General features: G+C 42.7%; 1 protein-coding gene across 1 annotated transcript; it reads left to right on the top strand.

The window, feature by feature from the left end:
* The first annotated feature begins 18297 nt into the window (after window positions 1-18297).
* On the top strand, window positions 18298-53185 carry LOC118362901 (storkhead-box protein 2-like). Its single transcript, XM_035743621.2, has 4 exons — window positions 18298-19536; window positions 28028-28180; window positions 38201-40619; window positions 51413-53185. Exons 1-4 carry the CDS (start codon window positions 19353-19355, stop codon window positions 51615-51617), a joined length of 2961 nt encoding a protein of 986 aa, XP_035599514.1. The 5' UTR covers window positions 18298-19352; the 3' UTR covers window positions 51618-53185.
* The last annotated feature ends 946 nt before the right edge of the window (window positions 53186-54131 follow it).

Below are 54131 nucleotides of genomic sequence, written 5' to 3'. Positions count from 1 at the left end.
CTTTTTGTCGCCTGCTGCTCATTGCTCTATCATTTGTATTTGTATTTCTTAGGGATCCCCGTTAGCTGCTGCCAGCACATTAAAACACTTACATTACACATAAAACAAAAGATAAAACAGTACATCATAGAATTGTTTTACACTACATGCATATCTACAATACAAAATGTACAATACCACCATACAACAATATTACAATGTGTGCATATGCGTGTGTCTGCACCTTTGAGTATGTCTCCTCAAAGTCCCGCTGTTCCGTAAGGTGTATTTTTCAGTGGTGGAAAAAGTATGCAATTGTCATACTTAGGGCTCCCGAGTGGCACAGTGGTCTAAAGGCACTGCATCTCAGTGCTAGAAGCGTTACTACAGACACCCTGGTTTGAATTCAGGCTGTATCACAACCGTCGGTGATTGGGAGTCCCATAGGGCGGCACACAATTGGCCCAGTGTCGTCCAGGTTTGGCCGGTGTAGGCCGTCATTGTAAATAAGAATTGTTTCTTAACTGACTTGCTTAGTTAAAATAAAGATTCAATATTTTTATTTATTTAAAGTAAAGATATCTTAATAGAAAATGACTCAAGTAAAAGTTAAAATCACCCAGTAAAATGCTACTTGAGTAAAAGTATTTGGTTTTAATTATACTATCAAAAGTAAAAAGTATCAAAAGTAAAAATCACTTCAAATTCCTTATATTATGCAAACCAGATGGCACAATTTTCTTGTTTTTGAAAAAATGTACAATAAATGTACAATAAGCAAGGGGCACACTCCAACACTCCAACACTTTACAAAGAAAGCTTTTGTGTTTAGTGAGTCCGCCAGATTAGAGGCAGTAGAGATGACCAGGGATGTTCTCTTGATAATGTGGATGTTTGTTTGGAATAAAAACTGGCAAAAGTTTATTCGCTTGTCATGGCAACAAAATCTGTTGAATTGTAATTGTTTTCTGCCCAGGCAACCCACATTGACAAAGCCATAGAGGGAAATTGATGCTGCAGCTGCACTGACCTCATTGGCTGATATCAAGTAGCAGTAGCTCTTCAGGTGTGTTTGCACATTGAATTAAGCATAATAAATAGTATTTTGTTTTCTCACACACATACTCTTTTTCATTTCGGCCCAACGGTACATTGGCCCCTAGCCTAATGCTTACCATATTTTGACCTATTGTGTATGTTTCATAGAAGTCTAGATATTCTCCATTGAACATGCTTCTTAGTCCAGGACAAGGCTTAATCTGTGACCTGTAAACTGGACAGATTAAGCCTAGTTCAGGATTGAAAAGCATTCTGAATGGAGAATCTCTGTCTGGAAAACAGGCCCCCTAGGCTATTCATTTAGCAGTTTGAGATTGCTAGTATTGCATTTTGTTGCTGCAGTCACCTTGCTTAAAACCTGAAGATGATTATCAAGGCTAAGTTTACAATGTTTCTTTTAAGACCTCGTCTAACACTGTACATGTACTTCTGATTCACCAGCTAAGGGGATGACTCAACTAAGGGGATCCCTGCCAGGGTCATGTTCATTAGGGCATAGCCCTGCAACGGAAAATGAAAACAAGAGTTTCTTTTTTTTTACTGTATTTTTATTTAACTAGGCAAGTCAATATTGGAGAGATTCAGGTAGTAACTTCCTGTTTCACATTTTTTCCCCACTGTTTTGTGCCTACTGAACACCACCCGGGATGTATATATTCACTAGGAATCAAACGGAAGCCGAAATGGGGAGAGACAGCTGAATTTGTTCATTAAGAAACACTTTTTTCTTGCAAAACGTTTTGCTACGGTTTGCTACAGTGTGCACTAATGTATTCACACCTTTGGGTTTGGTCAGCAGCCACCAGGGGGCTCAATACTTGGTTGCACATGAACAGTGGCCCATCTTTTGAGTTCTGTGTGACCAGATGCATATTTAAGTGAAAATACTAGGAACACTGTAAGGTGGACTAACTATCAAAAAGTGGGCCTGACCACCATTCAAAATGTAAACATTGCAAATGCGTCACACTACATTTTCACTTGCAAATAGGGCCCGATCTGTGGTCAATGAATGCCATTTCATAGAAATATTACTTTTTGTTGTGATTTAATAGTCATCTTCTGTTTGCAAACTGTTCAAGTGCTGTAAGACAACAAAAATACAAATAACTTCGGTTATCACCAGGTAAGAGAGTTGTATTAATTAATTAATTAATATTCTTTAAACAACTCTAGAGGTTTAAAGTGTTTCCTCAATTGAAGTTACGTGAAATTTAACACATTTAACACACACATTTAACACACACGCACACCAATAGAAAGAGATCCCAAATGCTTTCAAAGTATGTATTTAATAGAATATTGTATGAAAGTACATTCCATATACACAACAAATGCTATTTCAAATGAGTCATTACATGTAATTCAAATACAGCACATGTGTATTGGATCCATAGCTGGCTCACTGGTATGAAACTGAAATGATCTGAACATTGTTGTACTCTACAATGCCTGTGTTCTGCAGAACTCTACATATTTCCCATACAGCAGCTTCAAAGTGTCCGTTTTTGTATTGCTTTTCCTGTGCGTCTGCTGTGTGCTTGGCTCTGCCTGTGGTCTGTTCCGTGTCTATAGCTCCAACAACAACTCTTGGCTCTTTTTAAGGGATGGCACTTGGTAGCAGCTATGAGATCATCGGACTGGGTTGTCATGGCAACGGGGGCTGTTGCAGCGCGATTGAGAAATAAGATGGCTGGCTTGTTGCGTCTCCCCCCTCCTCTCTTCCTCGCCTCTTTTCTCTTTGGTATGAATGAACTTCAGCAAACTTGACACTGTCCCCTCTATCCCCCTCCCTCCCTCATCTCCTCCTTCATTTCTCCCTCCATCTATACTCATGAGTCAGCAGGCTCTGCAGCAAGCAATGGCCGCCATGCTATAGAGACAATGACTGGGGGCTCCATTGTGAGCTGGGGTGTGCGTTCACACTCAAAAGAGCCCTTTGAGGGTTTTCAACAAAAACAAACATGCTTTAAGGAAGGCTCCGTTTCTGGAGTGGTTGGCTGATCAATGCACAGTCGCAGTGTCAGTCTGTGGAAACTTATTGCCGTTGGCCGTACAGAGGTATGATCTTACTTTGAGACAGTTTGCTACAGCAGGAAAATAATCCTGAAGCAACAGGAAATGTGAATTGTTATATGGATTATTGTAGGGGTTGATACATTTTTCGTTATGGCAAATCAAGTCTGAAACATCACAAAGTGGAAATTTTAAAACTTTAAACGCCTTTTTAAAACTCAAACGCTACAAGTTTGCATTTCCTACAAGAACTGGATGTGAATAAGTACACAGTAGCAATCAAGTTTGGACACCGACTCATTCAAGGGTTTTTCTTTATTTGTACTATTTTCTACATTCTAGAATAATAGTGAAGACATCAACTATGGAATCAAGAAACAATGGATATTAGACCAGTGGAAATCTGTCCTTTGGTCTGATGAGTCCAAATGTGAGATTTTTGTTTAAAAATCTGCCATGTCTTTGTGAGACGCAGAGTAGGTGAATGGATGATCTTTGCGTGTGCGGTTCCCACCGTGAAGCATGGAGGAGGAGGTGTGATGGTGTGTTGCTGGTGACACTGTCTGTGATTTATTTAGAATTCAAGGCACACTGAACGAGCATGGCTACCACAGCATTATGCAGCGATACGCCATCCCATCTGGTTTGCACTGAGTGGGACAATCATTTGTTTTTCAACAGGACAATGACCCAACACACCTCCAGGCTGTGTAAGGGCTATTTGACCAAGAAGGAGAGAGATGGAGTTCTGCAGCAGATGACCTGGCCTCCACAATCACTCGACCTCAATCCAATTGAGATGGTTTGGGCTGAGTTGAAAAGCATACAACAAGTGCTCAGCATATGTGGGAACTCCTTCAAGACTGTAGGAAAATAATTCCAGGTGAAGCTTGTTGAGAGAGTGCCAAAAGTGTGCAAAGCTGTCATCAGAGAAAATAAAATGTAAAATTAGTTTAACACTTTTTTGGTTACTACATGATTCCATATGTGTTATTTCATAGTTTGATGTCTTCACTATTACTATACAATGTAGAAAATAGTAAAAATAAAGAAAAACCCTTGAATGAGCAGGTGTGTCCAAACTTTTGACTGGTACTGTAGGTGGAAGGCTAATCTGTGACTGATCAATTTATCTAACCCAAAACATGTTTGAAAGTGTGACAAAAGTGTCAATGGCTGTGTATTTTAGGCATATTGTACAGTCAGTCATAGGGTTTCTTCTGCTGACATGGTGTTGCCACATGTTATCACAGGCTGTGATGGCAAGGACCATGGCAGGTTATGTACTACCATTAGAGGGCAAAGTATCAAATCAAATCAAATCAAAGTTTATTTGTCACATACACATGGTTCGCAGATGTTAATGCGAGTGTAGCGAAATGCTTGTGCTTCTAGTTCCGACAATGCAGTAATAACCAACAAGTAATCTAACTAACAATTCCAAAACTACTGTCTTATACACAGTGTAAGGGGATAAAGAATATGTACATAAAGATATATGAATGAGTGATGGTACAGAGCAGCATAGGCAAGATACAGTAGATGGTATCGAGTACAGTAAATACATATGAGATGAGTATGTAAACAAAGTGGCATAGTTAAAGTGGCTAGTGATACATGTATTACATAAGGATGCAGTCGATGATATAGAGTACAGTATATACGTATACATATGAGATGAATAATGTAGGGTATGTAAACATTATATTAGGTAGCATTGTTTAAAGTGGCTAGTGATATATTTTACATCATTTCCCATCAGTTCCCATTATTAAAGTGGCTGGAGTTGAGTCAGTGTGTTGGCAGCAGCCACTCAATGTTAGTGGTGGCTGTTTAACAGTCTGATGGCCTTGAGATAGAAGCTGTTTTTCAGTCTCTCGGTCCCAGCTTTGATGCACCTGTACTGACCTCGCCTTCTGGATGATAGCTGGGTGAACAGGCAGTGGCTCGGGTGGTTGTTGTCCTTGATGATCTTTATGGCCTTCCTGTAACACCGGGTGGTGTAGGGTAGTTAATCGAGAGGAGGCTATGACCACACTCAAACGCATGAACACGGATGACATCGTATATGACGTACATCATTGTCCGTTTTTGTCAGTCAAAAGGGAAAGGGAAAGGGGATACCTAGTCAGTTGTACAACTGAATGCATTCAACTTAAATGTGTCTTCCACATTTAACCCAACCCCTCTGAATCAGAGAGGTAGCGGAGGGCTGCCTTAATCGACACCCACGTCTTCGGCACCCGGTGAACAGTGGGTTAACTTCCTTGCTCAGGGGCAGAACGACAGATTTTTACCTTGTCAGCTCGGGGATTCGATCCACCAACCTTTCGGTTACTGGCCCAACGCTCCTACCCACCAAAAAGTACAACTCAAGTCAACTATTTGACGACGGACTGTCATTGAAAAAGCATTGGCTTCATCCGAAAATCTCAAGTACGGCCACACCGAGATGCATGGGCACGGATAAAATCGTATATGATGTACATTGTGGTCCTTTTTGTCTGTCAACTCATCTCTACTTTTTTGGGACTAGTTGCATACTTTAAGGCAGACATATTGTGCGACTATTTTATAGACAATCGTCTCTGGTGTCATTCATCTGGCAGCAGATGACTCATATTAAAAAAACATTGGTTTAATCGGAATTTGCAGACACAAAATCTGTGTGGCCGTACTGCCCCCTCTCATTGAAGCCACAGAGTTCAAGGCTGACCATGGTACTGCAGGCATTGTTAGCAGAAAACAGGATCCCCTATTATAGTGACTGGAAAAATTCACTATATTTACACAATCTTCGTGTAAATAAAAAAGTGGTTTGAAGATTATCATGGCACCAATAATTGCTTTTAATACACCAAATGTACAGTGCCTTGCGAAAGTATTCTGCTCCCTTGAACTTTGCGACCTTTTGCCACATTTCAGGCTTCAAACATAAAGATATAAAACTGTATTTTTTTTGTGAAGAATCAACAACAAGTGGGACACAATCATGAACTGGAACGACATTTATTGGATATTTCAAACTTTTTTAACAAATCAAAAACTGAAAAATTGGGCGTGCAAAATTATTCAGCCCCTTTACTTTCAGTGCAGCAAACTCTCTCCAGAAGTTCAGTGAGGATCTCTGAATGATCCAATGTTGACCTAAATGACTAATGATGATAAATACAATCCACCTGTGTGTAATCTAGTCTCCATATAAATGCACCTGCACTGTGATAGTCTCAGAGGTCCGTTAAAAGCGCAGAGAGCATCATGAAGAACAAGGAACACACCAGGCAGGTCCGAGATACTGTTGTGAAGAAGTTTAAAGCTGGATTTGGATACAAAACGATTTCCCAAGCTTTAAACATCCCAAGGAGCACTGTGCAAGCGATAATATTGAAATGGAAGGAGTATCAGACCACTGCAAATCTACCAAGACCTGGCCGTCCCTCTAAACTTTCAGCTCATACAAGGAGAAGACTGATCAGAGATGCAGCCAAGAGGCCCATGATCACTCTGGATGAACTGCAGAGATCTACAGCTGAGGTGGGAGACTCTGTCCATAGGACAACAATCAGTCATATTGCCCAAATCTGGCCTTTATGGAAGAGTGTGGTCCTTCTGTAGCTCAGTTGGTAGAGCATGGCGCTTGTAACACCAGGGTAGTTTCGATGGACCACCCATACGTAGAATGTATGCACACATGACTGTAAGTCGCTTTGGATAAAAGCATCTGCTAAATGGCATATAATATATTATTATTATATATAAGAGTGGCCCATTTCTTAAAGATATCCATAAAAAGTGTTATTTAAAGTTTGCCACAAGCCACATGGGAGACACACTAAACATGTGGAAAAAGGTGCTCTGGTCAGATGAAACCAAAATTGAACTTTTTGGCAACGATGCAAAACGTTATGTTCGGCGTAAAAGCATCACCCTGAACACACCATCCCCACTGTCAAACAGGGTGGTTGCAGCATCATGGTTTGGGCCTGCTTTTCTTCAGCAGGGACAGGGAAGATGGTTAAAATTGATGGGAAGATGGATGGAGCCAAATACAGGACCATTTTGGAAGAAAACCTGATGGAGTCTGCAAAAGACCTGAGACTGGGACGGAGATTTGTCTTCCAACAAGACAATGATCCAAAACACAAAGCAAAATCTACAATGGAATGGTTCAAAAATAAACATATCCAGGTGTTCACAAATGCTCTCCATCCAACCTCACTGAGCTCGAGCTGTTTTGCAAGGAGGAATGGGAAAAATGTCAGTCTCTCGATGTGCAAAACTGATAGAGACATACCCCAAGCGACTTACAGCTGTAATCGCAGCAAACGGTGGCGCTACAAAGTATTAACTTAAGGGGGCTGAATAATTTTGCACGCCCAAGTTTTCAGTTTTTGATTCGTTAAAAAAGTTTGAAATATCCAATAAATGTCGTTCCACTTCATGATTGTGTCCCACTTGTTGTTGATTCTTCACAAAAAAATACAGTTTTATATCTTTATGTTTGAAGCCTGAAATGTGGCAAAAGGTCGCAAAGTTCAAGGGGGGCGAATACCTTCGCACGGCACTGTAAATTGGGTGGGCTATATACCGATGGACTATATACAGCTGCAGCGATCGGTTAGCTGCTCAGATAGCAGATGTTTAAAGTTGGTGAGGGAGATAAAAGTCTCCAACTTCAGAGATTTTTGCGATAAGTGAGATACACCTGCTGGAGCGCGTGCTACGGGTGGGTGTTGCCATCGTGACCAGTGAACTGAGATAAGGCGGAGCTTTACCTAGCATAGACTTGTAGGTGACCTGGAGCCAGTGGGTCTGGCGACAAACATGTAGCGAGGGCCAGCCGACTAGAGCATACAGGTTGCAGTGGTGGGTGGTATAAGGTGCTTTAGTAACAAAACGGATGGCACTGTGATAAACTGCATCCAGTTTGCTGAGTAGAGTATTGGAAGCTATTTTGTAGATGACATCGCCGAAGTCGAGGATCGGTAGGATAGTCAGTTTTACTAGGGTAAGTTTTGCAGCGTGAGTGAAGGGGGCTTTGTTGCGAAATAGAAAGCCGATTCTAGATTTGATTTTGGATTGGAGATGTTTGATATGAGTCTGGAAGAGAGTCTGAGAGTTTGCAGTCTAGGCAGACACCTAGGTACTTATAGATGTCCACATATTCTAGGTCGGAACCATCCAGGGTGGTGATGCTAGTCGGGCGTGCGGGTGCAGGCAGCGAATGGTTGAAAAGCATGCATTTGGTTTTTACTAGCGTTTAAGAGCAGTTGGAGGCCACGGAAGGAGTGTTGTATGGCATTGAAGCTCATTTGGAGGTTAGATAGCACAGTGTCCAAGGAAGGGCCAGAAGTATACAGAATGGTGTAGTCTGCATAGAGGTGGATCAGGGAATCGCCCACAGCAAGAGCAACATCATTGATATATACAGAGAAAAGAGTCGGCCCGAGAATTTAACCCTGTGGTACCTTCCAGGAGGAAGGCATGGCCAGCCGTTGAGAAATGCTTGTTGAAGTTTTCGATTATCACGGATTTATAGGTGGTGACCGTGTTACCTAGCCTCAGTGCAGTGGGCAGCTGGGAGGAGGTGCTCTTGTTCTTCATGGACTTTACAGTGTCCCATAACTTTTGGGCGGTAGAGCTACAGGATGCAAATTTCTGCTTGAAAAAGCTGGCCTTTGCTTTCCTGACTGACTGCGTGTATTGGTTCCTGACTTCCCTGAACAGTTGCATATCGCGGGGACTATTCGATGCTATTGCAGTCCGCCACAGGATGTTTTTGTGCTGGTCGAGGGCAGTCAGGTCTGGAGTGAACCAAGGGCTATATCTGTTCTTAGTTCTGCATTTTTTGAACGGAGCATGCTTGTCTAAGATGGTGAGGAAGTTACTTTTAAAGAATGACCAGGCAACCTCAACTGACGGGATGAGGTCAATATCCTTCCAGGATATCCGAGCCAGGTCGATTAGAAAGGCCTGCTCGCAGAAGTGTTTTAGGGAGCGTTTGACAGTGATGAGGGGTGGTTGTTTGACCGCGGACCCGTAGCGGATACAGGCAATGAGGCACTGATCGCTGAGATCCTGATTGAAGACAGCAGAGGTGTATTTGGAGGGCAAGTTGGTCAGAATAGTGTCAATTAGGGTGCCCATGTTTATGGATTTAGGGTTGTACCTGGTGGGTTCCTTGATGATTTGTGTGAGATTGAGAGCATCTAGCTTAGAGGACTGTCGGGGTGTTAAGCATATCCCAGTTTAGGTCACCTAACAGAACAAATTCTGAAGCTAGATGGGGGGCGATCAATTCACAGATGGTGTCCAGGGCACAGCTGGGAGCTGAGGGGGGTCGGTAGCAGGCGGCAACAGTGAGAGACTTTTTCTGGAGAGATTCATTTTTAAAATTAGAAGTTTGAACTGTTTGGGTATAGACCTGGAAAGTATAACAGAACTTTGCAGGCTATCTCTGCAGTAGATTGCAACTCCTCCCCCTTTGGCAGTTCTATCTTGACGGAAAGTGTTATAGTTGGGTATGGAAATCTCTGAATTTTTGGTGGCCTTCCTAAGCCAGGATTCAGACACAGCAAGGACATCAGGGTTGGCAGTGTGCTAAAGCAGTGAGTAAAACAAACTTAGGGAGGAGGCTTCTGATATTGACATGCATGAAACCAAGGCTTTTTCGATCACAGAAGTCAACAAATGAGGGTGCCTGGGGACATGCAGGGCCTGGGTTTACCTCCACATCACCCGAGGAACAGAGGAGGAGTAGGATGAGGGTGCGGCTAAAGGCTATCAAAACTGGTCGCCTAGAGCGTTGGGGACAAGGAATAAAAGGAGCAGATTTCTGGGCGTGGTAGAATATATTCAGGGCATAATGTGCAGACAGGGGTATGGTGGGTTGCGGGAACAGCAGAGGTATGCCCAGGCACTGGGTGATGATAAGAGAGGTTGTATCTCTGGATATGCTGGTTATAATGGGTGAAGTCACTGCATGTGTGGGAGGTGGGACAAAGGAGGTATCAGAGGTGTGAGGAGTGGAACTAGGGGCTCCATTGTAAACTAAAACAATGATAACTAACCTGAACAACAGTATACAAGGCATATTGATATTTGAGAGAGACATACAGCAAGGCATAAAGTAATCGCAGGTCTTGATGGCGAGAGCTTGCTAAAACAACAGGTGAGACAACAACAGCTAGTCAGCTAACACAACAACAGCAGGTAAAATGGCGATGACTAGGTAGAGAGGGTCGGATTAACTACACACAGAGCCTGAGTTCGCGGCTGGGGCCGACAGATAAAACATAAATAAACAGAATGAAGTACCGTGATTAATAGACAGTCCAGTAGGCATCAGCTATGTAGCAAAGTGATCATAGTGTCCAGGGGGCAGCAGAATGTATGCACACATGACTGTAAGTCGCTTTGGATAAAAGCGTCTGATAAATGGCATATATATATTATATATATATATATATATATTACAGTAGATGGAACAGGAAAGCCGCCACTACGCTAGCACACGGGCGACACAGCGTTTAAAGTTAGTAGCCCGCGGGTGGTAGGGGGGTTCTGCTCAGACGGAGGCCGTTGAAGGCACAGACCAGTCAGACCAGTCGTGGTGGTGCGGCGGGGGGCCGTGTCAACAGAGAATCCAAGCCAGATGGCGAAAGAGGTGTTGTAGAATTCGGTTTGCTAGCAGGGAGATGTGCCTGGCTCACGGCTAACTGGTGCTAGCTTCGTGGCAGTGGCGTTAGCCAAGGTCCAGAGTTTACAGCAAGGATCCGGTGGAGTATTGGGCTCTAGCCGTGTATGAGTGGGGTTCGGATGAAGAGCTGAGTAGGCTGGGAGGTGGGCCTCAGGGATAGCTTCGGTACTGGGTGCAAGCTAGCTGTGAAGATCAGAAGTAGTGGTCCAGGGATTTCGGCAGGAATCCGGCGTTGCTGTGGAGAGACAGTTCGATACTGGTAGACTTGTTAGTATTATCCAGGCTAAAAACAGGGCTGGCTGTGCAGAAGGTAAAAGCCGCTAGCAGTGGCTAACAATGACTAAACTGCTTGTAGCTAATTAGCTGGTTAGCTTCTGGAGGTTCTTGAATGTATTGTAAAATAAAAAATAATAGTGATTCCTTATCACATTGGGTGAGGCAGGTTACCGGAAGGTATAATCGAATTAAAAATCGAAAAGAGATTGAAAATAAATATGGGTCCAGTGAGTGGTTTGGCTGGCTGGGGACACGGCGATTCAGACAGTTAGCAGGCCTGTGCTAACAAGCTAACAGTTAGTAGGCCGGGGCTAAACAAGCTAGCAGTTAGCAGACCGGGGATAAACAAGCTAGCAGTTAGTAGACCGGGGCAGGCTAGCAGTTAGCAGGCCAGGTTAACAAGCAAGCAGATAGCAGGGGCTAGAAAGTTAGCCTTTGCGGGACGTCGCGATGGGGTTAAGTCTGTTTTTGCGTCTTCATGCGGTGACGTCGATAGACCGGTCGTGGAATTAGTAGGGTTCCAAGTAGCTCTAGGTAGCTAGCAGGCCTAGCTGGTTAGCATAATGGGCCTTCAGCGGGCGTCGTGTGTGTCCAACAACCACTTAGTTATGTTAGGAAGTTTGCCATCTTTATTCCCAAAACATAGTAATTTAAGAACATAAGTGTTTCTCTGACATTTTTGGGAAATTTAACAGAAAATAAAAAATACAGCCCTAGCAGAGCCCCAAGTCCCATGGGAATGTTCTCTAGGGCGTGTATGTTCTCCCCATCAAAGGCCAGCGGGATTTCTCTCTGAAATGGATTTCCGCCCATGTGCAATAAAGGAGTGGGGAGCGGTGAAATCTGTGTCAACAAAAGTAAGAAAAGATGAATACACATGTTCAGCTGTAGTTTTATATAAGTATGCACACTTATGTTTATGAAGAGACAGATTATTTGTGCATAGTCATACCTTGTCACGGACGTAAGACCACTTGGGTCATCATTGAAGAGGTATCGCTGCTGTGGTCTTGAGTCCTAGTAAAGTAAAGCAATGATCTTCCTACACTTGCTAATTTTATTACAAAATACATTAGAGAAATGGAAGGAATAAGAGCAAATACCACTTCTGTATTGTCCTTCAGGGACTGTTAAAATAGCAGGATCAAATAAAATCAAATGTATTTATATAGCCCTTCCTACATCAGCTGATATCTCAAAGTGCTGTACAGAAACCCATCCTAAAACGCCAAACAACAAGCAATGCAGGTGTAGAAGCACGGTGGCTAGGAAAAACTCCCTAGAAAGGCCAAAACCTAGGAAGAAACCAAGAGAGGAACCAGGCTATGAGGGGTGGCCAGTCCTCTTCTGGCTGTGCCGGGTGGAGATTATAACAGAAAATGGCCAAGATGTTCAAATGTTCATAAATGACCAGCATGGTCAAATAATAATAATCACAGTAGTTGTCGAGGGTGCAGCAAGTCAGCACCTCAGGAGTAAATGTCAGTTGGCTTTTCATAGCCGATCATTAAGAGTATCTCTACCACTCCTGCTGTCTTTAGAGAGTTGAAAACAGCAGGTCTGGGACAGGTAGCACGTCCGGTGAACAGGTCAGGATTCCATAGCCGCAGGCAGAACAGTTGAAACTGGAGCAGCAGCACGGCCAGGTGGACTGGGGACAGCAAGGAGTCATCATGCCAGGTAGTCCTGAGGCATGGTCCTAGGGCTCAGGTCCTCAGAGAGAGAGAAAGAAAGAGAGAATTAGAGAGAGCATACTTAAATTCACACAGGACACCGGATAAGACAGGAGAAGTACTCCAGATATAACAAACTAACCCTAGGCACCCGACACACAAACTACTGCAGCATAAATACTGGAGGCTGAGACAGGAGGGGTCAGGAGACACTGTGGCCCCATCCGATGATACCCCCGGACAGGGCCAAACAGGCAGGATATAATCCCACCCACTTTGCCAAAGCACAGCCCTCACATTTACATTTAAGTCATTTAGCAGACGCTCTTATCCAGAGCGACTTACAAATTGGTGCATTCACCTTATGACATCCAGTGGAACAGCCACTTTACAATAGTGCTAAATCTAAATCTTTTAACATGGGGGGGTGAGAAGGATTACTTTATCCTATCCTAGGTATTCCTTAAAGAGGTGGGGTTTCAGGTGTCTCCGGAAGGTGGTGATTGACTCCGCTGTCCTGGCGTCGTGAGGGAGTTTGTTCCACCATTGGGAGCCAGAGCAGCGAACAGTTTTGACTGGGCTGAGCGGAACCCTAGGGAGGCGACCAGAGGTGGATGAACGCAGTGCCCTTGTTTGGGTGTAGGGCCTGACAGAGCCTGGAGGTACTGAGGTGCCGTTCCCTCACAGCCTAGGCAAGCACCATGGTCTTGTAGCTGGAAGCCAGTGGAGAGAGCTGGAGGAGCGGGGTGACGTGAGAGAACTTGGGAAGGTTGAACACCAGACGGGCTGCGGCGTTCTGGATGAGTTGTAGGGGTTTAATGGCACAGGCAGGGAGCCCAGCCAACAGCGAGTTGCAGTAATCCAGACGGGAGATGACAAGTGCCTGGATTAGGACCTGCGCCCGCTTCCTGTGTGAGGCAGGGTCACTCTGGGATGTTGTAGAGCATGAACCTACAGGAACGGGCCACCGCCTTGATGTTAGTTGAGAACGACAGGGTGTTGTCCAGGATCACGCCAAGGTTCTTAGCTCTCTGGGAGGAGGACACAATGGAGTTGTCAACCGTGATGGCGAGATCATGGAACGGGCAGTCCTTCCCGGGAGGAAGAGCAGCTCCGTCTTGCCGAGGTTCAGCTTGAGGTGGTGATCCGTCATCCACACTGATATGTCTGCCAGACATGCAGAGATGCGATTCGCCACCTGGTCATCAGAAGGGGAAAGGAGAAGATTAATTGTGTGTCGTCTGCATAGCAATGATAGGAGAGACCATGTGAGGTTATGACAGAGCCAAGTGACTTGGTGTATAGCGAGAATAGGAGAGGGCCTAGAACAGAGCCCTGGGGGACACCAGTGGTGAGAGCGCGTGGTGAGGAGACAGATTCTCGCCACGCCACCTGGTAGGAGCGACCTGTCAGGTAGGACCAATCTGGGCCGCGCCGGAGATGCCCAACTCGGAGAGGGTGGAGAGGGAGGATCTGATGGTTCACAGTATCGAAGGCAGCATAGGTCTAGAAGGATGAGAGCAGAGGAGAGAGAGTTAGCTTTAGCAGTGCGGAGCGCTCCGTGATACAGAGAAGAGCAGTCTCAGTTGAATGACTAGTCTTGAAACCTGACTGATTTGGATCAAGAAGGTCATTCTGAGAGAGATAGCGGGAGAGCTGGCCAAGGACGGCACGTTCAAGAGTTTTGGAGAGAAAAGAAAGAAGGGATACTGGTCTGTAGTTGTTGACATCGGAGGGATCGAGTGTAGGTTTTGTCAGAAGGGGTGCAACTCTTGCTCTCTTGAAGACAGAAGGGACGTAGCCAGCGGTCAGGGATGAGTTGATGAGCGAGGTGAAAGGGAGAAGGTCTCCGGAAATGGTCTGGAGAAGAGAGGAGGGGATAGGGTCGACGGGCCGGACTGTTGGGCCCGTCACAAGACGCAGATTTCATCTGGAGAGAGGGGAGAAAGAGGTCAGCACAGGGTAGGGCAGTGTGAGCAGAACCAGCGGTGTCGTTTGACTTAGCAAACGAGGATCGGATGTCGTCGACCTTCTTTTCAAAATGGTTGACGAAGTCATCTGCAGAGAGGGAGGAGGGGGGATACCACTAGAGGGATATCTTCAACCACCAACTTACCATCCTGAGACAAGGCAGAGTATAGCCCACAAAGGATGATGTCCTCACCCCTGCCTCGCCTCTCTACCTCTGCTAGTCCTTGAATTACATTACACTGAACCCAAACCGGCTGCGCGCGTGTGCTATCGTGCATACATTTATTTTGCCCCCCCCACACCAAATGCGATCACGACACCCAGGTTCAAATATCAAAACAAACTCTGAACCAATGACATTAATTTGGGGACAGGTCGAAAAGCATTAAACATGTATGGCAATTTAGCTAGTTAGCTTGCACTTGCTAGCTAATGTTAATTTGTCCTAATTAGCTAGCTTGCTGTTGCTAACTAATTTGTCCTGGGATATAAACATTGATTTGTTATTTTACCTGTAATGCACAAGGACCTCTACTCTGACAATTAATCCACACACAAAACGGCCAACCGAATCGTTTCTAGTCATCTCTCCTCATTCCAGGCTTTTTCATTGTTTAATTTATATGGTGATCGCATCTAAACTTTCATTGTATTACCACGACTACCGGCTAACAGTTCGTCTTTCAATCACCCACGTGGGTATAACCAATGAGGAGATGGCACGTGGGTACCTGCTTCTATAAACCGATGAGGAGATGGGAGAGGCAGGGCTTGCAGCGCGATCTGCGTCAGAAATAGGAATGAGTTCTATTTTAGCCCTTGGCATCGCAGACGCTCGTTGGCGCGCGCAAGCAGTGTGGGCGCAATAATTGAATAACATGGATTTCTAGACGTGTCCGGTCTGGTCATGTTAGAGTGTTTGAGAAATAGATGCCTCACAAGTCCTCAACTGGCAGCTTCATGAAAAAGTACCCGTTAAAATGCCAGTCTCAACGTCAACAGTGAAGAGGCGACTCCTATCTGGTTGCTGATAATGGGCCTCTGTATGCCTATGTAGATATTCCATAAAAAAATCTGCTATTTACAGCTACAATAGTAATTTACAACATTAACAATGTCTACACTGTGTTTATGATCAATTTGATGTTATTTTAATGGACAATTTTTTTTGCTTTTCTTTCAAAAACAAGTACATTTCTAAGTGACCCCAAAGTTTTGAACGCTAGTGTATATATTAAATAAATATTGAAAGATAAATGGCATCGACATAGAATTTAATGCAAAATAGAACATATTGGAGAAAGCACTCGCCAATACAGTATTGCCATACATTGAAAGTACTGCCATACAGGCCTAATATCAGATTTAAAGCAATCTTTGTACACATTGTTCAATATTTTATACACGTAACGTTTCCAAAAAGGGATAGTATTGTACATGTAATGTTATGCCTCCTTGTGAGTTAATAGTATTGCATGCTGTAGCAGGCTATATAAAGAGGAAGCCCTCCATTGACCGATTCAGTTTTTTGTAACATCTCGTCTGGACAGGTCACAGTCGTTAGTTAGTTAATGTTACTTAGTTGATTAGCCAGCTAACTTAGCTAGTTCATTCTCACAAATGTGAGAACTGCTCTAGATTGGAAATTTACGTTAATGAGTGTAAAGCCATGTTGGCTTTATGGAAACAATATACAATATATGAGACAGAATATAGTTCAGGAAATATGGGGGTTCCTCGATGAACCCCACCTCCTAAGAAGTTCTTTGAAGAACTGTTTGGGACTGTTTTTCATTGCGAAGAACCCTAAGGTTCTTTGGGGATCTTTGAGGATTTTAGAAGAACTCCAGTTGAACCCATCATTTTATGAGCGCAGTTAGGTCAATCACTCTTAAGGACCACTCCCAGACAGTCCAAACAAAATTCTTTCTTTGCGAAATAGTTTTTTTGTTGTTTTAAAAAAAAATGTTTGACCATTTTAATGAAAAAAAAAAAACAGTAAGGCACTTAATTGTTACCCAGAAATGATTTGATATTGAGATAAAAACGTCTGAATGCTATGTGTGCCCCTGACATTTGGAAAGGTAAAACCAAATTCATGCATGTTATATTGAGTTTGTTTAAAAAAATGTTGCATAAATAACATATTGGTTTACAACTGTGATTACATAGAATCATTGGTGCTGAATTAAGTTTATTGCAAGTCATTGCATGTGGTTTTAGTCCTATAATTCTCAGAATAGTCAGGAGTTCACGCTAGGAGTCATGGAGAATGATGCCTGGTAATAGCAATGTTACATTGAATTCACCCACAAAGAAGTTTCATCTAATTAGGTGTGTGTGTGTGTGTAGAAGCCTCTGTGATCTCATTAGTTAATCTCTGCCATAGCCCGTATTAATTATTAACATCCTTGAAATACAAAAAAAATGTCAATTTTGAGGGGAAAGGGATTAAAGACCTTTGGCTCTGTACATACTCAAGTTGTACAACTGATGTACAACACGTCTGGCACAACTGTTGTGATTACGACAGAGTTTGTCTGATCTAATTACACAAGTGTTGTGGAGACACTGCACAATGGTTGTGTAAACATTTTGTGTGCAGACAAACTCTCCATTGTATCAGATAAATATCAGTTGTACCTCAGTTGTTCAACCTGAGTGTGTGTGGGGTCTTTGTGGGTGGGGGGGAAGCTGCGTATCCTCACGCCTCTAATCCCTATCACCTCAAAGATACAAACCTCAGAGTTAAGGACTGACTGGTCTACCAAATGTTGTTGTCGAACTACGACATTTATTAAACACACAAAAAATGGTCTTCTGTAGGCGAGATAAATGTAGATAAGGTCTTACTGTATGATCAAGATGGGACCCCTTTAAGTTGTCTTCAGTGTCACTTACAAGTGGGAATAGGGGAAAGGAGTCCTAAGCATGACTTTTGAAGGAAGTATCCCTGTTGTGTTTAAAACATCTAATGATTGTAAGCTAAGTAAAACTATATGCGGTTTTGAATAGAAATAAGAAATGTGAAATCGATGTGAATATGGATGAAGCAAATCCTTGATGGTGTTTCTGTTGTATTTTTTAATACCATTCATTGTTATACAGTGGTGATATAGAGGTGCCAACAATTTTAGCACTTTCTCTGTCAATCTAGTAGCAGAGCTTTCATAGGCTGGGCCAGAATCTGGGGGTGGAGCCAAGCTTTGGGGGTTGTTCAGTTTGCATGTAATGCAGGACAGTTCTTCATTTAGCATGGGACATGTCTCAAGAGGGGAAGAGAGGGAGAGGGTCTCATGCTTATCCTGCCCCCTTTCCTGCAGTGGCGCTGCACAGCTGAGAGAAAGAGAGTTAGAGAGGGAGGGAGAGAATGAGAGAGGGGTTGGTTAAAAAAAACACTCAACCAGAGGCGTTCTCTTCATTAGTCCCTTTATCCAACTAGAATACATTTCTTGCAGGACACATGTGGTTGCTCCATCTTTGTGTGTGTGAATGTTGTTATTTTCTTTCTTCTCCGCTATACGTCTGTCCTCGGTCTCTCACTCTCTACCCCTCCCATCATCTCAGTCACCCAGACACAGACACACGCACAATCTCGCGCAGTGGACAGGCACGCGCGCGCACACACACACACACACACACTCTTTCTTGAGGTTCTGGGAGCAGCGGCAGCTGCGGTGGTTGGCGTTGAAATACATTGGCCGTTGACTGGAGTTAGCTGCAGCTCTGTTGGTTGAATGAATGGATGATATAACGAGCCTTTTAGGATTGGATTCTCGTATTGGATTTTCACGAGAGAGGAGGATATCTATTCTGGGATTTGTTTGATTTATATGCGCTCCATTCTATGCGCCTTTTTTTTCTCTCCCCACCCTTTCCAGGTGTGGTGTCGTCGAGGACGAGCGGGTCTTGCGCGGTGGATTTGGCCTCCGCTACACTCTGCAATCTGTAGAGTTTTTCAGTGGAGGTCAGGGTAAAGGGCGCTATTATTTCTCTTTTTTTTCCTCAAAGGGGGGCTCTTTTGTTTTCCGCCTATAGCTCCCATGGTGAATTGAGCTATTGTCGGAGAACAGCCTCTACAGCTAAACTGCCGATTCTCTACCCATCTATTCCCTCTCCACCCCCTCCCCCAATTCCCCTCCACCCCTCCCCCAATTCCCCTCCACCCCAAAAAAACTACATTCACCTGAACCAACCCCCTCCAACCTTCCTTTCCCACACCTCCATCTCTCCTCGCCATCCTCCCTCCTTGCTTCCCATGCCCCATTTTCTTCATCCTTACCCCTGCCACCCCCTCCCCTTCCGCAGCATAGCGGCTACGTAATGCGCCTCCCGACGCATGCGAACAGGGATGCTACAAATGGTGGTTCGGACTGATCGCTGACATAAAAAAAAGGGTGATGCCTGGCGCAACCACCACCGCCGCAATGGATCAGCCCGGGAAAACGCAGCAGATGCCAATCCACCGCAGTCTGGATTGAGAGGTGCCTGTGGATGTGAATGACTAAACGTGCGTGTGTGTGTATGCAAGCGTGCACGCTGGTCCTCCGTCATGTCTCTCGCCTGATCCCTTGCACGGGGCGACCCTGCTGATGTGGGGGAGGCACTAAGCCTCAGGTTGGCCTCCCCCCGAACCCAGTAGTAGCCCCCGTGGCAGGCCGCTTGCCCCTGTGGTCGCTATGAAGAATACCCGCAGCACCAACCTGCGGCGGGCCTGGCCCAGTTCGGACCTGTCCGAGCGGCTGCCGGAGCGCACCCGCTCCCGGAGCGAGAAGGACTTCCGTCTCCAGCAGAAACACCACCACACTCCCCCTCCTCCACCCCACATCTCACCAGGCCCCCCCCAGGGCTACCAAATGCCAGGTGAGTCTGACAGCAACCCCCACCACAACCACTACCATCCCTAACTCACCATTTTCTCCGATGTTGGCAAGCGTGTGTAACGTTGTACGTGAGCGTTAGTAACGTCTTGGTTTCTTTCAAGACAACATGATACCAAGTCAACTAGGGGGTATCTATTGATATGGAATATGTGAGAACAAAGGGTAGTTTGTGAGCGTCTGTGTTCTGTAATGTGATTTGTTTTATAAAAAAAAAAGTTGAAGTAACATAGTTAAAGGGTAAAGACAATATTGGAATTGAATAGTCCCAGGCAAGGATATTGCATCATGGCGGTTGATTATTTATAAATTAGAACGTAGTACAACCAAGGGCTGAAAAGGGAAGCAATGGGATGTTGTTGGAGCTAAATCTTTGAAACCCTCTCATCACAGGTTTTTCTTTCCCCTTGATTCATGGGTTGAGCCGTAAGGGATCTGCATATCCATATGTCATGCATGTTTCTGTGAGATGCTTGTCCATCTAGTATTGTTGTGTGAAGTGTCAGATAGGACTGTGATTTGGGGTATAAGTGAAAATGTAGTTTATGGTCTCAGTTTTTAATGACACCGTGGTACATTTTAAATTGCATATTTAGATGTTTTGTTTCCTTACCTTAAAAGCAGTCTATGTACAAAAGGATTTACGATCCACACATTGCTTTTGTTTATCCTCCCCTGTTTAGCATATTTTAAAATTAATATAGAAGTCATCCCAAAGTCATTTAAAACCAAGTCATTGTTGTGCAATACAATTCATTTTTGAGATGTTTTGGCATGAAATATAAAATATTCTAAACAGGGAGTTTGATTTTCATTGGCGTGACTTGTTTAAGTTGTAATGTTTCATCACAGACTAACTAGCTACATGATCTCCTTGCTTGACAAGCTAGCTAATTTATTAGCCAACATCAGCGACCTATACTGAACAAAAATAAAAATGCAACATGTGAAGTGTTGGTCCAATGTTTCATGAGCTGAAATAAAAGATCCCAGAAATGTTCCAAAAAGCTTATTTCTCTCAAATGTTGTGCACAAATTTGTTTACATCCCTGTTAGTGAGCATCTCTCATTTGCCAAGATAATCCATGCACCTAACAGGTGTAGCATATCAAAAAGCTGATTAAACAACATGATCATTACATAGGTGCACCTTGTTCTGGGGACAATAAAAGGCCACTCTAAAATGTGCAGTTTTGTCACACAACACAATGCCACAGATGTCTCAAGTTTTGAGGAAGTGTGCAATTGGCTGCATGAATGTCCACCAGAGCTGTTGCCAGAGAATTGAATGCTCATTTCTCTACCATAAGCTGCCTCTAATGTTGTTTTAGAGAATTTGGCAGTATGTCCAAACAGCCTCACAACCGCAGACCACAATGTAACCACTCCAGCCCAAGAACTCCACATCCGGCTTCTTCACCTGCTGGATCGTCTGAGACCAGCAACCTGGACAGCTGATGAAACTGTGGGTTTGCACAACCAAATCATTTCTGCATCGCGCACTAGTGACTCCTGTGGCGGGCCGGGCGCAGTGCACGCTGACCAGGTCGCTAGGCGTACGGTGTTTCCGCCGACACATTGGTGTGGCTGGCTTCCGGGTTGGATGCGCGCTGCGTTAAGAAGCAGTACGGCTTGGTTGGGTTGTGTTTCTGGGGATGCATGGCCCGTATGGGAGTTGTAGCGATGAGACAAGACAGTAAAGACTACAAATTGGAAACCATGAAAAAGGGGGTAATTTTTTAATTATATTTTTTAAAGTGAATACTTACAAAGCCCCGGCCCAGATGGCATCCGAGACCAAATCCAACCTGTCCCAGGGTGTAGTCCCAACTTGCTTCAGGGAGACCGCCATCATCCCAGTGCCCAAATTACTATTGCCCCGTCGCACTCACCACTGGCATCATGAAGTGCTTCGAGAGGCTGGTCAGGGCCTACATCAAGGCCAGCATGCCAGGTACACTGGACCAAATCCAATTTGCTTAGCGCTCAAACAGATCCAATGTAAATAGTCCGGGTGGCCATTTGATTAATTGTTCAGCAGTCTTATGGCTTGGGGTAGAAGTTGTTAAGGGGCGGTATGCGAATTGGAGTGGTCTAGGGTATCCGGGAGGATGATGTTGATGTGAGCCATGACCAGCCTTTCAAAGCATTCCATGGCTACCAACGTGAGTGCTACGGGGCTGTAATCTTTTAGGCAGGTTACCTTCGCTTCCTTGGGCAGAGGCACTATGATGGTTTGCTTGAAACATGTAGGTATTATAGACTCGGTCAGGGAGAGGTTGAAAATGTCAGTGAAGACACTTGCCAGTTGGTCCGGGCATGCTTTGAGTACACGTCCTGGTAATCCGTCTGGCCCTGCTGCTTTGTGAATGTTGACCTGTTTAAAGGTCTTGCTCACATTGGCTACCGAGAGCGTTATCACACAGTCGTCCAGAACAGCTAGTGCTCTCGTGCATGCTTCAGTGTTGCTTGCCTCGAAGTGAGCATAAAAGGCATTTAGCTCGTCTGGTAGGCCTGCGTTACTGGGCAGCTCGTGTCTGGGTTTCCCTTTTGTAATCCGCTTCTGGATGAGCATTTTCTTGTTCGCTTATGGCCTTATAGAGTTGGTTGAGTGCGGTCGTAGTTCCAGAATTGGTTTGTGGTGGTAAATAGACGGCTACCAACAATATAGATGAGAACTCTCTTGGTAGATTTGGTCTACAGCTTATCATAAGGTACTAGGCTAGCTTTGGTGTACCAAGACATTTCTAAGTGACCCCAAACTTTTGAACGGTAGTGTACATATTTAGCACATGTTATCGTGGGAAATGAGTAAAACAGTATGTAACATTATTAAAGTGACTAGTGGTCCATGTCTATGTACATAGGGCAGCAGCCTCTATGTACAGGGTTAAGTAGACGGCGAGTAATATGTTATGCTATGGATGGTTTTGGGGGAATTATGTAGCATATCAATCCATACATTTTAACACAAGTTCTCAGCCATAAACAAGCATCGCGGACTGCAGCACCTGCTTGACCCCTGCGTTTCGCCACCCTCCACCGATGGGCCCCTAGTGGTCCCAGCATACCTTTCTATGGTTGTGTTTCAATACCCCTCTCCATAAGTGTGCACTTCTACACTCCCCATCATGGATCTAAAAGCATTGGACTGGTGAAGGAATAGGCTGGATAGAGTTCCACTATTGTTCTCACACCAGACCACTCCTTTTTAAATCATTGAGGAGACACTTAAGATGGGGACACTTAAGATGAGCCAAGGTACTTTAGATGGCCATGCTGGGTATAATACATAGAGGCCATAAAATAACAACAATCTGAAACTATTCAATGAGAAATATTAAAATACATTGCCCTCAAAGTATTCACACCCCTTCACTTTTTTTCCACATTTAGTTGTGTTACAGCCTGAATTTGAAATGGATTAAATTGAGATTGTGTGTCACTAACCTACACATCATACCCCATAATCTCAAAGGGCAATTATGTTTTAAAATGTTTTTATAAATCCGTTAAAAATGAAAAGCTGAAATGTTTTGAGTGAATAAGTATTCACCCCCTTTGTTATGGCAAGCCTAAACGTTCAGGAGTACAAATGTACTTAACTGTGAAAACTTGGCTGTGAAAACTTGACAGAGCTGGAAGAATTTAACAAATAATAATGTAAAAATATTTCACAATCCAGGTGTGCAAAGCCCTTAAAGACTTACCCAGAAAGACTCACAGGTGTAATTGCTGCCAAAAGTGATATGTAATTGACTCTGGGGTGTGAATACTTAAGTAAATAAGATTTCTGTATTTCATTTTTTATCAATTTGCTATTTAATACATTTTTAATTCAGGCTGTAACACAATAAAATGTGGAATAAGTCAAGGGGTATGAATACTTTCTGAAGGCACTGTAAGCAATGCAGAAGCAGAGGTGCTTGTAATCTAACATTTGACTGTCTGTTTATCTTTGTGAAGTAGAGCTGGGCCCGGTTTCCCCAAAAGCATCTGAAGGCTAAATGTTATTTCCGGCTCAATTCTTGGCTAGGACCGTGTGGACCTAGGCCCCAGCTGCATTTGAGGCGTGGGTAGAGAAATGAGGCCATGGTAGTGCTGTGGTGTTAGCCATCCATCTCTGTAGTAATATGTATAGAGGAGAGGGAGGAGGCTGCGTGAGTAAGCCCTTGTTCCACGCCTCCAGTCAGCTGTTTGAGTTGTAGAAAATCAGTCAGCCACTAAGATGACGCCTCTTAAGCCTCTGGAACTGGTACTGTATATCTCTTTCTCTCTTTCTCTCTTATTCACTTCGGGCCAAATCCTAATTACAGTTACGTGCAACTCGAACTCTCATTCAAATATTCAAGTTACAGTACATCAATAAAGGATTTGTTGTCTCGCTCCACATTCATGTACTGAACTAGGCTAAACATAATCACCCTCATTCTGGCCATCCCAGATGCTGACGTCACTGACTAACCTCTGTAGGATTTCCTCAGGATGATTGTATAAAAGGGTAGCAGAGAGGAGCTTGACAGATGGAAGCACTAATAGCTCTCTCTTCTCTGCATTCTTCAAACATGGACTGTATACAGGCAGCGGAGTTGTCATTGTTGATGTTCTTAGTAATGACAATGCAAGAACCCAGTTGTTACTGTACAAATTACGTTGTTTTGCTTTTACGAGAAGCTGTAAATTCTATATGGCATCTGAAAAATGAAGGAAATTTGGTCAAATGTGACTAATGAATGAATAAATGTGACTAATGAATGAATAATAGAAACACTGGTGTCCTGCCCTGCAAGAATAAATGAATGAATGTCAAGCTTAACTGCCCTGTTTTAGTCATTGGAACTGTGTTAGCAACAATTACCAGGTTTCCAACCATTTCCTGTGGATGAATTACCTGAAGCATGAAAAAATAGGCTGTGAAACAGGAAATGCCGGTACAATTGTATAAATGTTGACAATTTGTTCATTCGACATGGTGGGGTCTTTTTGGTACGTGGGAATTTAACAGAAAAAGACATTTGTATGCGCACTACAATCGCCAATTGGATGGAAATTCAGCTAATATGGTGAAAATATTTTTGTTCTTCCAGTTTTCGTCACTAGCTAGTTTTCCACCCACAAAAAGATATGTGCATTTACCAGCAGTGGTGTAGTCCTTCTGTAGCTCAGTTGGTAGAGCATGGCGCTTGTAACGCCAGGGTAGTGGGTTCGATCCCCGGGACCACCCATACGTAGAATGTATGCACACATGACTGTAAGTCGCTTTGGATGAAAGCGTCTGCTAAATGGCATATATTATATTATATATTATTATTATTATAGCAGTGGTGTGTTTCAATCAAACTGGCTTGTTGTGAATAGCAAGCTGTGTGTAATGAATAAATACTTTAAAAAAAAATACTTTGTCCTATAACTTTTCATTTATTGAATAAAAACAGAAGTTTTGTATTTCTATCCCATGTTGTATTCGGTCAATGGTTTTGCCACAAAAATCCTTGGGATAAATGGCAAATTTGCCAACGCACATGCACTCTTGCCAATCGCTCGCAAATATAGTGCAGAGGGTACATTTTGAGATTGTGGATAAGAGAAACATAATATTTATTTTTCAATTGGCAGCCAAACACAAATTAAGCATACAAATTAAGACCCTTGATATTTATTGGAAATTAGTATCAAGCTCATCACCGTGCACTTTCATCACCATGGGAAGTTGATCATCATTTATTTCATCTGTGGCCTCATAAACTGCATTCTTTTCCAAGTCATAGTCAGTGGACCACATAGCATCACGTGACTGTAGTTTACTTGACAGTTATTCTATCAACAATAGAATTTAAAAAAAGCTTTTCCACTGCCATTGTCGCATGATCTATTTCACTGACAAAAAAAGACTTCTTCCCTGTTGAATGTATATCGTTTTGTCGACATTTAGGGAAGTTTACTGACAATGTGTTTCCGTCAGGCCTATAGTGATTATTATTATTTTTTCCCAACACGTACTTGACTCGCATAAAAATGGTTGAATGGAAACATGGTTATAGTCACAAGCATTTGGTCCATCATTACCAATATATAATTGGGCTGCTGATACTGAGCAACACCAAGGATGAATAGTATTTATTGGTACACTATATATAACAAACATTAGGAACACCTTCCTAATATCGAGTTGCATCCCTCCATTTTGCCCTCAGAACATCCTCAATTTGTCGAAACCGTTACATAGGGATGCTGGCCCATTTTGACTTCAATGCTTCCCCCAGTTGTATTTATTTGTATTTATTAGGGATCCCCATTAGCTTCTACCAAGGCAGCAGCTACTGTTCCTGGGGTCCAAACACATTAAGGCACTTATATCACACACAAAACAAAATAGAAAACAGTACATAAAAATACATTATTACACCACTATATATCTACAATACAAAAAGTATAATACCCCCATACAACAATATTACAATATACATGTGTGTAGAGTGCGTGTGCTAGCGTTTGTGTGCATATGCCTGTGTCTGTACCCGTGTGTGTGTCTGTCTCTTCACAGTACCCACTGTTCCATAAGGTGTATTTTTATCTGTTTTTAAATCTGATTCTATTTCTTGCATCAGTTACCTCATGTGGAATAGAGTTCCATGTAGTCATGGCTCTATGTAGTACTGTGTGCCTCCCATAGTCTGTTCTGGACTTGAAGAGACCTCTGGTGTCTTGTCTTGTGGGATATGCATGGGGATCTGTGCTGTGTGCTAGTAGTTGTCTAGTTGACTTCAATATTTTGTCTTGCCCATTCACCCTCTGAATGGCAAACATTCACAATTCATGTCTCAACTGTCTCAAGGCTTAAAAACGCTTCTTTAACCTGTCTCCTTCCCTTCACCCTTTATTTGGCTCCGAGTGGCGCAGTGGTCTAAGACACTGCATCATAGTGCAAGCGATCACTGCAGCACCTGGTTTGAATCCAGGCTGCATCACATCTTGGGAGTCCCATAGGGCGGCGCACAATTGACCCAGTGTCGTCCGGGTTTGGCCGGGGTAGGCCTTCATTGTAAATAAGAATCTGTTCTTAACTGACTTGCCTAGTTAAATTAAATATATATCTTTTTTTACACTGACTGAAGTGGATTTAACAAATTACATCAATAAGGGATCATAGCTTTGAACTGGATTATCTTGGTCAGTCTACGTCATGGAAAGAGCAGGTGTCCTCAATGTTTTGTATACGCGTGAAAATGTAGAGTTTCCATCAACTTTGCTCGAACGCAATGTAAATATCAAAGAACTTCACCGTTCACGGGCAGAGTAGCGTGAGGAACCATCCACTTCAGAAAAAGGTGTGATATTAATCAAGTTTCCATTTATTATGTGTTGTCGAATTCATACAAATATTTACTGCAACTGTAGTAAGGTGGGCAATACGAGAGGTCTTCAGATTGACCTTTTTTGTATTATTTTCCTTGAAAGAACAACTAGTGGGTTTTGAGTGCTTCTCCACTATTTGGAAAGTTGGTCTGCCTGCTCTTCAGTCTGGGAGCAGGTTCTTGTCTCCTCTCTCTGTACATAAACAGTTTAAAACTGTATAACACAATAGTGTCTTTTGAAAACTGGTTAATATATCCCAAAGTCAATAGCGAATGGGATTATGTATATATTTATGTTGCCGTTAATGTATTTAAAATCTATTTAGGCAAGTTAACCAAGTGTTTGTTGGCTTAGCTATTTTTATTTGACCTTTTATTTAACTAGGCAAGTCAGTTAAGAACAAATTCTTATTTACAATGACGGCCTACCCAGGACAAACCCCAACGACGCTGTGCCAATTGTGTGCCACCCTATGGGGCTCCCAATCACGGCCGGTTGTGATACAGCCTGGAATCGAACCAGGGTCTGTAGTGACATCTCTAGCACTGAGCTGCAGTGCCTTAGACAACTGCTTGAGAGAATGTGTGTGCATTACCGGTGGAGAGCTTTGAAGACTGGTGAATGCCGAACTTGATTGTGATTGGTTACACCTCCCTTGTCTTTGCGAGGACTAGTTCACTTAGAACCGGGCTCAGAGTATTCACGCTTGGGTTTCTGAAGGCTCATGCTTTTTAATATGGTGGGATCTGGCTAAATGTGTGGTGAGAGAAGGCAGGGATATTTTATAGGGGAGAGTGGAGCTCAATTTATCCCAATCTCCTTTACAGATGATCACCTTTGTGCCTCTTTAATTGACATGACTTAAAAATGATAGCGCTATTATAACCATATGAAGCGATACTAGTTCTGGGAGGAGACTGCTGAGCTTTGCTACCATTCAGATTCGGTCAGTTACTGAATCCCGGGGCTATATTATGTAGGAGTGCTGATCAGTTCTTCCTTTTAAATCATAGTGATTATAAGATTATTATGGACAGGAGGGACCTGATTCTAGATCAGCACTCCTACTCTGAGACCCACAGTTCATTCACTGACTAGTCTGTTTCTCCCTACTGCAGGTGATGTGTCTCCCATCAGCATGTCTCCTATCAGCCAGTCCCAGTTCATCCCACTGGGGGAGATCCTGTGTCTGGCTATCTCAGCCATGAACTCTGCTCGCAAGCCCGTCAGCCAGGAGGCGCTGATGGAACACCTCGCCACCTGCTTCCCAGGTACAGTAGCTACAGTGTGAAATGTATAGAGTTAGCGCAATTACTAAGTCTATGGGTATGTTGAGGCTGTGTTGACTAGGCACAAAATGGAATAAACAAACTGAAATAGGGAGGAACTGCCTTGCCTTCTCCAATAAGTAACGTTCATTTTCATTTTCCATTGTGAAACATTTTTAAACACTTTCTGTTGCGTGCCCTAATTAACACAACCCCTGCAACCCCTTAAAAAAACACACACACACACACACACACACACACACACACACACACACACACACACACACACACACACACACACACACACACACACACACACACACACACACACACACACACACACACACACACACACATACACACACACACAATGTCCTTATGGTAGTGTATGCATTCACGGCCCAGTTGATAGTTGTCGAGAGGCAGTTTGTTAAAGGCATTCAAAATCCCTGTCCCCTTCACTCATTCCAGGGTTCCACGCTGAGCAAAAATATAAACGCAACATGCAACAATTTCAAAGGCTTTACTGAGTTACAGTTCATATAAGGAAATCAGTTCATTTAAATAAATAAATTAGGCACTAATATATGGATTTCACATGACCTGAGAACACAGATATGCATCTGTTGGTCACAGGTACCTTTCAAGAAAAAAAAGGTAGAAGTGTGGATCAGAAAACCAGTCAGTGTGACACATCTCGTTCACATAGAGTTGATCAGGTTGTGATTGTGGCCTGTGGAATGTTGTCCCACTCCTCTTTAATGGCTGTGTGAAGTTTCTGTATATTGGCGGGAACGGTTGTGCACGTCAATCCAAAGCATTCCAAACATGCTCAATTGGTGACATGTCGGGTGAGTATGCAGGCCATGGGACATTTTCAGTTTCCAGGAATTGTGTACAGATCCTTGCGATTTGGGGCCATATATTATCATGCTGAAACATGAGGGGACGGCGGCGGATGACTGACACGACAATAGGCCTCAGAATCTCAGAACGGTGTCTCTGTGATTCAAATGTATTTGTCACATGCGCCGAATACAACAGGTGTAGGTAGACCTTACAGTGAAATGCTTACTTACAAGCCCCTGACCAACAATGCAGTTTTAAGAAAAATACCTACAGAAAATAAGAAATAATTAAAAAGCAGCAGTAAGATGACAATAGCGAGGCTATATACAAGGGGTACTGGTACAGAGTCAATGTGCGGGGGCACCGGTTGGTCAAGGTAATTGAGATAATATGTACATGTAGGTAGAGTTATTAAAGTGACTATGCATAGATAATAACAGAGTAGCAATACAAATAGTCTGGGTAGCCATTTGATTAGATTAGATGTTCTTATGGCTTGGGGGTAGAAGCTGTTCAGAAGCCTCTTGGACCTAGACTTGGCCCTCCGGTACCGCTTGCCATACAGTAGCAGAGAGAACAGTCTACGACTAGGGTGGCTGGAGTCTTTGACAATTTTAGGGCCTTCCTCTGACACCGCCTGGGATAGAGGTCCTGGATGGCAGGAACCTTGGCCCCAGTGATGTACTGTGCCATACGCACCACCCCCTCGTATTGCTTTGCGGTTGGAGGCCGAGCAGTTGCTGTACCAGGCAGTGATGCAACCCGTCAGGATGCTCTCGATGGTGCAGCTGTAGAATCTTTTGAGGATCTGAAGACCAATGCCAAATCCTTTCTGAGGTGGAATAGGTTTTGTCATGCCCTCTTCACGACTCTCACGTAGAGAGCTATACGCCCACTAAAAACCACTTAGCACCTAGAGTGATGGAGTAGTAACTATTACCCATGAAAAATGAGTGATGTTGGCGAAAACAGTGGCAGTGATGGCCATAGAGAAGGAGCAGCTTCCAACAAAGACATTTTTGATAAAAAGGGTTCAACTGTCTCAGATATTTGGAAGTGGTTTGGCTTTTTGAAGTCCGACAAAGAGCAGAGCAATGTTCGGCGCAAATTGTGCCGTAGACAGGTGGCTACCAAGTCTGGTAATACGACAAACCCTTTTCACCTTTTTGAAGCAAAATCACTATTTGGAACATGCAGAAAGTTTGTTTATGCAACGGTATTGATAAACGCCACTCAAGCACCAGCCAATCGAGGGATGTTCACCCGACGCAGTCAGCACTGACAGCGTTTATGCCCCATGAGCAAACATCAAAAAGTCACAAAGACATCACAAATGCTATTATACATTGCATCGCTAAGGACATGCTACCAATTAACACAGTCGAAAAGGAACGTTTCAAGAGGCTTTTCAATTTAATTTAATCGCCGAGTGTAGGGAAAAAGTTGAGGAACAGCTCAAGACAGATTTGACATATTTTGCTACTACCACCGATCTGTGGTCTAGTTACACGCCAGAGCCTTATATTAGCCTCACTATCCACTATGTTGACAAAGGATGGAATCTTAGAAATAAACGCCTTCAAACATCATACTTTCCCGAAGACCATATGGGTGAAGAAGCTATAGCAGAGGGGCTCATTGACGCTCTCGCCTCCTGGGGACTCAGTCAAGACAGACAGGTCTGCATAACAGCGGATAGTGGTGCGAACGAAGGCCGCTTAAATCAACTAATGGGCCGGACTACAATGTTATGGACATCGTCTGCGCTTGGCCATTGGTAAGTAACCTTCTCAATTGTGTATATTGTATATATATATTTTAATCTACTGATTCAAGTTGAATATGACATTTGTACATAATTAAAAGGGATTATTGTGATTTTAACATTGTATTAAAATGTCTTGATTTCTCTTAGAGAGAGTGGGTAGAGACAAACGGGTGGATCGAGCAATTGGAGTGTGTAAGAAAGTGGTAGGTGCCTTTTCCTATTCGGGGAAAAAAGAAGAGAGAACTGGCAGTTGCTCAAAAAGAACACAGCCTACCCCAGCACAAGTTGGTGACAGAGTCGCCTACCAGGCGGATATCACATCAAAAGATGGTGCAAAGAGAAATGGAGCAGGAGAAAGCCAGTTCACAGGTTTCACAAGAAGACATTTAGCTCCCACCTATACAGATATAGATGTTATTGAGTCCATCAACCAGGCATTGACCCCACTCCTAGAATTCACAGATGCTCTGTCTGGTGAGTCTTATGTCAGTACTACACCTGTTCAATACAGAGGTCATGAAACCTGATGATGGTGAAACAGAGCTCACCCAAACCATCAAAACAATAGTCATGGACTATCTGAATGAGACATATGATGACCTAGCCATATGTCCTCCTGGACATGGCCTCGTTGGTCAAAACACATTACATCAAAGAGGAGGAGGTGGGCCACATAAAAGCAAGAGCTGTCTCAGAGATGGTCAATGAGGGACATGAGAACCCAGCACACAGGGAGATGTTGCTGCTGCTTCACCACAAACTGCCAGCTAAAAAGTGAAAGTCACTGGGCATTTTTTCAAAAAACTTTCTTACTACAGGTCTTACTGAAATCCAGCTGGTAGAAAAGGAACTCAGTTGCTACCGTCAGTCTCCTGAATCTGACAGTAATCCAGTCCACTGGACTGGTGGAAGATCCATCAAATAAACCGAAGCATTAAAAGCCTTCGGTTTGTTCAGGCAGGCTTGAGTCTGAAGCAGAAATGATCCTTTTAAACATTGTTTGATTAAAATTGTGATAATTATCATTAAAGCTAGAGACAGTAGACATACTTTTCTTTCTTGCTTGTAACTTGTAAGACAACTACCCCAACATAAATGATAATGTGCTATTTAGGCTAACAGTTAAAATGCATATTGACTTTCGCAATTAAAAAAAACAAAAATCTTGCTCATGACTTGTAAGGCTTCACAGCTTCATTTTTTTTTTGAGTTAATGTTATTTGTGAGTTCTGCTTCTGACAATAAATAAGAAACATTGAAGCCTTTGGTTTGTTTAGGCATTCTTGAGTCTGAAGCAGATATGCACCTTTTTAAACATGATTTGATGAACATTGTGATACTTATTGTTATCGAATGGAAAAAAAGAATATAAATAATATAAAACTTTCAGTGTGACTGAAGTATGTTTTGAGTTGAATGATGTAAATGATTAGAACGTTGTAGGACATTATTTGGGTAGAGAAATATGATGACAGCTCTAGTGATGACGGCGCTTTGAAAATTATTTTTGTGATTATTGAAGAACTATGTAGAATACAGTGCATTTCAGAAAAGTTCAGACCCCTTGACTACTTCTAAATTGGATTAAGTTGAGTTTTTTTACCCCTCAACAATCTACACACATTAAACCATAATGACAAAGCAGACTGTTTTTTAGAAATTAAATATCACATTTGCATAAGTATTCAGACCTTTTACTCAGTACTTTGTTGAAGCACCTTTGGCAGCGATGACAGCCTCGAGTCTTCTTGGGTGTGACTCTATTTGGGGAGTTTCTCCCATTCTTCTTTGCAGATACTCTCAAGCACTGTCAGGTTGGATGGGGAGGGTCGCTGCACAGCTATTTTCAGGTCTCTCCAGAGATGTTCGATCGGGTTCATGTCCGGGCTCTGGATGGGCCACTCAAGTTCATTCAGAGACTTGTCACGAAGCAACTCCTGTATTGTCTTGGTTGTGTGCTTAGGATCGTTGTCCTGTTGGAAGATAAACCTTCATCCCAGTCTGAGGTCCCGAGCGCTCTGGATCAGGTTTTCATCAAGGAACTCTCTGTACATTGCTCCGTTCATCTTTCCCTCGATCCTGACTAGTCTCCCAATCCCTGCCACTGAAAAACACCCTCACAGCATGATGCTGCCATCACCATGCTTCACCTGGTGCCAGGTCTCCTCCAGGTGTGATGCTTGGCATTCAGGCCAAGGAGTTCAATCTTGGTTTCATCAGACTACAGTATCTTGTTTCTCATGGTCTGCGAGTCCTTTAGTGGCCTTTTGGAAAACTCCAAGTAGGCTGTCATGTGCCTTTTTTACTGATGAGTGGCTTCCGTCTGGCCACTCTACCATAAAGGCCTGATTGGTGGAGTGCTGCAGAGATGGTTGTCCTTCTGGAAGGTTCACCCATCTCCACAGAGGAACACTGGGGCTCTTTCAGAGTGACCATCGGGTTCTTGGTCACCTCCCTGACCAAGGCCCTTCTCAAGGCCCGATTGCTCAGTTTGGCCGGGCAGTCAGCTCTAGGAAGAGTCTTGGTGGTTCCAAACGTCTTCCATTTAAGAATGATGGAGGCCACTGTGTTCTTGGGGACCTTCAATGCTGCAGACATTTTTTGGAATACTTCCCCAGATCTGTGCCTTGACACAATCCTGTTTCGCAGCTCTACGGGTAATTGCTTCAAGCTCATGGCGTGGTTTTTGCTCTGACATGCACTGTCAACTGTGGGACCTTATACAGACAGGTGTGTGCCTTTCCAAATCATGTCCAATCAATTTAATTTACCACAGATGGACACCAATCAAGTTGTAGAAACATCTCAAGGATGATCGATGGAAACAGGATGCACCGGAGCTCAATTTTGAGTCTCATAGCAAAGGGTCTGAATACATATGGAAAAAAAGATATATTCTAAAAACCTGTTTTTGCTTTGTCATCATGGGATATTATTTGTTGATTAATGATTAAAAATATTTAATCCATTTTAGAATAAGGCTGTAAAGTAACAAAATATGGGGAAAGTCAATGCGTCTGAATACTTTCCGAACTCACTGTATGTAGACCTACTGATAGCTAGCTTTTGGCTAAAAGTACATTTCCTGAAGAAAATGTGGTGTGTGTGTGTGGTGCCAGCTTCTTTTGAAGTATGTGTGGTTTCGAAATATGTTATAGTCGTGGTAGTGTTGTGCGCCGCCCAATGGGACTCCAATCACGGCTGGTTGTGATACAGCCTGGAATCGAACCAGGGTCTGTAGTGATACCTCTAGCACTGAGATGCTGTGCCTTACACCGCAGCACCACTCGGGAGCCCCCTGAGTGACTGTTTATAGTTGAAAAAGTAGATAGATGAAAAGATTGAATGATTTGATTGGTTTATAGGATAGGACAGCCTGAACATTGGGTTGGTGTCGTCTCTAGCTTGAACTATTCAAGAGTTACAATTATTGTTGTTGGGTATTATATGCTAATGTATCCTCATTTAGGTAGTAATAATTTATAGTGGAGACCAGAGCTAGCTAGCTATGCCCAGGACCAGAGCTGGGGTCAGAGCTAGTGCAGACCAGATCGGTAGTTGTGGTCAGTAGTTCTGTAGTTGTATTGCAGGTTCTTTGGACCCTACAGTATAGACATGGTCAGTACTTGTGTGGTTGTGGTCAGCATTTTTGCTTTTGTGGTCATTAGTTGTGCGGTTCAGTAGTTTTGTGATCAGTAGTTGTGTGGTTGTAGTCAGTAGCTGTGTAGTTCATTGGCTGTGGTCAGTAGTTGTGGTCAGTCGTTTGGTAAGTACAGTTGAAGTCAGAAGTTTACACTTGGAGTCATTAACTTGTTTTTCAACCACTCCACAAATTTATTGTTAACAAACTATAGTTTTGGCAAGTCGGTTAGGACATCTACTTTGTGCATAACACAAGTAATTTTCCCAACAGTTGTTTACAGACAGATTATTTCACTTATCATTCACTGTATCACAACTCCAGTGGGTCAGAAGATTACATACACTAAGTTGACTGTGCCTTTAAACAGCTTGGAAAATTCCAGAAAATGATGTCATGGCTTTAGAAGCTTCTGATAGGCTAATTGACATAATTTGAATCAATTGGAGGTGTACCTGTTGATGTATTTCAAGGCCTACCTTCAAACTCAGTACCTCTTTGCTTGACATCATGGGAAAATCAAATCAGCCAGGAACTCAGAAAAAAAATTGTAGACCTCCACAAGTCTGGTTCATCCTTGGGAGCAATTTCCAAACGTCTGAAGGTACCACATTCATCTGTACAAACAATAGTACGCAAGTATAAACACCATGGGACCACACAGCCGTCATACTGCTCAGGAAGGAGACGCGCTCTGACTCCTAGAGATGAATGTACTTTGGTGCGAAAAGTGCAAATCAATCACAGAACATCAGCAAAGGACCTTGTAAAGATGCTGGAGGAAAAAGGTACAAAATTATCTATATTCACAGTAAAACTAGTCCTATGTCGACATTACCTCAGGCCCCTCAGGCTGCTCAGCAAGGAAGAAGCCACTGCTCCAAAACCGCCATAAATAATCCAGAATACGGTTTGCAACTGCACATGGGGACAAAGATCGTTCTTTTTTGAGAAATGTCCTCTGGTCTGATGAAACAAAAATAGAACTGTTTGGTCATAATGACCATTGTTATGTTTGGAGTGAAAAGGGAGAGGCTTGCAAGCCGAAGAACACCATCCCAACCATGATGCACAGGGGGTGGCAGCATCATGTTGTGGGGGTGCTGGTGCACTTCACAAAATAGATGGCATGATGAGGAAGGACAATTATGTGGATATATTGAAGCAACATCTCAAGACATCAGTCAGGAAGTCAAAGCTTGGTCCAAATGGACAATGACCCCAAGCATACTTCCAAAGTTGTGGCAAAATGCCATAAGGACAACAAAGTCAAGGTATTGGAGTGGCCATCACAAAGCCCTGACCTCAATCCTATAGACAAGTTATGGGCAGACCTGAAAAAGCATGTGCGAGCAAGGAGGCCTACAAACCTGACTCAGTTACACCAGCTCTGTCAGGAGGAATGGGCCAAAATTCACCCAACTTATTGTTGGAAGCTTGTAGAAAGCTACCTGTTACGTTTGACCCAAGTTAAACAATTTAAAGGCAATTCTACCAAATACTAATTGAGTGTATGTAAACTTCTGACCCACTGGGAATGTGATTAAAGAAATAAAAGCAGAAATAAAAAATTATCTCTACTATTATTCTGACGGTTCACATTCTTAAAATAAAGTGGTGATCTAACTGACATAAGACAGGGAGTTGTTACTGGGATTAAATGTCACGACGAATTAAACAAATTAAACACTCAGTTTAAATGTATTTGGCTAAGCTGTATGTAAACTTCCGACTTCAACTGTAGCTGTGTATTCAGTAGTTGTGTGGTTGTGGTCAGTAGTTGTGGTCAGTAGTTTTGTGGTTGTGGTCAGTAGTTTTGTGGTTGTGGTCAGTAGTTTTGTGGTTGTGGTGGTCAGTAGTTGTGTGGTTGTGGACAGCAGTTGTGGTCAATAGTTGTGGTCAGTGGTTTGGTAAGTAGCTGTGTATTCAGTAGTTGTTTGGTTGTGGTCTGTAGTTGTAGTCAGCATTTGTGGTTGTGGTCAGTAGTTATTTGGTTGTGTGGTCAGTAATTTAGTGGTTGTGGTCAGTAGTTTAGGTCAGTAGTTATGTGGTCGTGGTAAGGAGTTGTGTTCAGTAGTTATTGTCAGGAGTTATGGTCTGTAGTTGTGTTTTTTGTGGTCAGTAGCTGTGGGTATTATTTGTGTGGTTGTGGGTAGTAGTTTAGGTCAGTAGTTGTGGTCATTACGTTTTGGGCAGTAGTTTTTGTAAATAGTTGTTGTGGTCTGTAGTTGTGTGGTTGTGGTCAGTAGTTGGGGTCAGTAGTTAGGGTCAGTAGTTATGGTTAGTAGTTGTGTGGTTGTGGTTCAGTAGTTGTGTGGTCAGCAGTTAAGTGATTGTGGTCAGTTGTGGTCAATAGTTTTAGTTATTAGATGTGGGCAGTAGCTGTGGTCTGTAGTTGTGTGGTCATGGTCAGTATGTGGTCAGGAGTTGTGTAGTCAGTAATTGTGTGGCTGTAGTCGATAGTTGTGGTGAGTAGTTGAAGTCAGTAGTTTTGTGGTCAGTAGTTTAGTGATTGGTCAGTAGTTGTTTGGTCAGTATTTGTGGTCGGGAGTTGTGTGGTTGTGGTCAAGAGTTAATCTGTAGGTGTGTTGTGGTCAGTAGTTGTTGGTAGTAGTGGTGTTCGGGAGTTATGCTTAGTAGTTGTGCTCAGTAGTTGCGGTAAGTAGTTGTGTGGTTCAGTAGTTGTGTGGTCAGTAGTTGGTTGCAGTCCGTAGTTGTGTGATTGTGGTCAGTAGTTTTGGTCCTTAGTTATGTGGTTGGTCAGTAGTTGTGTGGTTGTGTTCAGTGTCTAAACTACTTTTGTTGTCTTTGAAAACTGAAAGAAGTGCAATGAGAAGTGATGGGTGAAATATCTAGAGTGAATGGTGGCAATTGTTATCCGTTTGCTAGGCAACAGTTGCCTTGGCAAACTAAATAAATACTGCACTCTGAACCACAAACATATTTGCTAGATTCATGATAGTGTTGTTAGACAAAGCAAGGAAAGTGAACTTTAAAACGTGATATATTGCTATTGAAATGTGCAGCTGTTGTTGGTAAGCAATGAATCTGCTAGCTTCTGACATGACTTACTGCATCCATAAAGAGAAAGGTTGATGGGTTACAGCTCTATCTATTGATTGGTAGAAGCTATTTCTTATCCACTTTCCAATTTGAATAGCTTTTTTGGAAAGTGGTCAACATTTCAGTTATTTATAAAAAGTTACAAAAGCTGTTGATGCGGTTACTAAAACAGCGGAATATTATCAGAACATTTTTGTTCATCATTCAGATTTGAAAAGCAGAGAAGTAGAGGAAGATTTCATATGCTCTAACTTTTTGTCTAAGTTATTGGCCAAGTGGTCAAAGTAGAGGATTTGTGTCAAAAGTTGCATTTACAGTGTGTTGGAACTGATGATGTCACAATGGGGCCTTTAGAATTATGAGGATTTGCCATGAAAGTTGTTGGAGGACAAAAATAAGAACAATAAAAATGTATAACTTAAAAAGTAGAAAATATATCAATAAATTGTAGGGAAGCACACTATTCCTGACCAATCTACACATTTTAAAGTTTGAAATTATTTTCTAGCTTAAACGGTGTAAGAGGAGAAGCGACCTAAATAATAATGGTAAAAGGTATGACGAAGATTTAAAGTTGAGACTTTTGCTTTGCAAGTCCCACCTAAAAACACTTCACTCTTGAAATGTAAGTCATAGAACTTTGGTTTTTAACTGCTGATGTGACTGTAAAACTGTTCTTTCCCCCCATCTGTGTTTCCCTCAGGTGTTCCGACACCGAGCTCGGAAATTCTGCGACACACCCTAAACATGCTGGTGCGAGAGAGGAAAATCTACCCAACACCTGAGGGCTACTTCATTGTCACTCCCCAGGCCTACTTTATCACCCCCAACCTCATCCGATCCAACAGCAAGTGGTACCACCTGGACGACCGGCAGCAGCAACAACAACAGCAGCAGTGTACCTCCCCACAGTCGGGCACCATCACACCCTCCACCCCGGGCTGCACGAGGGAGAGGCCCAACCAGAAGAACCACGGTGACTCCTACAACACGTACCGCGATGATACACCCATTCCTCATGCCCCGGCTTACCAGAGGAAGTCTCCCAAGGAGCCTCGGGGAGAGCCCCCCTCCTACCCTGAGCCCCCTCCGGCTCCCGTTCAGACGTCACAGTTGCAAGAGCCTCTGATGGACAAGAGCAAGAGCAATGCCCCCTTCCCCTACAAGACTGACACGCTGACCAAAAAAAAGGAGGGCAGTGGTGGTGGCAGCAGTGCCGAGAAGCAATCAAAGAAATTTGGGCTGAAACTGTTCAGGCTGAGCTTCAAGAAAGACAAGCTGAGGCAGCTGGCCACGTTCTCGGCCCAGTTCCCCCCAGAGGAATGGCCCCTCCGCGATGAGGACGCGCCTGCCATCACCATCCCCCGCACTGTGGAGATGGAGATCATCCGGCGGATCAACCCAGACCTGACGGTGGAGAATGTGGCACGCCACACGGCCGTGATGAAGAGGCTGGAGGAGGAGCGCGCCCAGAGGAGAAAAGCAGGCAGCTCGGCTGAGCACAGTGCACGCAGTCGGAGGAGCCGTGGTCACCGTCGGGTGCCGCACGGCAAGTCCCGTTCACACAGCAAGGCTCGCGTCTCCCGGGGTGGCCCGTCCGAGAGTTCCAACCTGGACATGGCCATGGTGGACAGGGATTACAGCCGCTTCTTCAGCCACTCGCTGGTGCGCTCCCCTCGTGAGGCCATGTACACATTGGAGCGCAAACGAAGCGGCGGGACTTACATAGTCCACAGTAACCCCAACATCCCAGAGTCCCACTTCCCCGTCACCCCAGAGTGGGACGTGTCCGGAGAGTTGGCGAAAAGGAGGACAGAGATGCCTTTCCCCGAGCCCTCGCGCGGGACATCCAGCGGGAGAGTGCACCGAAGCCACAGTCAAACTCAAGAAGGAAGGAAGTCGCGCGACGAGATGCCCGATCAGGCTAAGGAGAGGTCCCGCTCCATGGATAACGCTTTGAGCCCTCTGGGAGGAATGAGCACCTCTTTGGGGATGTCAGAGGACTATGAGCGGAGTCCCGACGAGCGGAGTCATTACTACACAGATGATGGGACTTTGCGGGCCTCCCAGAAGTCGTCCCACTACTCAAGGATCATGTTCTCGGCTGCCAAGTTCAACTCTGAAATGTATGTGCCTGATTTGGGGAAGGGGAGCTTAGGGAAGGGGAGCTTGGACGAGTCTAGGATCCGAAGCCCACTGGAAAGGAACAAGAGCAGAGACAGCTTGCCGGCCTACAGTGATCTGAAGGGACTCTCGCCCAAGCCCTCGGCGGACGACTACTTCCAGTGCAATACGTCGAACGAAACAATCCTTACCGCCCCTTCACCTCTGTCAAAAGCAGACCACGACACGTTAACCTCGTCTGAGGGAATCCGGAAGGGCACTCCGGCTGATCGCCACACCCCTCACCTTACCTCTCCCCTCACAATGGAATACAAAGAGGACTCTTTGGCAAAGGGACAAAACGGCTCAAAACGGCCAACACCAAGCCAGACCCCAGAGCCCATGCCTAATGGACGTTTGATACAACACCAACACAACGTAGACCCTGGAGGGGGAGGCGGTGGTGGTGGGGCAGACAAGAGGAAGGAGATCTTCAGCAAGGACACTTTGTTCAAGCCTCCACACAACGCGTTGACTGCAGGCTACGTGGACGGCACCTACACCAAGTCGGGCACCCTGCGAAAGACCCCACACATCAAATCAGCCGATGTTCTTGACAATCTAGAGGCCCAGCAGCCTTCGAATTCAGCAGCTTCCCCCGCTTCCGCCCTGGGCCTCCAGGGCTCTGAGCCAGCGGTCCCGTCAGCCTCCGAGGCCGCCTTTGACTACTACAATGTGTCGGACGATGACGAGGAGGAGGTGGTGGTGGAGGAGGCCTCACGGGAGGAGTTAGTGGCGGCAGAGGTCAAAGGGCACGGGCAGGGTGAAGTCGGAACCATGCAGTGGCTTCTGGAGCGGGAGAAGGAGCGTGATCTGCAGCGCAAGTTTGAGACTAACCTCACGCTGCTCAGCCCCAAGGAGACAGAGAACAGTAGCAGCCAGAAGTCAGCACATTCGGCACGTCTGGATAGCATGGACAGCAGCAGTGTGACTGTAGACAGTGGATTCAACTCCCCAAGGTAAGCTGAACCCAGTTTGTCCACTACAGCAACCAGAGGGTTATGACCAAAGAATACACATAGAAAGTGGATATCATCACAGTCTGTCAAATGTAAACAGCTGGAGACAACTTGTAGTTTTTGGAGGTATGTTTCGTACACTCCGCTGCGGATTTGAGATCAAATGTTTTATATGAGGCGACAGTACAAAATGTCACCTTTTATTCGAGGGTATTTTCATAAATATCTGTTTTACCGTTTAGATAATGAATGCACTTTATGTCTCTTGTTCCTCCATTTGAAGGTGTCGTGAGTTTTTGGGCAAATTCACTTATAGTGTATTCAATTTAGTCAAACGTTTACTATACAAACGCATTGGAAGGCACTTGTTGATCTCAAATACAAAATGCTGAAGGATAGAGCCAAATTAAGCTTTACTTTAGCTTTACTGTCCAAATAAATACTTATGTTTTTGACACGACATTGTTTTTTTGTTTTTTTTATATCTATTTTTATTGGACATATAAAGAAATACAAATGACAAATTGAACAGATACGTCCTTTTATCTCTACTTTTTGAAACACCTTCCTCCCTTTAACAACAAATGCAGCATACATTTACATTTTTTATTTTATTTAACCTTTATTTAACCAGGTAGGCAAGTTGAGAACAAGTTCTCATTTACAATTGCGACCTGGCCAAGATAAAGCAAAGCAGTTCGACACATACAACACAGTTACACATGGAATAAACAAACTTACAGTCAATAATGCAGTATTTAATACAATACATTAACATTTTTTAAAACGAATTTACAATTGGAGATAATATATAATTATACTTAAGCACACAAATACACAATGTGTATCCTGTTGGCCAAAATTCTTACTCCTGATCAATAGAGGGCAACTGTACAAAAAAGGAAATTAAAGGCTGCCATCTCAAGTAAATGTTATCAGTAGAGCCTCTCGAAGTGTATTACATTTTTTCTAAGTGTAGAAAAGACATTAGATCTTTCAACCAAGATGATATAGTGGGAGGTTTGAAGGATTTCCAGTAAAGCAAGATCTGCAGACGGGCTATAAGGGAAGCAAAGGCTACAATGTCCGCTTTACTTTTAGTGAGACTAGGCAACTAAGATGGAACTCCAAATATACATTTGAAGTCGGAAGTTTACATACACTTAGGTTGGAGGCATTAAAACTTTTTTTTGTTTGTCTTATTAACAAAAAATAGTTTTGGCAAGTAAGTTAGGACATCTACTTTGTGCATGACACAAGTAATTTTTCCAACTAATGTTTACAGACAGATTATTCATTCACTGCATCACAATTCCAGTGGGTCAGAAGTTTACATACTTAAGTTAACAAGACTGTGCCTTTAAACAGGCTTAGAAAATTCCAGAAAATGATGTCATGGCTTTAGAAGCTGTTAGGCAAATTTACATAATTTGAATCAATTGGGGGTGTTACGTGTGGATGTATTTCAAGGCCTACCTTCAAACTCAGTGCCTCTTTGCTTGACATCATGGGAAAATCAAAAGAAATCAGCCAAGACGTCAGAAAGAAATTGTAGACCTCCACAAGTCTGGTTCATCCTTGGGAGCAATTTCCAAATGCCTGAAGGTACCATGTTCATCTGTACGAACAATAGTACGCAAGTATAAACACCATGGGACCACGCAGCCGTCAAACCGCTCAGGAAGGAGACGTGTTCTGTCTGCTAGAGATGAACGTACTTTGGTGCGAAAAGTGCAAATCAATCCCAGGACAGCAGCAAAGGACCATGTGAAGATGCTGGAGGAAACCGGTACAAAAGTATCTTTATCCACAGTAAAACGAGTCCAATATCGACATAACCTGAAAGGCCTCTTAGCAAGGAAGAAGCCTCTGCTCCAAAACTGCCATAAAAAAAGACAGACTATGGTTTGCAACTGCACATGGGGACAAAGCTCATACTTTATGGAGAAATATCCTCTGCTCTGATGAAACAAAAATAGAACTGTTTGGCCATAATGACCATTTTTATGTTTGGAGTAAAAAGCGGGAGGCTTGCAAGCCGAAGAACACCATCCCAACTGTGAAGCACAGGGGTGGCAGCATCATGTTGTGGGGGTGCTTTGCTGATGGAGGGACTGGTGCACTTCACAAAATAGATGGTATGATGAGGAAGGACAATTATGTGGATATATTGAAGCAACATCTCAAGCTTGGTTGCAAATGTGTCTTCCAAATGGACAATGACCCCAAGCATACTTCCAAAGTTGTGGCAAATGGCTTAAGGACAACAAAGTAAAGGTATTGGAGTGGCCATCACAAAGCCCTGACCTCAATCCTATAGATAATATGTGGGCAGAACTGAGAAAGTGTGTGCGTGCGAGCGAGGATGCCTACAAACCTGACTCAGTTACACCAGCTCTGTCAGGAGGAATGGGCCAAAATTCACCCAACTCATTTTGGGAAGCTGGTGGAAGGCTACCTGTAACATTTGACCCAAGTTAAACAATGTAAAGGCAATGCTACCAAATACTAAGTGAGTGTATGTAAACTTCTGACCCACTGGGAATGTGATGAAATAAATAAAAAATAAATAATTCTCTGTACTTTTATTCTGGCATTTCACATTCTTAAAATAAAGTGGGGATCCTAACTGACCTAAGAGGGGGCATTTTTACTGGGATTAAATGTCAGGAATTGTGAAACTCTGCCGAAGATGAGGCGGTGGGTGTCAAGATTAGGGAGGCTAAAAGAGATGTCATAAATCTAATGTCATCCCAGTTAGGGGCGAAACATTTGCAAGTACTACAGGGGTTTGGAAGAGGGTGCCACTAACTATTGTATAAGGATCTGAAATGATCTGTGAGGGTGAAAACTGTACTCGTTTGTGAATCACTATTGCTGTTCCCCTGACTTTGCCGTTAAACACGTGAATGAAAAACCTGTCCAACCCATGCTTTACGCAATCAAGTATGGTCATTTCTTGAAAGAAATGCAATATCAGTATCCAGCCTCTTCAGATGTGAAAATACTCTGGCACGCTTAATTTCCCCCCCACAACCGCAAATGTTTCATGTCACCAGTCTGACTGGAAGCCCCAAGATACCATCCTGACTTGTTGTTGAACTAGACATTAATCTTCATAAGAGGAGAAGTCAAATGAAAAAGAAAGAGGAAAAGAGAGATTGAGAGAGGAGCAGCATAAAAAAAATATATACAAATCCTCTAAAAAAGCAGAGCACAAGAATCTTTGGATAAATGCCAACATAAAGCCCTCTCACCATCCCGAACATTCCAAACATACACAAAAATAAAATGTACAGTACAATACACTTCAAAGAGAAAAAAAATGAAAACATACAAATCCTAAACTCGTCATTATTAACGAGACGAGTAGCAGGAATTCCCTTTTACTCAGCATCCGTTGATTACCCTACATCTCTGTGAGGTCAAACCAACCTCGGAAAGAAGATGCAATCGGTGGCATTTCAATGGCCATAAAATGTAGTCCACTAGGTGTCGCCACAGGGCAGAGTAATGAGAAACATTTTAAATGAACCAGTCGGCTATGAAAAGTATCGCCCCCTGAATTGTTAAATTGTTAAACGTCCTAAGGAGGAAACAATAAATAAAAGTATACAAACGGACAACTAGTATTGTGGATATGTACAATTAAGCAAACAAACCGTGGGTCTAAACTCTTCAGCTAGTGCAACAAATAAACAACAAGAGTACAGTTCGAAGAGAGGAGTGATATTATTAAACTCTAATGTCGTAGTGGAGACAAAGAAAAAGGGAATGTAACTGAGGACCGTCTGTGACCAACATCACCAACTATGGCCAACGTAAGCCACGGCAGTTCAGAATGTCCATAAAAAAAGAGTAAAAAATACAATTAAAATAACGGTGGACAGGATCGGTGTCTAACTAGCTAGTAATATTAGTATCCAAAATGATCTAAAGGCTGCCAAACTGCAATGTAGGCTATAGATTGCCATTAGTGGTGCAGCAAGTTCAAAGCTTTCGCAAAAAGAAAGAAATCAAAATGCTGCGCTTTTAAAAGTGATTGCCTTTGATTAGGAAACTGAACAAGATCAAATGGAAGTTTAAAGAGCATTGAGACAGCGTAGTATGTAATTGTCAACAACACAAACGAGTTATGTGCTGCTTCAAACATACTTACTGTAGCCAGCAAGCTTTAGCATATTTTTTATTTGACCTTTATTTAACTAGGCAAGTCAGTTAAGAAAAAAATATTATATCCAATGACAGCCTAGGAACAGTGGGTTAACTGCCTTGTTCAGGGGCAGTACGACAGATTTGTACCTTGTCAGCTCGGGGATTCAATCTTACAACCTTTCGGTTACTAGTCCAACGCTCTAATCACTAGGCTACGCTGCTGGATTGTTTCCCTTAGAAACGGATCAATACATGGCCCTAGATGTATACTTGCCAGTCCAAAAATTTTAGAACACCTACTCATTCAAGGGTTTTTCTTTATTTTAACAATTTTCTACATTGTAGAATAATACTGAAGACATCAACACTTTGAAATAACACGTATGGAATCATGTAGTAACCAGAAAAGTGTTAAACAAATCAAAATGTATTTTATATGGGAGATTCTTCAAAATAGCCACCCTTTGCCTTGATGACAGCTTCGCACACTCTTGGCATTCTCTATACTAGCTTCCACGCAGTCGCCTGGAATGCATTTCAATTATTAACAGGTATGCCTTCTCAAAACTTAATTTGTGGAATTTTTTCCTTCATAATGCATTTGAGCCAATCAGTTGTGTTGTGACAAGGTAGGGAGGGTATACAGAAGATAGGTAAAAGTCCATTATGGCAAGACCAACTAAAATAAGCAAAGAGAAACGACAGTCCATTATTTTAGGACATGAAGGTCAGTTAATACGTAACATTTTGTTTTTAAATGTAAGTTTCTTCAAGTGCAGTCGCAAAAACCATCAATCGCTATGATGAAACTGGCTCTCTTGAGGACTGCCACAGGAAAGGAAGACCCAGAGTTACCTCTGCTGCAGATGATAGGTTCATTAGAGTTACCAGTGTCAGAAATTGCAGTCCAAATAAATGCTTCACAGTTAAAGTAACAGACACATCTCAACATCAACTGTTCAGAGGAGACTGCGTGAATCAGGCCTTCATTGTCTAATTGCTGCACAGAAACCACTACTAAAGGACACCGATAAGAAAATAGACTTTCTTGGGCCATGAAACACGAGCAATGGACAATTGACCGGTGGAACTCTGGTCTGGAGTCCAAATTTGAGATTTTTGGTTCCAACCGTCGTCTTTGTGAGATGCTGTGTGGTTGAAGGGATGATCGCTGCATGTGTATTTCCCACCATGAAGCATGGAGGAGGAGGTGTTATGGTGTGGGAGTGCTTTGCTGGTGACACTGTCAGTGATTTATTTAGAATGCAAGGCACACAACCAGCATGGCTACCACAGCATTCTGCAGTGATATGCCATTCCATGTGGTTTGGGCTTTGTGGGACTATAATTTGTTTTTCAACGGGACAATGACCCAACACAACTCTAGGCTGTGTAAGGGCTATTTGACCAAGAAGGAGAGTGATGAGTGCTGCATCAGATGACCTGTCCTCCACAATCCCCCAAACTCAACCCAATTGAGATGGTTTGAGATTAGTTGGACCGCAGAGTGAAGGAAAAGCATTCCAAGTTAAGCTGGTTGAGAGAATGCCAAGAGTGTGCAAAGCTGTCAAGGCAAAGGGTGGCTATTTGAAGCATCTCAAATATAAAATATATTTTGATTCGTTTAACACTTTTTTTGTTACTGCATGATTCCATATGTGTTATTTCATTGTTTTGATGTCTTCACTATTATTCTACAATGTCGATAATAGTGCAAATAAAGAAAAACACTTGAATGAGTAGGTGTTCTAAGACTTTTGACCGGTAATGTATGTAGCCTAGTGTCCACACGGTCACTAGAACTAATGTTACCCACATAATACAGGCAGGTGAGAAATCATCCCAATTCAGGAATTCAATGTGCTGTCAGTAGAAGGACTCAGCTTCTTCAGGAGTTTCGAAAAATGGACCTTGCCATTAAAGGTGACACGAAGACGGGCAGGATAAATCACCCCAAAGTGGATTCCCTTCTTGTACAGAGTGGACTTGATGTCGTTGAATGCGGCCCGTTTCTTTACCAGGCTAGAACTGAAATCCTGATAGAACGTGATCTTGTGGCCTTGGAAGGGGATGTCACTATGTTCCCTTGCCCACCAAAGGACAGGCTCCTTTGTATCCAAGGAACCGCACTATGATGGGACGCGGTCGGCTGCCTGGGCGAGGTTTCGGTGCAAGGCTGCAGTGGGCTCTATCGATTTCACGGACATTGGGAAAAGCCTCATCGCCCAAAATTTCCTTGAACAGCTCCTCCATGAACTGGGTTGGAGATCCTGTCTCAGAATCCTCTGGCAGTCCAATCACGCAGATATTCTGACATTTTGAACATGACATCAAATCTTCCACTTGTAGCTGCAGAGACTTGTTGGCGGCGGCCAGATCATCAAGCCTGGTTTCCAGCATAGTGAGTTGGTCGCTGTGTCCCGGCCTCAACTTCCACAGAACCCCAGATGATTTCCACAGTTGCCTGAATTGGAGCCAGTGCAGCCTCCAGGGAGTTATTCAGCAATTCGGTGAGTTCTGCTGCCAAACTTTCACGTGATTTCGCCAGCTCTCTGGCAAGGATCTCCAGTGTTATCGGGTTAGCCGTGGCTATTGAAGCCTTCAATGAAGTTGGGATCGTATCTGAAGTTGATTTGGTCGAGTGTGACGTTTTTTTCCCGTCGATTTTCCAAAGCGTGTGACTAATTTGCGCATGCTAACTTAGGTACGCTCTATTACTTGGTAATTAAAATGACTTTTGAGGTCATGAGAAATAAAATAAAATAAAATCCAAATTTATTGGTCACATACACATGGTTAGCAGATGTTAATGCTTCTGTAGCGAAATGCTTGTGCTTCTAGTTCCGACCATGCAGTAATACCTAACAAGTAATCTAACAATTTCACAAAAACTACCTTATACACACAAGTGTAAAGGAATAAATAGGAAGTATGAATTTAGGCGAAACGTAGGATTATTTACAGAAGTTGCTGAAGAGACCTCGTATAACTTATTTCTACAATGCTCAACCGGAAGACGACACAACATTGTTACGGTATCTAGCAAAAGAGTGTAGGAGCAGTTGCCAACTAACACTAAAGAACTTAAGCTAGTTAGCTAACTATCTTTGAGGCAAAACATTTCACTTACTTAGTTAGTCAGGTAATGTACTGCTATTTTCTAGCAAACGTAATGCTGCCTCCCAAAAGGAGAAGGTGGCTCCGCTAAGGTTTTATTTTGATGTTTGTGATGTGTCCTCTTTCCAAGGGTATTAGCATTAGTAGAACAGACATTTCCATTCCAAGCAATATACACAGTAATAGCAAGCCAGTGGCTTGGCCATCCTATCCATGCATCATGTTACCACACACACCTGCTTGGCGCAGCTGTCTTTAGAATGGCATTAAAGGGATACTTCTAGATTTTGCCAACGATCTACTTCCCTGGAGTCAGATGAACTCGTGGATACCACGACCAGGGTATCCTGCCCAAGGGACTGCGGTTGAAAATTAGCCGGCTGGCTAAAACCGGCACTTTTACTGAAACGTTGATTAATGTGCACTGTTCCTGTAAAAATAAACTCAAACTCAAACTATTCTTATGTTTGTATGTCCAGTATCAAATCAAATTCAAATAAAATTGTATTGGTCACGTACACGTGGTTAGCAGATGTTATTGTGAGTGTAGTGAAATGCTTATTTTATTATTTTTATTTGATTTATTTCACCTTTATTTAACCAGGTAGGCTAGTTGAGAACAAGTTCTCATTTGTAACTGCGACCTGGCCAAGATAAAGCGTAGCAATTCGACACATACAACAACAGAGTTACACATGGAATAAACAAAACATACAGTCAATAATACAGTAGAACAAAATAAAACAAAAAGTCTATATACAGTGAGTACAAATGAGGTAAGTAAAGGAAATAAATAGGCCATGGTGGCGAAGTAATTACAATATAGCAATTAAACACTGGAATGGTAGATGCTTCTAGATCCGACAGTGCAGCAGTATCTAACAGGTAATATCTTAATGAAGTTGAAGGTCGTTTCATGAGCCAATGCTAACTAGCATTAGCGCAATGACTGGAAGTCTGTGTATCTGCAAGCTCACAGAGACACCCCCCCCCCAAAAATTGAAACAGGCCTACACACAATAAATACACCATAATGTCAGAGTGGAATAGTTTTACAAATTAGTTAAAAAAATAAAAGCTGAAATGTCTTGAGTCAATAAGTATTCAAACCCTTTTATGGCGAGTCTAAATAAATGCAGGAGTAAAAATGTTCTTAACACCTATTTTGGGCTGCAATCCCGTTAACGGGATGATATGACAAGTGCAGGGCGCCAAATTCAAAACAACAGAAATCTCATAATTAAAATTCCTCAAACATACATGTATCTTATACCGTTTTAAAGGTAGTCTTGTTGTTAATCCCACCACAGTATCCAATTTCAAATATGCTTTTCAGCGAACGCACCACACACGATTATGTTAGGTCACCACCAAACCACAATAAAAACAGCCATTTTTCCAGCCAAAGAGAGGAGTCGTCATAAAAAGCACAAAAAGAGATACAATTAATCACTAACCTTTGATGATCTTCATCAGATGACACTCATAGGACTTCATGTTACACAATACATGTATGTTTTGTTTGATAAAGTTCATATTTATATTTAAAAAATCTGAGTTTACATAGGCGCGTTACATTCACTAGTATCAAAAACATCAAGTGATTTTGCATAGCCACATTGATTCAACAGAAATACTCATCATAAATGTAGATGATAATACAAGTTATACACATGGAATTATAGATATACCTCTCCTTAATGTAACCGCTGTGTCAGATTTAAAAACTTTACGGAAAAAGCAAACCATGCAATCAGACGCTGCTCTGAACAATAGTCAAATTAGCCGCCATGTTGGAGTCAACATAAACCATAAATTACATGCTAAATATTCCCTTACCTTTGATATTCATCAGAATGCACTCCCAGGAATCCCAGGTCCACAATAAATGCTTGATTTGTTCAATAATGTCTGTTATTTATGTCCAATTAGCTACTTTTGTTTGCGCGTTTGGTACAACATCTTCAGAAAGTTGTATTACAGGTTGAAGAAACATTTCAAAGTAAGTACAGAATCAATCATTAGGATGTTTTTATCGTAAATCTTCAATGAAGTTCCAACCAGAGAATTCCTTTGTGTCTTGAGGAGGAACGGAACACAGGAAGATATCATGTGGTATGCGCGTGACCTGGAACTGGCTCTCTGCCAGTAGTCTGATTCATTCCCCTCTTATTCAGTCCCACAACACAGTAGAAGCCTCATTCAAATTTCTATAGACCGTTGACATCTAGTGGAAGCCCTAGGAATGAGTCTTCATTCATATCGCAATGGGATTTCAATAGTGAATGGTTTGAAAATATACCAACCTCCGATTTCTCACTTCCTGTTTGGATTTCTTCTCAGGTTCTTGCCTGCCATATGAGTTCTGTTATACTCACAGACATCATTCAAACAGTTTCAGAAACTTCAGAGTGTGTTCTGTCCAATACTAATAATAATATGCATAAATTAGCAACTGAGACTGAGGAGCAGGCCGTTTACTCTGGGCACCTCTGGGCACCTTTCATCCAAGCTACTCAATAGTGCCCCTGCAGCCATAAGAAGTTTAACAAGTCACAAAATAAGTTGTATGGACTCTTATGTGCATTAATAGTGGTTAACATGATTTTTGAATGACTACCTCATCTACAATTATCTGTAAGGTCCCTGAAACACAGATTCAACAAGAAAGAGCAGGGAGGTCTTCTAATGCCTTGCAAAGAAGGGCACCTGATAGATGGGTAAATAAATAAGATTTTGAATATCCCTTTGAGCATAGTGAAGTTATTAATTACACTTTGGATGGTGTGTCAATACATCCAGTCACTACAAATGTACAGGTGACTCAGTTGCTGGAGAGGAAGGAAACCGCTCAGGGATTTCATCATGAGGCCAATGGTGACTTTAAAACAGTTACAGAGTTTAAAGGCTGTGATAGGAGAAACTGACGATGGAACAACAATATTGTAGTTATTCACACATATGATACAGCACACTGGCTGGCTCGTAGGTGTATCTGTGGGTCTGGAAGAAAAGTGTGTGGCAATGCACTGCCATTGGTGCACAGCATGTTGGCTGTGCCAAAATGAATTGACAACCCAAATCATTGCCCACCAGATAGAAATGTGTCACGGGCTGGATCTGGCCAGCGGGCCTTGTGTTTGACACACAGGGTTTGAGATAGTCAAATTTCAAATGTACACATTACCTTGAAAGAAGTCTTTGGACAAGGAGAGTCTGCAATCCATGCTTTGGTTTATATAAACTAGCCACCAACCGCTAATATTATTCTAACCAAAAACACAATGTCCCCAAGTTAGCATGGTTTAAATTGCATGCCCAAATCCTCCCCAAGTAACTTTCAACTAAGTCATAAAGCTACACAATCAAATTTTTGGTTAGAAAATGAAAAGCTGTTGGTGGCAGTGGCTAGTTTACTTCCCACTTACTGTAAGTCTCTGTTGTCCCCATCCTCTAATTCTCTTTCTGTCCTCTCCTTCTCTTTACTCCACGGATGTGTCTCCGTCTCACTGTCGTGACAGGACACGTGAAAGCCTGGCTTCCAACACGTCGAGCATCATGGAGAGCAATAGACGACAGAATCCAGCATTGAGTCCGGGCCACATGGGCACCACCAGCATCGGTCCGCCTTTCAGCTTTCGCACCATCCCAGAACCCCCCCATACCGCACAGCCTGAGAAACTGCAGAAGTCTTCAACCTGCCTGGCATCCATCACCAGCGTCTGACCTGACATACAGACAGACATACATCAAGGCCTGAAATGGAGGACGTGGATGATTAAGGTTATGGTAGGGACCATTGGGGGTAATAGGGGGGGTGGAGAAGGCAGAAGTTGGGTCACGTTGTGCCCCCACCTTCTCCTCACCCATCCACACACACATGTCCACCCTCCCTCACTCAACCCCCAGAAAATCCAACTACTACTGGGCCTGTTAACCACACAGGCATGGCTTCCAGAGACTGTTTCCACAGCTTCAAAACTTCACTGCAAAAAAACAAACAAACAAACAAAATGACAACCACAAAATAAAGAAACTATCCTGACCTTGATTCATTTTGTCTCCCATTGCAAGAGAGCCAATCAGGAATGATCTTGATTTGGATTATATCGACTTTAATTTTGTTTTTGGGACAGATTTCCAGATTCCTCAATGTTGGTATTAGAGAAATGTAGTCACATTTGGGAAAATCTATACTTTTACGTGTTATTTCCAATCTATGTCCAATGAAATGTTTTCTATCAAGAATTATAAATAATTTATCAGGAGAATTATCTTATTTGTATGTTGATGTTGATGCACAGTATTAAAAATAATGAAGGAAAGATAAGGAGGTGGAAAGGCAAAATGTCAGAGGTTCCAATTTGTGTAGTGCAAAGCAAAATAGGCTATTGTAGTTCTATCCATACAGTATAATTTATTCATAAGTACAATAATGTATACTCAAAAACTTTTTTTATATTTAAGTGACTGAAACGAAATCATTCAAATGAATAATGACAATTTAGTAAGGGAAACGGTTGTTTTACATTGTTAGTTGAATTATTAAGTTTCCATCCTGGAGCACTAATGTGCCTTTTCTGTGGTATTTATGACTAAATAAAAAAAAGATTGAAAAAATTCTTTATCCAACACATAATCTCAGGTCATAAGAATTTATTCTCTTGAACACACGCACACACACACACTCTGTGATCTTGTTGGTGGTGTGTGAGGAGTTTGCCTTGCTGATCAGTGGCTCTCTGAGTGTTGTAATTGGTTTGAAAGGACTTGACTTTTCTGTTTGTTTCAGATGTGTTTGCCTTTTCACTACATGTTTGCCAGAGTGTGCATAGATGGACCATAAAATGGTAGCATCGGGTGCAAATTGTAACTATATATCCCAGGGGTATAGGACAGACAAACACCTTGTTTCCCTAAACATGTTTATCACTATCATTGCCAGAGCCATCAAGGCATTTATACAACTTATGTCTGCGGTATTTCTCCTTAAGTGTTGTTTTATGAAATTGACCGGCTACTAAATTGTCTTGCAAATTGCAAAATCTCACAAAAATATTAGAGCATGCGGAATAGCGAAGGCTACCTTGCAAGAGAATAGTGAAGAGTTATTGCAGTCCTGCCTCTTTATTCACAATATTGTTTGTATCACAATACTGTAAGTATCGTGTTTTGGGAATTTGTTTTTCTTGTACAGGTGCTAAGATTTCTATATGAAACGCTCTATTCAATCCTTAATGCTGAAGATCTGCTTTTTAGCATGATTGACAATTAAAGGCAATGGTTTGAAAGGACTTTACTTTTCTGTAAATTGTCCTAAAACAAGTATCAAAGCTACATTAGGGGTTAAGTTAATTACCCCCCACATGCAGAATTGCAATGTGCATTAGTGAAGGAATTTAAATATTTATGATGCCCATAAAACACAGTAAGTTTATTAATCTTGCATGATAGTGGTTAATTCATGAATTACACATCCAATTGTACAATTGTATTCACTCTTTACTTTGAAACTCTTTTTTTGAAGTTATGCAGTCTCCTCCCAGTGGTCAAAAATGTTGGTTGAAATGTGATTAAAGTTATGTCATATAACCTGATTACAACCAGTTAAAGATACCTTTTTTCTTAACATCAAGATGCCTGGGAAAGACTGTATAACCGGAATACGAGGAAAAGGCGTCTTTTTATGGTAGCTAAAGAAAACTATAAAAACATAATTTTACAATCATTAGCTAATGACATCACAAATTATAACTATGACATCACAGAATCACAAAATCTGAACTTGACCTCAGTACAACCAGTTTAGCCCGATTGTAAGGCTAGAAGATTAAATTTTTGTCACAACAAAAATGTGTTCATTATAAAACAAGTGACATATCAATATGCCCATGAATGTCATACATCACAAAGGCTATGTCAACCACTAATCAATGTCTGGTAACTTGGAGGATAGGCCAATGGATGATCAGGATCACACTTGATAAAAGATTATGTGAAATCCTAGAATATTATCGAGTTAATAACAGTGAGACGGAGTGGAGACAAAGGGAAAGATTAAATAATGGATAATGTAGATTAATCAGTATAATCATAGATTTTGTTCACAGCCACCATACAAAACTAGCTTGCTATTCAAGCCAGTTGCTGTGGCCGTAGTTAGTTAGTTTTGTTTTTTTCTGACGTGTCTTTAGTATGATGTCTGCTATCAGAAATGGGACGGGAACAATTTCTGGCCTT

The sequence above is a fragment of the Oncorhynchus keta genome, chromosome 29, assembly GCF_023373465.1.
Source record: "Oncorhynchus keta strain PuntledgeMale-10-30-2019 chromosome 29, Oket_V2, whole genome shotgun sequence".
In the NCBI taxonomy this organism is placed as follows: Eukaryota; Metazoa; Chordata; class Actinopteri; order Salmoniformes; family Salmonidae; genus Oncorhynchus; species Oncorhynchus keta.
Note: the sequence above shows the minus strand (reverse complement) of the source record. Positions and strands in the feature narration are given on the sequence as shown.

Bases quoted from the DNA above. Each gene is read 5' to 3' on its own strand.
- LOC118362901 (XM_035743621.2), top strand. From the start codon at position 19,353: ATGAAGAATACCCGCAGCACCAACCTGCGGCGGGCCTGGCCCAGTTCG. The intron at 28,181-38,200 runs GTACAGTAGCTA...TGTTTCCCTCAG, and splicing joins CCTCGCCACCTGCTTCCCAG to GTGTTCCGACACCGAGCTCG. The intron at 40,620-51,412 runs GTAAGCTGAACC...CTGTCGTGACAG, and splicing joins AGTGGATTCAACTCCCCAAG to GACACGTGAAAGCCTGGCTT.